The sequence below is a fragment of the Oryza glaberrima genome, chromosome 8 (genome assembly GCF_000147395.1).
Source record: "Oryza glaberrima chromosome 8, OglaRS2, whole genome shotgun sequence".
Classification (NCBI taxonomy): Eukaryota; Viridiplantae; Streptophyta; class Magnoliopsida; order Poales; family Poaceae; genus Oryza; species Oryza glaberrima.
In genome coordinates, this window is record NC_068333.1 from 16675073 (window position 1) to 16746859 (window position 71787).

The 71787-nt window shown below is 41.1% G+C and overlaps 3 protein-coding genes, 1 long non-coding RNA gene and 1 pseudogene across 9 annotated transcripts; 4 read left to right on the plus strand and 1 right to left on the minus strand.

Annotated features, from left to right (window-relative positions):
* Window positions 1-802: 802 nt before the first annotated feature.
* Window positions 803-7081, minus strand: LOC127783276 (elongation factor Ts, mitochondrial). The gene is made up of 9 exons (XM_052310514.1): window positions 6864-7081; window positions 6262-6538; window positions 5996-6168; window positions 5526-5606; window positions 3080-3254; window positions 2353-2537; window positions 1670-1795; window positions 1476-1565; window positions 803-1147 (listed from the first exon to the last, which is right to left on the minus strand). Exons 2-9 carry the CDS (start codon window positions 6524-6526, stop codon window positions 1142-1144), a joined length of 1101 nt encoding a protein of 366 aa, XP_052166474.1. The 5' UTR covers window positions 6527-6538; window positions 6864-7081; the 3' UTR covers window positions 803-1141.
* Window positions 7082-12176: 5095 nt separating this feature from the next.
* On the plus strand, window positions 12177-18046 carry LOC127781792 (uncharacterized). 5 transcript variants are annotated; one of them, XM_052308837.1, is made up of 7 exons: window positions 12177-12258; window positions 12394-15342; window positions 15422-15549; window positions 15639-15713; window positions 15827-15903; window positions 16915-17051; window positions 17152-18045. In XM_052308837.1, exon 2 carries the CDS (start codon window positions 12411-12413, stop codon window positions 15192-15194), a length of 2784 nt encoding a protein of 927 aa, XP_052164797.1. In that variant the 5' UTR covers window positions 12177-12258; window positions 12394-12410; the 3' UTR covers window positions 15195-15342; window positions 15422-15549; window positions 15639-15713; window positions 15827-15903; window positions 16915-17051; window positions 17152-18045. The 5 variants fall into 5 exon arrangements, with proteins under 5 accessions (XP_052164797.1, XP_052164798.1, XP_052164795.1 ...); XM_052308838.1 differs by lacking the exon at window positions 15827-15903 and having other exon boundaries at window positions 15639-15826; window positions 16983-17051; window positions 17152-18046; XM_052308835.1 differs by having other exon boundaries at window positions 15639-15903; window positions 17152-18043.
* A 7007-nt stretch (window positions 18047-25053) lies between these two features.
* LOC127781791 (uncharacterized) lies at window positions 25054-33508 on the plus strand (annotated as a pseudogene).
* A 3237-nt stretch (window positions 33509-36745) lies between these two features.
* On the plus strand, window positions 36746-40945 carry LOC127782506 (uncharacterized). The gene is made up of 3 exons (XM_052309742.1): window positions 36746-37097; window positions 38275-39257; window positions 39882-40945. The coding sequence occupies exons 2-3, from the start codon at window positions 38302-38304 to the stop codon at window positions 40369-40371; spliced, it is 1446 nt and encodes a 481-aa protein (XP_052165702.1). The 5' UTR covers window positions 36746-37097; window positions 38275-38301; the 3' UTR covers window positions 40372-40945.
* A 25275-nt stretch (window positions 40946-66220) lies between these two features.
* Window positions 66221-69895, plus strand: LOC127781282 (uncharacterized). Of its 2 annotated transcripts, XR_008018971.1 has the most exons (3): window positions 66243-66752; window positions 67018-68077; window positions 68707-69895. It is a non-coding gene; the product is annotated as an uncharacterized LOC127781282 (long non-coding RNA). The 2 variants fall into 2 exon arrangements; XR_008018970.1 differs by lacking the exon at window positions 68707-69895 and having other exon boundaries at window positions 66221-66752; window positions 67018-67627.
* The last annotated feature ends 1892 nt before the right edge of the window (window positions 69896-71787 follow it).

The following is a 71787-nucleotide window of genomic DNA, read 5'->3' on the forward strand; positions in this document are numbered from 1 at the left end:
GCTGATCTGCACTCTAGGAAGCTAATGGTTGATCTGTATACTTCCTGCATTTCATCCACAACATCTGTTTGGCATGTGGTAATTAAGAAAAACAAATAATCCAATTAGGTGCAATCAGCACAAGTACCAATAAAAAGACCATATCAAGAGAACTTCAACATCCTTTTGTGCTGCAGATCACTTGGACAAGATCCATTCTTTTCTTTTCCCGGTGACGATCAAGATCTGCTGAAGAAGCTGAATTAAAAGAAAGGCAATCAAGCAGCACAGGAAGTAATAATTTGACACTACTAAGCTGAATAAAGAAAGGTAATCAGCACACGAAGTAATAATTTGACACTATTCATTTTTTTCATTCATTCACACGCTCTGAGCACATTATCCTCAATCCTGCTGCCTTTTTCTTCTCTCTTTCCTCTTTTTCATGTTCAGATCTGCATTCTGATTTGATGACATACGAAATGTGAATCTTCTGACATCTAGCATATGGGGTGGAATGGTAAAACAGAATTTGAGGAAAATATGGACGGGCACACGGCACTACGTCAAACTGGTTGGCAACTTGTGATCATCTGAACAATTGCAACAAGAGTACATTGCAAAATCATGGTCTCTGCTGCCATTATTCCATTATTTTGCAATGATCCAAATATAGACGACAAGATGAACCCGTATATGCCATATCCAGGTGTGATATAAAAGGAATATAAAAGGAAGCTGTACACATTTGCTGATACTGTACTAAAATAGGCGTTCTGAATTCACACTGCACATCAATCAGATCCAGATCAAGAAAGACCATAAAGAAACCAAATTAAAACTGGATCCTTCAGCTTTGCAGGAGTCAGCGTGACCTTGTATTCCTTGTTTGTTTAGATCAAACATTATTTCATTAAATTCGAATTGTTACAATACTCTCTAGAGAAAGTTTACTTGTAAACTAATTGATACATAGCATTTGTAGAAAAATATGACCGTATTGTTGGAGCCAAACTGCGGAAAAAGTAGTACAGTTCTCAGGAGACTAATAAATCTAACTTGAGAAGAAGAGAAACCTCAGCATATCTCAATTATCACATTTGATTCATGTCAGCTTGAAAACTATGCAGAACGAGCCGTAGCTTCAGACCCAGTGGACTCATCAGGCCTGATGAGCACAAAACTTTGGTTAGTAGTTGATTATATGGAGAGAAAAAAAAAGCAATGAAGAATTAGGGATAGGTCAAATTAAACTGAAGTCGGATGAGAAAATTAGCAAGAACCATAAAGTAAAATCGCAAACAATTGATATCTAAAAGAACATATTGCTTTTTTTATGGGCCATCAGTTTGTTTAGTGCATCTGCTGTTAAAGGACAGGAAGGTTTATAGTGCATATGCACAACTGCAAAAAATTAATCAGATAAAATTACCATCCACCCCCACCAAAACCCAAAAAATGCTCAATCCATTGTTGCTGTGACAAATATATTGTACCTTTGAAACTCCTTCGCCAACTTCCATCCTAGCAAAATTGCCAACTGTAACTTTTGAGCCAACTTCCTTTGACAAATCATTCAGGACGCTCTGAAAATGTTGACATCAAGAAGCAAAACCATTATGTACCATGAATTCACAATTCAAACTAGTACTGCATAATTAAAAAAAAGGAAAAGGTTTTATCAGTTCACCTTGATGTTTGTGCTGTCATTGACAACATATTTTTGCTCCAAAAGCACAACTTCTTCAAAATACTTTCTTAGTCGGCCTTCCACCATTTTCTCCATGGCCATTTGGGATTTTCCAGAGCTTTCAGCCTAAAAAGTTTCAGAGTAGTGTGTCACTAAATCTTAAATAACTTGAATGCAGTTCAGTCATATTCCAGATGGATGTAGCCCATGTGTCTCCAGAAGATGACAAAAGATATTGCTATTTAATTCATGGAAAAATAAACATAATTGGTATCATAAACTTCTAATATACGGATTCACATTGTGTTCCATTGCATAGCTCATCTCTGAATTCTAACAGCCCAGCTGTCTTGCTTACATAAACATAAAACAATGTGACAGGAATACTAATTGAGAAAATTCTATTGTGAGTCAACAGTTTCCTTTCATTTTCTTTTAGTTATAATGAGTTAGGACTTATCACAAGATATGCATTTTTCTCTCAACTATAGGTCATTATTGCCTATGTATGTTTTTCTGTTAAGATAACATCAGAACACTTGGTATGGTATGACCTTATGATACCTGATATCTCTATGTAAAGCACACGCCCATTTCTTCAATTGTAAGCTAATCATATAGAATTACAGTGATGCTAAATTTTTCCGGTGCAAAGGAAGTAACATTTATCAGAATAACGGTACCTGAGTCCGGAGTATGTCCCTCTCATTTTCAACAGCTGAAGCAGAGACCAGTTCTTTTGATAAAAACAACGGCTTTGTCGCAACGATGTGCATTGCAATAGATTTCCCGACTCTCTGAAGAGCATCAAGAGGAGCATTGCTGTCTTCTGCCTCTAGTGTGATCAAGCCAGCAAGACGACCCAAACCTTATTTCAGAAAAAAAAAGAAAAAGCTTATTCATTCAGTGAACGAGAAATTGCACCATTTACCATATATCAATACAACTTCATACTTCTGAAGAACATAAAATATGGATTGCTGTTAGGAATCAAATTAATAATGCGAGCAAGCTTGGCCAGCTCAGTGTAAGAGGCAAGTATCACTAAAGTCGTATTATACTATCAATGGTTTACAAATGAGCTTGCATCCTACTAAATAAATAAATAAATAAGAAGCTAAAATTCATCACTGGACAACCCTAAGAGAATAGATTAACTATAATTTAGATTAAGGAAGGTAATGTCCAGAAAGTCCAACAAATTTAGATTTCTGAACCCACCGCCACCCCACCCCCCGGCACAAAAAAAAAAAGGAAAATAAATAAAGGCAAGGACAAGTATGATCCATGCTCAGTAGTCACTAGAAAACTTTCATTTGGTTATGTGCACTCAAACTTAGCCAAGAAGATTGGAAAACATGCATGCTACATTCTTGATAAAAGCCAAAGGGCAGAGATTTGTGCATGTACCTGGCTGGGGACATGTGTGCATATAAGAGCAAACAACACCATGTGCAGTTGTGGACATAATGAAACCTCTTCTGAATTTGACATTCTCCCCAACCATGGCAGCAACTTCTGTGACAGCACTTTGGACTGTTGTCTCCCCATTAAGTTTAGGATGATCAAGATTGACATTAAGGTTCTGCATGATTGAGAGTTTGAGACAACTTTATAATATCTACTTACACATGGAAAAAACCAGGAAAAGAAGATAAACATATCATATGAAGCTAACCAAATCATATCATGGGAACAGCAACAGACATTACTGTGTGCACAGGATAAGAAGCTGTGCCCTCTGTGCAAAGGGCACAGGAAGTGAGAGAGAGAGAAAGAGATCCTGGGCTCGCACATCAACGTGGCTTATCTCTGAGAGCATGGCTCTAGTGGAGGGAAATAGTGCGCAACAGTTATTCTAAGGGGGGGCTGTAGAATAAGCCTACCCAAACTAAATATCTGATAAGCACTAAAATCTTCATGTAGTTTAAAAAAGCAGGATATATATACATATTTACAATGGCTACAATATCTACAATGTGGTTGTTAATGCTGGTATTGCAAACATGTTCATTTGTATCATGATCATCTCCACATAGCATCCTCTGTAATACTAGAGCCAAGTCACATTTATTCCACTGCCATGAAGTTCTTGTGTCACATATGACTAAATGGTTGAGCCATTTTAACTTGTTTCCTTTTATATCCAACATAAACAGTGTGCTAAAAATCAGCTGTAGGTAGCAATTCGGTGCCAGGCGGCAGCTTGGCACTGCGATTAGCACTTTGGCGGTGAGCTCGGCAGCTGCCCCACCTCAATAGTCATCCTCGGTCCAACTCAGACTAGTTGTGGCAGCAAGTATGCAGTGAAGAGGGCGACTAGTGGCCTAGGCGGCTCAGTACAGGCGAGGATATAAGTACCTCCCCACCCTAGCTGCCCAACCTAATCCCCAAATTGGAGCACGTGCAACAGCGGCTAGGGTTTGGGAGAGGCGATGGCGATTGAGGTCGCCATAGACGTTGCCGCCGCCACCGTAGTTAGATCCACTGGCAGCTCGCCTGCTCTGCTGCCTCCGCTGCGACTTCTACTGCTCCATCGTCCCTCTGTTCTCCCCGCCAGGCACTCACCACCATCTACCATCTCCACGCCACCAGCCGCTTGGACATATGCACCAGCACACCAGCACAGTGCACAATTATGGCCAACACTGAGGAATTGAGCAAGTAAGCCATGCTCTTTGGCCTTTGCTGTGCTACACTCTATTCTCTAGTATCTATATACTGCTCTGTTCTTGTGTGCTCTGCTACTCTACTCTACACTATCAGATATTCTTCCACAATTTGCTTGTCTTTGCTGTGTGGGTGCGGCTGGTGGTGGTGGTAAATTGGTGTTGCTTGCTGCCTTGATGGAAAGCTTGTACTTGCTTGCTTGCTTTGCTTCTTGCTGCACCTGCTTTCTGTGGTGGACTGGATTCGAAACTGCTTTTTCGCGGCTAGTCGTGCGCACCCTCCCCCGCGTCGCGCAGAGAGGAGGGCGGCGGACAGCCATGCTTTTCTTTTTTTTTTTTTTCCTTTTCCTGTTTCTTTCCTTTTTTTTCTGTTTCTTTTTCGCTTTTTCGGGTTTTTTTTTCGGTTTGTTATACAAACTATGTATACACATATACTAAGTTTGTATACATGTATATTTTTTCCTTTTTTATACATACGTATATAAACTTTGTATACGTATGTATACAAAGTTTGTATATTTTGTATACGTTGTATACAAACTTTGTATACATGTATACATATTTTTTATACATCAAAAGTGTATGCGTATACATATAAAAAATGTAGGGTATATATACAAAGTTTACACATATTTTATCGTCTATATACATATGTATATATACCTCATATACATGCGTATAAACTTTGTATTGTGGTATATATACAAACGTATAAATACTGAGACTAGATGGGTAGCGCTGGTCGCGCGGGTGTGCCGGCGCGCGACCAATCGCGTATCAACCATCCCTGACTGGATTGGCTTGGGGGTGGTGGTGGTCGTGGTGGTGATTTAGTCAGGTGGATGGCTGGATGCTTTTGCAGCTGTGTGGTGGGTGTTACATAAATATGATCACAAGTATCTTAATATCTCTATCAGTACAGCACACTGAATCCATACTATTTGAAAAGGTAGTGTGTAGTGGGCTTAAATACAGATACACCATTATTGAAAAGATAACATGAGATTGATCACAGCACCTGTTAAAGTAGAATTTTACATGAAATGGAACTTAATGAAGACTTAGATCAGTTGGTTTCAAATTTGTAAAATGACGAGTCAATCAATTACTGGTAAAATTGGTGGTGCTTCTATAAATTACACAATAAATGCGCCATAACCCAAATTAATATATGGATAACTTCATACCTCCAAATAGTCAGGACCAAAAGGAAAAACCAATTCACCAGGATCCCTTGCTGATAAAGCCAACTTTGCTAAAGAAGAAGCCTGCAAGTTTGATGAGATATAAAAAAAAATCATAAATCAAATTTAACTACCTTGAAACCACGCACAAGCACAAGCTGAACAATCAAGGCAGTTAAATAAGTATGCTGTTGTGATGTCTAAGATAGGGAAAAGAATATCCTACAAGACACACAGCTATCAAAGAAGTTCAAGAGTACAACTGCAACAGAGCATAATGTTATAATGTTGAAATACTCAAATAAAACCTACAAAAGAAACTGAAAGTTAAAACATGGACAAAATGATTCTGTTCATATTTTGATATGCCACAACCAACAAGCTATACCTACATGCTCAAATACACTATATGTTTAGCATGCACAAAAAGTAGGCATCAGGAATGGCATAAAGATACTGAGATAAAAACTAACCAGATACTGGAAAACATCATTTCTTGCCACAAAATCCGTTTCACAGTTAAGCTCAACCACAGCGGCCCTTTTCTCATCTTGTGCAATAGCAAGCAAACCTTCAGCTGCAGTCCGTGAAGACTTTTTGGCAGCAAGAACCACCCCTCTCTTCCTTAGGTCCTTCTGTGCAGCATCTGAAAGAAATCAACAAACTGTCAATAGGATTAACAGATACAAACAAGTATGCTGATGAAGTAATGCTAATGCAATCAGAAATAAGCACAAACCAATATCCCAGTTGCAACTAACTAAGGAAGCCTTCACATCTTTGATTGGAGCGCTCGTCCTCTCCCTCAGCTGTTTGATGAGATTCATTTGCTCCGACGCAGGAACTTCGGAGCTGAATCTCCTGAGAAGTGTGGCGCTTTGATCGACATTGCTGCTCGAAAGGTGAGCCTGGAACGCTGAATAAGAGTAACCCCGAGCAGCATGTTGTTGGGCGCGAAACAGAAGCCCAATCATGGGCTTTCTAGCACTCTGACTCCAGGCCATTCTCACAATGTTCTGCAATGCAGAATATGCAGTACTGTTGGTAAACTAAACTATCATCAATAAACATCAGAAAAGCGAGCTCCACCGATTAGGTCTCAACTAAAGAAAAGAGATATGTCATCCCATTTCTGCAACTAGGCAGCGGCGGATCCAACTTGGCCAAACTTTTGGGGGAACAAACAACAAACTGTTACTTGTATTAAGGTTAAGGCTCTGAAATTAAGAGAGGAGCTTCTTCCAGATCTAGAAGAAGAGCTAGGGTTAACGAACGCAAGCAAATTCCAGACAAAAGTAGTCCCGGTGGGAGAGAGAGATGAATCAGGATGTGGATGCTCACCAGGATCCCCTCCCCTGCTCTGCTCGCCAGATGGAGATCGGCGCCCCTCCCCTGTTCAGCAGAGAGATGACGCAAGGAGCGGAGGAGACGAGACGGGATACCTCGGCGGGGACGGAGACGGAGACGCGGACGACGGCGGCGGCGGCGGCGGCGGCGACGAGTGGAGCGCAGCCGCAGGGACGGGACAGTGAGGGAGACGAGGGTTTTGGGTTTTCCGTCTCGGAGGGCTGGTTTGTACGTCGATGGGCCGAGCTTACGGGGGCCTGTTGGGTTGAAGCCCATTTGGTAAAACTTCGACACATGTAGGAATAAGTCTAATATGGTCCCTCAACTCATGCATCTAGTTGAAATGCACCCCTCAACCGCAAAACCAGGTATAACTTTCCCCTCTTCATCCCACGTGGCATCGACATGGCGCTTACGTGACACTAAAATAAAAATGAAAAGAAAATTTTGGGCCCACGTGTCACATATGCGTAACCATGTATTTGCCTGCCACCCTTTAGAAAGCCAAGTGCAAAGCACTTGTTAGTTGTTAGTACAAACCTATCAAGACGGATACCTTAAATCCCCATACTGTCAAACAACTCTCGGGCTACTCCACCACACCTAATCTGAGTGTATCCTGTGATAACCGTATTCCAAGTAGTTGGGCGCCTGGGCCTCCTGTTGGGAGTGCATGAAACACCAACATTGCCTCATCCATGTTGCGAAGCTTTGCATACAAGTTGATAGGCACTACGTTACCTGTATACGGCAAAAAAATCACGTATCCATATCGGATGATACGGTATCGGATACGCTCCGATATGTGTCCCGTACGTATCCATGATTTTCACGACTAACAAATAAAACAAAGTAAATCTGGATATTTCGTGGATACGCCTTGATACATCGCTTGAAATCGCTGAGCAGTACAAATCCATGGCAACCACCATGTGAGCTGGCTCGATCTTGTTCACCATTTGATGCCCCTACAAGCGCATGGTTCCTACGCTGTCGCTGTCGGACGCCATAGCTCCACCTCCGCTATTGGGTGTGGCACTGACGGTGTCCCCGTCGTAGCCGGATGTAATGCTTCCCCCTCCGCGAGTCGGTTGGCCGCCATTGGACGTATTACCTCCACCGCTGAGCGTGGTCCCGCCGCTGCTCGGGCGCTGCTGCTGCCTACTGGGCGCAGTGGGGCCTCCTCCTCAGTGGTCAGGCGCAGCGCCATAGTTGAACACAACCCATACACCGCTGGGTATTTGCTTATTGGTTTGTTGCTTCTTTGATTTGTTTCCATAAAGTACAGGCGCATTCGTTTTTTATGTAGGGTCTGGGAGTAGTAAGGTACGGCTGGTAATGTTTTTGCAGCCTACAGGCTCACTAACAGTATTTTATGAAACAATCAAGCTTCATCATATTTCTTTTTTTTTTGTCATGGACATGTGTGGATCCATATTTATTTGTATACGGGCGTATCCCAAAATTTATAGTTTAGAAAATAAAATTTGTATAGGTGTATCCCCGTATCCATGTTTTCTGAAAAATACCGTATCCCCGTATCTAGGTAACATAGGATAGACATAGTCCCAACATAGACATTAGCATTCAGGTCCAACTTGACGTCAATCCCATTCACTTGCTTACCGAATAAAACAGCCTTAGATTGTGTACACGCACGTAGGAGGCCTCCCAGAAGGCAGCGAAGAGACGTAGAGTCATCGCGCCCGTGCTGTGTGTACATGGAGATGACCGAGCCCCAGGAGGCAGGAGACAAGGTTCCGATGGGGCATTAGAGCAACTCCAGTGTACGAGTAAAATCGAACCATACTTGAAAAACCGAATACAACACACTACAGCAACCAACTGTTATATGTTAGAGCAAGAATCGACCACAGAAGGAGAGACGAACTCGGCGATGAAAAGGTAATTTGCAGTCGTTGGCTGGCTGCACGAGAGAGGGATGGACGCATGTGATTAGAGATTCTTTTTCTACGTGGGTCCATGATCAATGTCACACATTGCAGCCAACGAATCAAAATTTTGCTCGACCATGCTTATTCAACATTTGAACTATGACTAAGGTGCCTTAGATCGAACAGGTGGGTACAGACTCACCCCGTCCCATTCCCCTAGCTATCCTTATCTCTATTTTATATATATATATATATATATATATATATATATATATATATATATATATATATATATATATATATATATATATATATACATATATATATATATATCAGCTATTCACTTTCCATTTATATTACACATAGCTTGCACTAAAAGTTGATTAAACTCAAACTTTATCGATCGCTCAAGCCGTCACTTATAATAACTATGAGTAAATTGCACCCACGGTGCAACAACTTGGTAGGTGGGTGCAATTTGGTGTAATAACTTGAAAAATGAGCGTTCTAGTGCAACAACTTGGTAAGAAGGTGCAATTTAGTATAAGAACTTTATAAGTGATCGTATAAATGCAGCAACTTTGCAAGGTAGGTACGATTTTGATATAATAAATTAAGAAGTTGTGTGACAACTTAATTATTTGGAGTATTTTTTATATAAATTCAAATTTTCAAGTACTTATTTTGACAATATACTAGCGTGGATTTGTATAAACATATTTATATTTTTATCCTAATAACTAATAACTCTAATAACTAATAACTGAAAGTCAATTAAACTGGATGTAGAAATTATTATATTTGGTTGATATTTGAGAAGGTGAAGAAAACAAAAAATTCTTAAAGGTAACTGAATGTAAATTGTATGTGCAATATAATTCTTAAAGATTAAATTCAATATTATAAGGTAATATCCATAGGATTACTGTATATTGGCATATTGACATCGGAAAAAACTCACCTAGCATATGCTTAGCCAAATTGATTCACCAAAATACTAAATTGTCAAGTTCTTGTATTAGAACGTACCCACTTATCAAGTTGTTGCACTCGGACATTCAATTCTCAAGTTCTTGCACTATATCGCACCCACCTGCCGATAGGGGTGGAAACGAGCCGAGCCGATCGGCTCAGCTTCGTGAAAGCTTGGTCAAGAACAGGCTTGGCTCGGCTCGGCTTGATAAATGGAACGAGCAAAAAGTGCAGCTCGGCTTGGCTCATTTAAAAGCTCGAGCCGGCTTGAGCCAGCTTGAGAGGGTGGCCGAGCGGCACTGGGGAGGGAGGCCGGAGGCAGCGCAGGGGAGGGAGGCGGCGCCGCGGCGGCACAGGGAGTGTCGAGCCATCGACCGTCGAGCGCCGCTGGGGAGGGAGGCCGGAGCCGGCGCAGCCGCACAGGGGAGGGAGGCGGCGCATGGGAGGGCGGGCCGGAGGGATGTGGCGGGCTGGCGGCGCAGGGGAGGGAGGCGGCGAATCGGCGGCACATAGGGGTGACTGGGGACGGGGGAGGGAAGCGGCGCCGTGGCGGCGCGGGGAGCGTCGAGCGCCACTGGTGAGGGAGGTCGGAGCCACGCAGCCGCACAGGGGAAGGAGGCGGCGCAGGGAGGGAAGCGGCGAGCCGGCGGCACAGAGGGGCGACTGGGGACGGGGGAGGAAGGCGGCATGCCGATGGGTGGCGGCGCATGGGATGGAGCCGAAGACGGCGGCCGGCAACTCCTCTCGCTAGTGACGCCGGTCGTGCGAGCGTGCGGCGGCGTGCCTGCACCTGCGTGGGATGGGGAATGGGGAGGGTCGGACGGAGCAGTTAGGGTAGGGTTCTCTGTTGTTTTTTATGGGCCAGACTGAGACAACTTGTTAATGAGCCAGGCTAGGTCATGTTTTTCACAGGCTCGACGAGCCTACCGAGCGGCTTGCGAGCTAACTCGGGCTCGGCTCGATTTGCAAACAAGCTGTGGAGGGAGCTCGGGCACGGCTCGTTTAGTCTTCGAGCCGAGCCGAGCTCACGAGCCTGAGCTTTTTGTCCACCCCTACCTGCCAAGTTGTTGTACCGTGGGTGCAATTTACTTTAAACAAAATATAAGGTAATCTACGATAATAAAAATCAGACTAAGCTTGAATACATATTTTTCCTAAAAAATAGTCCGCGACTTATCTGATTTAAATAAGATAATTGCCAAAAAAATCATCGCGAACTTTCAATTGTAATTACAACATATAACAACGGTGTAACATTATATAAATATAGAGTATAAAGTTACATATTTTATAATATATTTACATATAAATTATATTGTATTATAGTATAGTTATATTTCAAAGCTTTCCACTCAAAAAACGTGTCGTAGTTTTTAATAATTCCTCAAATAACACTTCAATTTAAGCATGTTGTCGTCTAATTCTGCCATGAACACTAACGGCTCGATCAGAAAATTATAGACAACGGTTCCTTTTTAACTCCAAACACTTACATCCCGTTATAACGCACGAGTACTTTTCTAACACAGTTAAAAATTCGAAAATGCTACACGTACATCCGAAATGTCACGCCGTTGTGCATTTGCTGTTTTGCCATTTAGTCGTACGCCGGTGGGACACCTAGTTATTGGAACCGACCGGACCGGCGGTTGGATCGGAAAAAACCGAAACCGGTTCCTTTTTAACTCCAAACACTTACATCCCGTTATAACGCACGAGTACTTTTCTAACATAGTTAAAAATTCGAAAATGCTACACATACATCCGAAATGTCACGCCGTTATGCATTTGCTGTTTTGCCGTTTAGTCGTACGCCAGTCTAGTCCAGCTAAAAGACCGGCTATGCAATCAACCTGGTATATACCGGTTGGGCCGCCCGATCTGCATTGTGCGTGGTCACCTTCGCAGCTGGAGAGGGAAAAGGGTGGGATTCGATCCCAGGACCTCATGCATGAAAGTGAACCAACCAAACACTATATTACGATATACCTTGTGTTTCGAAGGAATAAACAATATATTTACATTAGATTGAACCGCTTCAAACCAGTGGTTCAACACTTTAACCAGTTGAACCAATAAATCATTGAATCGAGAGCATCGCCGGTTTAATGACCGGTCCGGTCTTTTAATAATTATGATGTGACAAAGAACGTCGGATGCATAGCGGGGTTCTTAAAAATTACTCATGCGTCAACCACGCGGTTGCAAGAAACCGTTGGCTCACGCCACCCGCGCCGCGCTGCGACCCAGCCTCCGTTCGAGCTGCGTGCGCGTGCACCGCCACCGAGCCGAACCAGCTGTCGCCTGTCGCCGGGCTCGGACCCGAGTCAAGCGAGTCAAGCCTTCCGGTGCGGCTGCGGCTGGCCTCGCGTACGGCCGCCACGTGGCCTCGCCGTATCAATCACGAGAAGGGGAGAAAAGTGGGGCGTTGCCCAGAAACCCCAGCTGCTTGCTCGCCGCGCGCTCTCTTCTCGCCGCCTCGGCCTCGCCGCCGTGGCCGCCGGTGTCTGGACGAGGAGGAGGTGAGGGCGTACGCTTCGGCCGGTCCGCCGGCCGCGCCTCTGTTTGTTCTCTGCTTGGGCTCGCCGTGTTGGCGTGTGGATGTGTAACGGCTAATTTGGTTCGGTTTTTGTGCTTGGTGGTGGTGGTGATTGCAGGGCTGGATCGCTGGGAGATGTTGAGCAGCGGCGCGCGGTGGCAGCCGCGGCGAAGCGGATGGGCGGAGTGGGGCGGCGACGCTCGCCCGGCTCGCTCTCCTCCTCCTCGTCGTCGTCGTCCCGACGTCGCTGCGGGTTGGCGAGGCGAGGGGACCAGTAGAGTGCGGGGGCGCGGGGAGAAGGGAACGACTCATGGTGGAGCGGAAGGCGAGGGCGCGGTGGTGGCGCCGGTGAGAACAGCGGACGCGGTGCCGGCGAGAAATGCGGTGGCCGTCGCCGGTGGTTTGGCCACGCGCGGCGTCGAGCGGGATGCTGGCCAGGTGGTGGCGAGAGAGGAGAAGAGACATGGCGGCGAGTTGGGGACCAAGAGAGGATTGGAGGAGCGGGCCGCGCGTTCGCCGCCGCCGCCGCCGCCGCCCAAGCAGAGGGCGGTGTCCGCTATTCGCCAGTTTCCCCCAGGTTGCGGAAGGGACGCTGCTGCTCCAGTCGCCCGCGGCCGCGGTTGTGATGGTGGTGTTCGTCTGTTGGATGAGGCAACCGCTGCTCCTCTCGCTGGCAGCAAAGATGATTCTGCTGTTCCGGGTGTGGTGGAGAAGGTGGCGTCTGTAGATGGTGGCGATTCAATGGCGAATGCGCATCATCATCATCATGCTATGATGGACACGGTCTTGATGAAATCTTCACATGTTTCGGATGAGAATCAGGTCGCTCGCAAAGTTGGTTCACTGGAAAATGGCGCAGAAGGGGCAGCGAGGGGAAAGGGAGGACACGGCGGTGAATTGCTGGGAAGGAAGGAAGTGTTGGCTCAAGCCGCGAATTTGCTTCCCAAGAGGAGGATTGTATCTGCGACGCGCCGCTTCCCTCCTGGGTGTGGGAGGGACGCTGTGGCTCCACTTGCTCACAGAGAAGAGAGTAAGGTAGGTTCAAGTTTGGAAGCCATGCCTGTTGATGCTGGTTGGGGTGTGTCAAAGGAGGTGGTGACTACGGATGGCCGTAGTAATTCGGTTAACCAGTGTGCCTCGAACATTGTCGGAACAGTAAAGTGCCAGAAATTGGAGGATGGTGAGGTAGCTGCTGAGGCATGCTGTGATGTGGAGTCACAAAAAGTTGCTGGTCATGGAGAAAAACTTGAAAGTGCTGTTCCTGTAACTTCTGCTGTTACTGAAGTTTTGACAAGGTGTGGTTCTGATGAGATGGAAGGGTGTAGTTATGCTGCGGAGGCAACTGAAAAACACTTGTCAATGGGTGGTAAATGTTCAATTGGTGGTCCTTTCAATGAAATTGTCCACGGCAAGAGAGTGTTGGGGAGTGATGGCATTAAAAGGGAAGTTCCTAGTCTTGCAATGGAAGATCATGGCAGCATTGCTCATGACCAAGAACTGGTGGAGGTTGAGTTAACTACAGGGGACCATATTCAGGAGGCTCAAGTTGCTACCACTGTTAACCCACATGAGTCTACAATTAGTAGACATGAGGCAGCTGTTTCAGCAAATACTGCTCCAGAAGTTTCTATTAGGCATTTTTCTAGTGTGAAGAACGGAAACACATCACAGCATGAGGAGACGATATATGCATCTGCAGCTGCTGACGTTGTTAAGGTGATGAATAAATGCAAAGGGACCAAATCCAAAGCTGCGGCTGAACCTTGGGCTGAAGGTCCTTCCAAAGAACACTTCAAGGCTAAGAGGGAGTGTGAAAAAGATGGGATGAAAAAATCATCCATGAATGTTCCAACAGAAGTATTTCGTGATGGTATCATGAGAACTAAGTTACTATTGACAGCTAGAAAAGCAGTCAAGCCACCACTGAATACTCTGCATATACCCTTCTCCATGGGAAAAGGGGGGTCTGTTGTAACAAATAGTGCATCATTTGGTCCTAAGAAGAAGGTGAAGGTGAAAAGCCCGCATGGAAGTAAAGGTATTCCTATGAAGATTGTCTCTACATCTGGATTGGCGGGCAAGGACAACCTTATCAATGAAAAGGCTTTGAGCTTGGAAGATGATGATATTTTGAAGGCACTAGCTGTTCATAATGGAAAGCTAGAGTTGTATCTCAATGTTCCCTCATGCGTTGAGCGTCACAGGCAACATGGAAGTGAGAATGGCAATGATAGGAGCAAAATCAGGATGCTATGCAGGAGGTTTCAATTTATATGCAACGCTCTTCTACATGCTGTTGAACAAGGCTCATTGATGGTTCGACGAATTGACCTTGAAGCTGATAAAATCATCAGGAAATTGCCGGGCTTTACTAAACATGGACCTACTGTGGGAAATGTTCGTGGAGTCGAAGTCGGTGACGAATTTCTGTACAGAGTTGAGCTAGCCCTTGTTGGTCTTCATCGCCCATACCAGGGAGGAATTGATACCACCGATCATAATGGAATGCTTGTTGCAATAAGCATCGTTGCTTCTGGAGGTTATCCCGATGAATTGTCAAGCTCAGGTGAACTGATATATAGTGGTTCTGGAGGAAAGCCTGCTGGTAAGGAGAAACACGAGGATCAAAAGCTAGGGAGGGGGAACCTTGCCTTGAAAAATTGCATCAAGACAAAGACACCTGTCCGAGTGATTCATGGATTCAAAGGTCAAAATAGAGAGGACGTCAGTCATTCAAGAGCTAAACAAATCTCAACATTTACTTATGATGGGTTGTATCTTGTGTTGGATTGCTGGAGAGAAGGTCTAAAAGGTTCAAGGGTCTTGAAATACAAATTACAAAAGATTCCTGGACAACCAAAACTTCCTCTGCACATAGCTAAATATCAGAACACTAGGCTGGGATCCCAAGGATGGTGAGAACCATCTTGATGTAGTGCTTAGATCATTGCTCTTGATTGTCCTTGTCGAACTCGGACATGAAGAGACTATAAATGAGGGAGTTAGGCGGTTCCATATCTTCTTAAAAGACAGCAAAACTAACCTTCTTCCACCAGACACTAGAAAGGTTCAGATTTTTTCTTAACATACCGCTATAGTGTCACATATTTGGTATCTAGTGTACTAATATATGTATTGATCTGCAGGCTTCATATCTTTCTATGATGCAGACTGTTACTACCTCCAGCAGAGGTGGTAATGGTGCTCTCCTTAAAATCTACAGAGAAACTGCTGAAGCACTGGAGAAGTCAGTCAAGTCACGCATTTTAGGACTGTGCGTTCTGACTGTCTAGCTTAAGTGACACAGCAGGGATTTTATGATGAGTTGTGTTGTCCTGAAAAGTAATATTTCTTCTATTGTAGGTACATTGTCTTCATGCCCAGCTAAGGATATTGTTCTTGAGGCACCAAACTTCATGGTCACTGATGAGTGATGAGGTTAAGCTCTAAATTTCTGAACAAACGATGATTCAAGACAGTAAATGGTGGAATGAGATTCTATTCTACACCATGGATACATAAGCCAGTCTAGTCTCTCTCTTGCTTGCCAGGTACGGAATCAAGATGCATTTTATGTCCATGGTGGTAGTATATTAGAAGTTTGAGAAGTTGCATGGGCTGATTGAAGGTATGCTATAGTTTCAGGGTACCTAAAGTGGGTTATTTATGTTGCTATCTGATAAACAACGCACAGATTTCTGATATTTATGAACGAAAAAACTATAAGCACTGTTGTGATGCTCAATATTTTTACTGTTATGAGGGGTTCAAAGTTCAAGTTCCACCAAATGCCAATACATGTTAGGTGTATATATCAATACGAGAATCAAATTTAGATTTTACACAGAGCTATGCCAAATCAAATTATGGTCCTTGAGGAGGTACCATGAGGTATCACTTTTTCTATTGTAAATTTGGTACCTAGGTACTATGAGGTATCATGAGGTAACAAAAAAATAATGTAAAATTTGGTACCTCATTGTACCTCCTCAAGGACCGTAAAATTGCTCTAAAGTTTATGGTTTGAAACTAAAATAGTCAAAATAATTATGAAATAGGGAAGCTGGATTATCAAAATTCCTTTCTACCGTTCACGCCAATATCGAAGTTAGTGCAATTGTGTGTATGTTACCCTCCCTGGTTGCATAATTAGGTCTCTTTACCCAAAACTGGTGCAATCATTTGTTTTGCTCAATACTACTATCATTCAGTCCTGCTCTTTTAGAAAACCAGAGAACAAATCCAAAAGGTTTTCCCAAGTAACTCTGTGATAGTTCAGAACAAAAGAAACACAGTACTTCATAGAAAACGTGGGAATCAACGTTCTAACAGATGAAGTGAAGCTGTTTATGCAGTTGCACCAAATAGGAGTATGCTAATGAGCTTTGTGTACCTACCAGTGCAGCGGTTGTGACTGAGTTATTTCATTATCTAAAAGAGATTAGATCATCACCTCGGTGAGATGAAAGCTCCAACCCCATTCATGACGCTGAATAGCTCTGCAATTTAAGGGAAATCCAGCATATCAAAATGAACGCGACATATTTCCACTTACAGAAAAGATGCCACCTGAATAATGCACATCTTAGAATGAGCAAATCAAAGAAGTTACAGTAATAAGTTCTGTTATTTTTAACAGGCCTGATTCTGGAGTTCAGAGCAAGTTGGATATCTGTGACCATGAGTCCCCATCTATGCATGATGCAGGAAAACCGGTTCATGTCTTGAAGACCTGGCCATCAAATTCACTACTATCAGACTTCGTCAATTTCTCGGGTAAGTGAAGTTACCCCCTTTTCTCTCCATTGCTCTTCCTTCTCAGGCACTAAATTCACTCCTTCCCTTTTATGTTTCTATTTGTTTTCTGCATGATCAGGTCACCACGGAGGAGAAAGCTACTGAATTTTCCGAGTTCCTCGCCGGTGAAGGGTTCAAACCATCGTTCGAGCGTGTGCTGAAGCAAAGCCTGGAGAGGGTCCGGATCAGCCCGAGATGGATCGAGAGCATCAGGCCTTGCTCGTAGTGCATGAGCTGCAGCAGCAGGAAATGTAACTTTCTGGGCTAAGCTAGAAGATTTTACACGCATGGAAGTTCGTACAAAAATGTTCTTGGAAAGGTTGTGCGGTTGGGCCAGGTGTGGCCACTACTAAAAAAACCTAGATAGGTGCTCAACCGGCACCTAGCAAGCAGGCGGCACATATGAGAGAAATGAAAGGACCGGCACCTTTGAGGTCCCAAAAATTCAGAAAAAAAACAGCTGTCGAGCCAATGCATCGAGGCATCGAGCTCTCAATCATCCATGAGATCCCCATCCAAGAATACAAGCACACAATCACGACTAAAACAAACATCCGCAGACAAAATCCATTAACAAAATCAACGAGAAGCCATCGCCACCGGGGAGAGTGGATATCCGCCGTGGGAGCCTCTGCCACTAGATCCACCTTTCTGGCAGCGACGACGGGGATGGCTTCTCCTCCGTCTTCACCCTTATATCCCATCGATATAAGGGTGATACCTTACGATATCAGGTATGGTACACAAGTATCTATCTATTATATACTAAAAGTCCATTAAACATCCTGTAAACGCTCTCAAACCGCCACGTGGTACTACTACAAACGCTCCTAAGTCGTCACATAGCACTATCTAATCTCACCGTTGATTTTTACTTAAATTGATGGATCCGTTATTTTACACCATTAGATTAGATCTATTATTAGAAAATAATAACATCCTCATGTTTATAACATACAAGCGTACTTATAAGTTTGTATGTTACAAATGCCACTGCTGTACTTTCCGTACGTACAAACGTATATGATTGAAAACAAAACTTTCCTGATCTTCGCTAGAAGAAAAACAAATACACATATACATAAAAAAGACAGAAAAAACATACATTCATAAAAATCAACGGTATTTAAAATATGACTTTCTACAATATAAAGATAAAATATATTACTTCACAAATATAAATATATTTAGTTAAATTAAGATCTATAATAAATATCCAATCAATATTCTTTCAAAGCATCTTCTAAATCTATCTATTATATACTAAAAGCACATTAGACTTTCTACAAACGCTTTTACACCGCTACGTGGCTCTCTAATAATTTAGAGAAATCATAAAAATCTATTATATACTAAAAGTCTACTAAATGTCCTGCAAACACTCCTACATTATCATGTGACGCTCTAATAAAATAAGAGAAATCCTAGAAATTTAGAGTAAAAAAAGAAAACCATCCAACCTTCAATTTTCACTTAAATTAGTGGACCAGTTATTTTAAACATTGGATTAGAGCTCTAAAGAAACGGATTTCTCAAAAAAAGGGATTATGCTACTAATCTCTATCCCGGTAAAAAAAAAGTGGCATGCTTAAGTCGTACGATCGTCTCCTTCCCAAGAAAAAAACAAAATTTAAATACCTACACCATATATGATCGAAAAAAGATAAAGCAAAAAAATAAAAAGAAAGCACGCACACGTACATAGTAGTATCGACAAGAAATATTGATCAGGAAAAATCATCAGTTCAGCACTAATTTGTTGTCAACAACCTTTAATCTACGATTTTATTAAAAATAATACTACATAGATATGCACAGTTAAACTTAATCGTAAACTTATTGTAGTGATAAATATATCATGGCAAATGATACCAACATGTAAAAGTTAATGCGATAATAATGTTTCAAATAATTTCATATGATATTTTATGGTTTCAAATATCACTTGACAAATATATAACATTAATTTGAATCTACATATGTAAAAAATTAAAATAACAAAACCTAGCATTGTTTTTTAAGTACATCTATTTAGGTTTATTTAATTTTGGGAGAAATTGAGATTCTCAAAGTATTTGGAATTTTTCAAAACTTTTCTTATTTGAGGTGTCAGAAGCACAATTAATAGATTGATGAGAAAATTAAATTAAATTTTAGCGAGTGGTAATAAAACAACATAATTGAGCTTTGGTTTTTAAGTGGATCTTTTTAGGTTTATTTTGGGTGAGATTGAGATTCTAAAACTATCTGAAATTTTTCAAAACTTTTTTATTGCTATTTGAGGAGTGAGAAGCATACATGATAGATAGATGTGAAAAAAAATAAATAAATAAGATTTTAGACAATCGTTTTGCTAGAATACAACCCTTAATTCATCACGAGAATTATGTATTTTCTTTGCCAAGTAGTATTGGCAAAACATGAATAATCCAATAAAATACGCATCAAACTACTATGATATTTTTTTTATTGTTGATAGAAATTCTAATATACCAGGTATAATTGATGGATGAATGTTATACACCACTGAACCCATCTATAAGTGCACTCTAGCAAATTAGTTAGTGTAAATAAGTTTGTGAAATAAGTACATTCTTAGAATTAGTAAATGAGTCTCGTATAGTTATAAGCAACATATGGTGGAAACAAATTTGGCGCTAAAGTATAAATCTTTATCAAAATATAAATATGATATGGTGTTTTGCAGATTTTCGTGGTGGTACGTCTCTTTAGTTATAGTTTTTTTTAAGTAGTGTCGAATGATTAACCCCACTCATTTGAGAAACATAATATTGTATATATTCCATTAAAATTTGAGAAGTACTTATTACTAACTTCATATACATATTTTATCTATTCTCTACCACAAATCGACTCAAAACTTAAAAAAATTATTTTCATCACCTCCTTCTTTCTGTCCCTCTTTGTCCTTCAATGCAGGGTGCAATACCTGCTATGCCATCATAAATTTGCATGGGCATGTACATGGTTGAGTTAAGGTGGTGTCCATGAAAGGCCATCATAGGCAATATAACTAAAGTGATGTACTTACAAATATAATCAATTGTGAGTGTACCAATAGTGAACTAAGTATTAAAATTGTACTCTACGATGGTTTTTAGGGGCATGGCTATATCAATGCGAGACCTGTATGTTTTAAGGCATTACATATGGAAGCCAGGGTTGGCAGATACAGCCGACTTCATACATTAGAGAGGCATTCATGTTTATTTTTAACGGTGTTATCGTATTATTCGGTAGATATGGTATATTTAGCTTATTTATACATATACGTAAAAATAAGTGATGAACGACAGGTTATGTAGTGTAGATGAATTTTTTAATGTATTAATAATGTATCGTTTGTTTTAGTGGTACTAATACAATTTCATTTATTAAAAGTGCACCTAACTCTTAAAACAATGATAGTAAGTAGTGATGACAAACAACCAGTTTATATATGACCAGAATAAAGGGATTTTTATTTAAATCTAAGAGACACTCTTATCACATTAGTAGTATATTAAAATCTACCATCTATTTTAGGGTAAACATATTTCTTTTTTATTGTAGGATAATCTAAATTCTCTTACAGTATATATATACATAGTGATATATGATTCCTTTTAGCACTCCCTTTTTTAATAAAAAAAATAAGATGCATGTGCATCTGTACGAAATTTCTTTCCGATTTATATTCCGGAATGTTGTACAGTGTTTGAAACACAAACTATAATATATGCCCGCGCGAATGCGCGGGTTACCTTCATAGTTGACTTCATAATATTTACAAAATAAAAGGTCTTATATACAAAATATCGCAAATATTTACTGTGCCAGAAATAGCTATGTTTTAAAACGGATATAGTATTAAGGTATATATCTCCATTCCCCATTGTGTGAAATCTGATTTCATCGACTTATCGTTCCTTCCTTGATGGCTTCCTCTCTCGGCGATGGCAGTGGTCTCCCCTCGACGATTATAGCGCTGGTGCTCCACCGTCCTCCCTTGACATCACTGGCGCCGCCGGTGATGTTCTCCTCTCGACAGTGACGGCGACAGTGCTCCCTCGTCCTCCCTTGACATCGTCGGCACCGGCAGTGGTTGCGGCTTCCCATGTCCTCCCAACCATTATAGCGGCGTCAGTGACCCTTGCCTATGCATAGCATTTTCTCTGCAGTAACGCAGAGAAAGGGACTGTTTTGAACAGTAATTGACTTTGTGTGGACGGTGAGCGCAGCAATACCTTAGGAAAAAAGCACTGTTGTATAGTGATGAATTTACTGTTCCAGAAGTAATTATTGGTGTTACAGATAGTGCATACCTCCTATACATGAGTTTATGACATACAAAAATACACATATCTAATATTATACAAAAAGTAGCGAGTAAGAAAGGAAACTGCTTTTGCAGGAATAGAAGACGTAAAAGTTTGGCCCAGAAGAGGCAAGGTTTCCTTTGCCTATATCCTAACAGGGTTCTTCGAGTTCTACTTGGAGAAAAATGTATCTAGCCGTATAAATATACCCCTCCCAAGAGGAAAGAGCATTGAATTGCAAGCCCAAGCTAGAGCCACACTAAAAGATAGCCAGGAGGAAGATAAGCCCTAGTGCGGACATCATCTCGTCGAGAATTACTCGACGGATCCTAGTTGATGGGTTAGAATAGCTAACTTGCTCTTCGATTGTAACTAGTGTGGTACTTTTCCAGAGATATACATATGAACCGGAGTAGTGTTATTACTCATCTTGATGACCCAAACTAGCATAAAAGTCATTGTCCCCGTCTTCTTACTACAATCTCGTGTATACCTTGGTACCGATGACTTCCATACTCTACAAATACCATTCTCTGGTATAGCCCGTCGATAGTGCTGTGTAGATTCAACTATAGCTATAGTGATGAGGATATCACTAGCTCGGATATGACCATGATTACCTTATATATTCATAAACCAAGTGCATGCTTTCTATGTGGGATTTAAGTGTCATATATTTGAACAAACATTATTGCACTATGAGTTTTGCGTGTTCTCATTTTCAAAGATATTTGCTTGGGTAAAGGAAAAGAGACCGAGTGCGAGAGCCGTGTCTTGTCTTGCACATACTCGGCTCGGTGAATGGTTCATCTTCGATTGGCATGGAGCAAGAAAATGGATTGAAGCAGAGCCAGCACACCTCAGTGAATATCATTATTTAGGACAAGCACGAAGAGGAAGAGCTTTGTCCTTCGGCCTTGAATCAGCATAAAGCCCCTCGCCGAGCCACTTCTTTGATATTACGTTCGATTTCAACTTCATGTTCCTGAGTTGCAGAGAACAATCCAAATTGAGGCAATCTTTCCGGATTTGCTCCGCCTTACAGCCTTGCTTCCCATTGTCATTGCAATTGTAGCACGTGTGTGGCCCAGCCCATAAGGGCCATGCGGACTTGACGTCATCCCCACCTTCAGAAATACATGGATGATCAAATTAAGAAACTGATTGGGACCAAACCAAGACCTTCCCTAAGTCTACTCCCATGTTACCACGTCACTTTTGGTCCATAGAAAGCAAAAGAAGAAGTTATACACATTTTGGATTCGGATTCAGTCTCTTGATAACATCAATTTTAAACAGGCCTAGCTGTTGATCTAGAAGGAATCTCGGGGCGCATGAGTACTTGTTGGAAAGCTTATGGAGTCTACTTTTTCAGATGGTTTTGGTCCCACATCAAAATTCCTATCGAGGTGTTGGGAGTCTGCAAAACAAGTTACGTACCTTATACAGTCCGAGTTTGATTTGAGCCTTATAATTATGTCATGGGCTAAGCGCAAGGAGGTGGAGTCCTAGGGCAAACTCGGACATCACTTATCATATTTATTCAGTAGCCATCATAGTTTAGAATGGGGTTTTGCTTAGATTATTTATGCCATTACAGTTTTGCTGCTTGCTCGGTTTGTAGAACTCCAAATTCAAGCGCTTAATCATTCATATGCAATTGAGTTGCAATCTACCTTATTCTTGCTTGTGTTCTTCGATTCGCATGTACGGATTGTTTGAGGTCAACCGGGCAGTGCACGGTTGATAACCAGAGGAGACGTGGTGCTACAATTACAGGGTTCGGATCGTGTCGATCGAAAGCTGAATCGTGTGTGTCAAGTTTCTGCCAAATCGAGAGTTATCACTACCTATTGGAAGATCGGGACCAGTACCTCATCATATAGTTACTTAGCATCTAAATATCTAATCTAAGAATCAGGATCCTCTGAATTGATCTACAATACCCAACATTAGAGGGAATGGAGACTGTTTGATCAGATGGATTAGATCGTGCACTACAATAAATATGCTACAATACTCATCAATGTTTGACAGTATTTTCGTTAATGGATCGACATTGTTTGATGCATTGATTTATTGTGCTACTAACATGTATAGAGCACCTATGCATTACTGCAGAGGATCCGGATCCCTGATCTAGCCCATCCATTTTAAATCGAGGGTGGATAGGATGGGCCATTGTGCAAATGACCATAACTGTATAACTTGCATCGATAATATTCCAATATAGTTTAAAAAAAGAGATAATATTCCAATGCGGAGTATCCCGATCCGTACTGCTCCTGCTACTAGGCGAATGAGCAATTAAGGATGATGTGTACAGTAGAAAAGGGTGAGATAAAAAGTGTGGATGATCTTGTGTAGATCATTGATGTGAAGGGCGCGATAATTTATAGAATTACTATCTTCGTGTTAAAATATAATAAATTTTAATTATAAATATGAATACATAATTGTTTAAATTTTTAGCTAAACATATTTATATTTTGAGATGGATATCACCAAACTTAGCCAAAGCTGTTAAATAGATACGCTTTCCTGCTGTGTGATTGTCCTTTGGATAGTGCTTATGAATAAATCAGCGGCGCTGCAAGGAGGACCCACCGGTAAGTGACATGTTTGAGTAACCGACATACACCGTTCAGGGGGCGCACCAAAGTCTGTGTGTTTGCTGTTGGTTTTGGATGATTAATGGGGAGTAAAGATTACGAAGTATAGTTACGGAGTAACTTGCATGGTGTGGCTGATGTCTACCAGAATGTGAATGATCAGTGGGACCCGTCTCTCATGGTAAAAAATAGCTGAATTCAGCTATACTCATGCGTTGTATAGCTGAATTTTGCTAGACTGACACGAGTGTCAATGACAAGTAGGTCCAAATAATTATATTTCTTAGCAAAATAATGAAATAAATACTTAGCAAGAGTTTTAAATATAATTGTGTCCATTTTTAATTAACTGGTTCCTCACACTTTAACCATTAATAATTTCTTAAATGTTTTGTTTTAAGAAAAATACACGTATGTAGATTTGCCTTAAAACTATCATTAAATATCATAAACTTAACAGTAAAAAAAGACATCATAAAGTTATTCGATGTCATAAATGTATTCTAATACTAAAATTATGGTTGAAGTTTAAAATTTGACCAAACCTCATCTTAAACATAAAATATTTGTGATTGGAGGGAGTAGATAATATGGGATTAGCCGTGTGAAAATCATAATTATAAACTTATTATGGAAAATATCTTCACCTAGCCGTTTCACCATTGTAGAGTAGAATCAATGCCGCAATAACAACCATCTAAAATTGTATTTACGCCCCCCAGTAAATGCACTACAGTAATGGAGTACTAGTACCGCGGCGTCACCGACTCAGCGTCACCGCCTATAAAAAAGAGAAGCGAAGGTTGCTGAGACCCCCAACCGTTTTCTCACCCCACTCGTTTGCTTGCGTTGCGTGCACAGCGACCGAGCCAGTCGGAGACTCGGAGGTTCGGACCCGACCCGACCCGAGTCAATCCGAATCTTTCAGGTGCGGGGCGTCCGGCCGCCACGTGGCGGGCGAACCCACCCCTCCCGGCCCCTCCCCGTATCAGTCACGAGCTCCTCCTTCCTCCCGTTCCACATTTCCACCCCTCACGGCCCCACCCACTCTCTCGATTCTCTCCTCGCCCAAAACCCCCCCAACTCCTCGCAGGCTCGCAGCCTCGCTCCCCCTCGCCGCGCTCTCGGCCTCGCCGCGTCGCCGCCGGTCTCTGGACGAGGAGGTGAGGGCGCGCGCGCGCCTCGGGACTACTTCGGCGCGCTCTGTTCTCGTCGTTCGTGTTCTTCTGCTTCGGTTTCGTGGTGTTGGCGTGTGGATGTGTGCGTAACGGCTAATTTGGTTCGGGTTTTTGTGCTTGGTGGTGGTGGTGGGTGATTTGCAGGGGCGGTGAATCGGTGATCGATGAGCGGGCTGGATCTCCGGGAGATGTTGAGCAGCGCTGCGCGGCGGCATACGTGGAGGAGAAGCGGATGGGGGGCGGAGTGGGGCGGCGGCGACGACGCTCGCTCGGCCGCGCTTCCGGCTCGCTGTCCTCCTCCCCCTCCTCCTCGTCGTCCCGCGGCTGCGGGTGGGCGTGGCGACGAGGGGAGCGGTGGAGTGCGGGGGCGCGGGGAGGAGGGGACGAGTCGTGGTGGAAGCGGAGCGAGGCGCGAGGACGCGGCGGGGACCGGGAGGAATGCGGTGGCCGTCGTCGCCGGTGGCTCGGCCACGTCCGGCGCGGAGCGGGTTGCTGCGCGAGCGGAGGACGGTAGGAGGACGCCTCTGTTTCGGTTCATCACGTCCTCTGCTTGGGTTCGTCGTATGGATTGCCTATGTAACGGCTAAATTTGTTGCGGTTTGTGTTCGGTGGTGGTGATTGTAGGGCGGCGATCGATGGACGGGCCGACGCTGGAACTCTCCGAGATGATGCTCCACGCGGCGCAGCCATGGAGAAGCCGATGCACGCAGCGTGACGTTCGCCCGGGCGCGTTTCCTCCTCGTCCCGTCGCTGCGGATGGGCGAGGCGAGGGCACCAGTACAGTGCGAGGGCGCGTGCTGGAGGGGACGACTCGTGGTGGAGGCAGAGGAGGTGGAATGGAGCGTGAGCGCGAGGTGGTGGCGCCGGCGAGAAATGCGGTGGCCGTCGCCGGTGATTTGGCCACGCACGGCGGCGAGCGGGTTGCTGGCCCCTTGGTGGCGAAGGAGAAGAGAAATGGCGGCGGTGAGTTGGGGACGAAGAGGGGGCTAGAGAAGCGGGCCCCGCTTCCGCCGCCCAAGCGCAGGGTGGTGTCCGCTAAGCGCCAGTTTCCACCAGATTTCGGTAGGGACTCTGCTGTTCCACTCGGCCGCGGCCGGGGCCGTGGTGGTGGTGTTCGTCCGTCGGATGGGGCGCCTGCCCGTGCTGTTCTGGGTGAGAAGGTGGCGTCTGCGGGTAATGGTGATTCAATGGCGAATGTGCATCATCATGCTGTGATGGACACGGTCTTGATGAAATCTTCACATGCTTCGGATGAGAATCTGGTTGCTTTCAAAGTTGGTTCACCAGAGAATGGTGCAGAAGGGGCAGCAAGGGGAAAGGGAGCACACAATGGTGAATTGCTGGGAAAGAGGGAAGTGTTGGCTCAAGCTGTGAATTTGCTTCCCATGAGGAGGACTGTATCTGCGACGCACCGCTTCACTGCTGGGTGTGGGAGGGACGCTGCAGCTCCACTTGCTCGCAGAGAAGAGGGTAAGGTGGGTTCAGGTTTGGAAGTCATGCCTGTTGATGTTGGTGGGGGTGTGTCAAAGGAGGTGATGGCTACGGATGGCAATAAACATTCGGTTAACCAGTGTACGGCGAACATTGTTGGAGCTGTCGGTGTTTTGGATGGAACAGTACAGTACCAGGAATTGGAGGAGGGTGAGGTGGCTGATGAGGCATACTGTGATGTAGAGTCACAAAAAGTTGTTGGTTGTGATTCTTTTGATGATTCTGCAGGTGAAAGACATGAGGGTGTTGTTCCTGTAACGTTTGCTGTTACTGAAGTTTTGGCAAGTCACGCTTATGATGAGATGATGCAAATTAAGGCATTGCAAGAAGGGGGCAGTGATGCTGCGCAGGAAACTGAACATGACTTGCCAATGGGAGGCAAATGTGAAACTATCTTACCTGATGCTTCTCCTAAATGTTCGTTTGGTGGTCCTTCAAATGAAATTGTCCACGGCAAGAGAGTGTTGGGGAGTCATGGCATGAAAGGGGAAGTTCCCAGTCTTGCAATTGAAGATCATGGTGGCATTGCTCAAATTGACCAAGAACTGGAGGACGTTGAGATGACTACAGGGGAATACCGTGTTCAGGATGCTCAAATTGCCACCCATGTTATCCCACACGAGTCTACAACTGGTAGACATGAGGAGGGGCTTTGTGCATCTGCAGCTGCTGAAGATATTAAGGTGATGAACAAATACAAAGGGACCTTACCCAAAGCTGCTGCTAAATCATCGATGAATATTGCAACAGGAGTATTTGGTGATGGTATCATGAGAAGTAAGATACTATCAACAGCTAGAAAAGTAGTCAAGCCACCTGTCAGAGCAAGCCATAAGCCTCCATTGAACACTCTGCATAGACCCTTCTCCACAAATAGTGCTTCATTTGGTCATAAGAAGTTGAAGGTAAAACGTCCAGATCAAAGTAAAGATATTCCTATGAAGATTGCCTCTACATCTGGATTGGCGGGCAAGGACAACCTTACCGATGAAAAGGCTTTGAGCTTGGAAGATGATGATATTTTGAAGGCACTAGTTGTTCATGATGGAAAGCTTGAGGTGTATCTCAATGTTCCCTCATGCGTTCAGCTTCATAGGCAACATGGAAGTGGGAATGCTGATGATAGGAGCAAAATCAGGATGTTGTGTAGGAGGTTTCAGTTTATATGCAGGGCTCTCTTACATGCCGTCGAACAGGGTTCATTGAAGATTCGAAGAGTTGACCTTGCAGCTGATAAAATCATCAGGAAATTGCCAGGCTTTACCAAACCTGGACCTACTGTGGGAAATGTTAATGGAGTGGAAGTTGGTGACGAATTTATGTACAGAGTTGAGCTAGCCCTTGTTGGTCTCCATCGCCCATACCAGGGAGGAATTGATACCACCGATTATAATGGAGTGCTTGTTGCAATAAGCATCGTTTGTTCTGGAGGTTATCCTGATGAATTGTCAAGCTCAGGTGAACTAATATACACTGGTTCTGGAGGAAAGCCTGCTGGTAAGAAGAAAGATGAGGATCAAAAGCTAGAGAGGGGGAACCTTGCCTTGAAGAATTGCATCGAGACAAAGACACCTGTCCGAGTGATTCATGGATTCAAAGGTCAAAATAGAGAGGACAACAGTCATTCAAGAGCTAAACAAATCCTAACATTTACTTATGATGGGTTGTACCTTGTGGTGGATTGCTGGACAGAAGGACTAAAAGGTTCAAGGATCTTCAAATACAAATTACAAAGGATTCCTGGACAACCAGAACTTCCTCTGCACATAGCTAAAGGGCTGAGAAGGTCTCTTTCACGTCCAGGCCTCTGCATAGCTGATATATCTCAAGGGAAAGAAATGGATCCCATCTGTGTGATCAATGATGTTAGTAATGTCCATCCAACATCTTTTCAGTACATCTCTAGAATCAAGTACCCGTCATGGCTTACAAAAAGACATCCTCAGCATCATGGTTGTGATTGCACAGATGGCTGCATAGATTCTACTAAGTGCTTTTGTGCTGTGAAGAATGGAGGAAAAATCCCATTCAACTCCAATGGTGCAATTGTCCATGATAAACCCCTCATTTTTGAGTGTGGTCCATCCTGTAGGTGCCATTCTTCATGCCACAACAGGGTAAGTCAGAAGGGTATGAAAATCCACCTGGAAGTTTTCAGGACAGCCAATAAAGGTTGGGGTGTAAGATCCCTAAGGTCCATCTCTTCTGGCAGCTTTATATGTGAGTATGTTGGTATCCTGTTGACTGACAAGGAAGCTGACAAGAGAACAAACGATGAATACTTGTTTGATATAAGCCATAACTGTGATGATGAGGATTGCTCCAAGGGGAGGCCATCAACTATTTCTAGTCTAAACTCTTCTGGTGGTTGCTCTCAGACCATGGAAGATGTGTGCTTCACGATAGATGCTTCTGAGTACGGAAATATTGGAAGATTTATCAACCATAGTTGCTCACCTAACCTCTATGCACAAAATGTGCTTTGGGATCATGATGACCAAAGGGTGCCCCATATCATGTTCTTTGCTGCAGAGAACATTCCTCCACTCCAAGAGCTCACTTATGACTAACTATAAAATAGGTGAAGTCCGCGACCTGAATGGCGGAGTAAAAGTTAAAGATTGCCATTGTGGTTCTCCACAGTGCTGCGGCAGGCTCTATTAGGGCATGGTTGACTGATAGTACTAGGTTTGGTATTTCTTTGAACAAAAACCCTTTGTAAAGTTAGTGTTTTGCTTGTTGTCATTTGAGAGCTTTGTGGATACATGGATAACATGGAGTGTTAGTGGTAAAAAGCAGTAAGGTTGGTGGTGGTTCTGTACATCTGTTGTCCTACTACAGCGAAATGCAGATTCTTGCATAGTACTGTGGTAATATATATCTTGCCCGTTTGCGACACTGTTGCTGAGTCCAGAATATATGTGGAATTGAATAAAATTGGCTTGGTGTTTGAACTATCCCAAGAATCTGGACAGGACTGCAGTTGAAAGCAGGTACACAATCAAACTTCTGTTATTTTACATAATGATCATTTATGTCATTTGTGCTAACAATGAGCTAGGACAATCAGAAGATGGACAAGATGTGTGGTGTGCTTTTGAAACCTGGGAGGTAGTCTTTTGGTCTTTGGATTCATGTGTGGGGTTGGTTACTAGTATAACATTATTGCCGTTGATATGAATGTTCAATGAATCTGCTTGATCTGCAATAGCTATTGTGCTAGCGAAGCAATATTTTGAACCAATGTATGACTAGATGAATCACCTTTATCTCTGCTAGACGTTCAATACCTATCTTTGTTATAAGAATTTCCTAGTTGTAGTCTTGTTATCTTGTAGAAGGTTTTTAAGTTGCAATGATTGACAATTAAATCTTTTACTATATGACTAACAGAACACTTAGCACAACTTAGGAGCTAGTCCCCTCCAGTAAAAAAGAATGCCTACGTATGCTGTTTTGAATTCTGAATTTCACACTTGATGTACCTATAATCAGTGAGAAATCAGCATAGCCATATGTATACCACTAAAAGGATCATGATATTACAGTTTTGCTGATGTGTGGCAATTAAATGAACAGCCAAATATGCATTTTTTGAGACATAAAATTGTCAAAATAAGTATTGCAATCAACCTACTGTGCAAATTCTTTTTTCCCCATTACATTCTTACGCATTTTTTTCCCCTGATAAGGTGTTTTTAACTCTTTGTACACTGCAAAAAGATGGGAACACTTTATTCTTTTCAGAACATTGTATGATAGTGTGGTAAACTCGTAATGAAAACCATTGGCAACAAATGGCATTGATATTTTTTATATTTTTGTTATAACTGATGGACTTATAGAGGGAGCTAATTTTCTTTCTTGTAGAATCTTTGGTCCTTTCCTTGTTACTGCAAGATTAACTTGGTGCTTGTTTGAGTTCTTGTCAAGTTTGTGGCTATGATTGTATAGCAATACTGCTCGTCAACTTGCACTTCAAAATATATTACTGTGGGTACTGGTCGCCTTGATGTGAACCATGCGAATCACTAGGAAGAGCTTCTTTTAACTTTTAATTCAGAAAAGAAAATAAGCACAACACACAATTTTCACTGAGTCAGAATGGTTTGCACATTCAACACAGGGACTAAAAGTAATAACATTTCCATTTTGTTTTGTTTTGCTAATTTGGTCAAATCTGTTTTGATTTATGTCAATTTCTTTGGTAGCTTATGATCTTGATATAACTTCAACTTATTTCATTCTCATTTCAATGCTTCCATAGTAAGCCTATTATTGGACTAAGAATACTTACAAAAGAATAAATTCTGCAGAGGTGGATGCTGATAGACATTTTTTTTCAAAAGTAAGCGATATTTCCTCTGAAAAGAGAAACATTGTTTATATCCTTCTGGGCAGATTTCAATAAAAAAAAAGTAGGTTAAATAAAGACCAATAAACTATAGAGTTAATTTTGCAGTCAAACACTGAGTGTTTTTTTTAGAGAAGGAATTGAAGTTTCAAAGTAACTTGAAAGCGGGTTTCCTGAAAGTTTATGATGGATTTGCTCGGTTTCTTACTTTAGAAAAACTTGGACAGCTTTTTTTGATGGGGAAGTTTCTGGTTGCTGTGTGTTCAGTCAGTATCTCAATTTTCAGATGATCATGATATGACTTGTGGATACTGAAACCAGATAGTTCTGAATTGTTCCAACCAATAAGGTGCTATGGTAAGTGCCATTCTCTTGATTCCTTGTCTTGCCAGATGAGGCTTCTTAACTGAATATCTGATGGTGCTGCTTTTTTCTATGCTGCTGAATTAACTAGTCGCAGTTTTGAGCAGGTCTTCAGCACATGGTTGGTGTTTAGCCAGGGATAATAAAGGTAGTGCATTATTTACAAGGAGATGCACATACATGTGATGAAATTAGTTCAGGATTTGGGTTTTGCCTAAACTTGTCGTGGGATTACATGTGTGGTTATGATGTTAACCATTGGTTACCATTTGCTTTGTCCTCTGCAGCAAATAGAGTGTTTTACTAGCTCATAGCCTCTGAAGTCTGAACCCTTTTTTATCTTCAATGCATTCAGGAATATCTTCGAATTTTGACTCTCATAATTCTTTCTAAACCCCTAAAATTTTCCCCCAGTTTTTTTTTCGAAAGGTAATTTTCTTGATGGGATAAACATTTCCTCATTTTGCAGGCCATGTGCTGCAACCTGTACCCTAGGTCGAGGATCACTAGAAGTCGCAGCGAGTGCCGAGGTAGCAAAGATGAACTACTCTTTGAAGTCTTGATCAATCGGTGGGCATGATTACTGGTTTTGGCGGCAAGAGAGTGAAGTTATCAGTAAAAATGTGGATTCAGTTAGGTAGGATACTGACGTGTTGCATATCACTACTAGCTAGGAACAGATATACCTTTGAGTTCTTATCATATCTTTCTGGTTATCACAGGAAGAAATCGGCTGTCACAAAATTCTCTGCATGATTTGATTAGCTCCAACATGACGCAGCGGGGTTGCTTACCTTGGACAGCTGGATGCATCAAGACCAGGTTTACAGTTCTAATTCATTTCCAACCGTTGTTAACATCTGAGATTCCTTACTGTTACTGACTCGATTATCTCTTGATGTGATATGATTTCCTCGTTCTCACAGGCTATGTGTTTTAGACCGAGTGGCTGATCTGAGAGGTACTGGATACTCAAATCAGCAACCAAACATCGGGTTTTTGGCAGCTAGGCAAAGGTTGAACGAAACGAACTCTTGATCAGATCGGTGGGCATAGCCATCAGATTCAGCAATCAGCACTAGCTTTTCACAACTGTCGCAGCTCAAAAGATGATTGGCAGAACTGCATTACCGAAAGATTACCTGCTGCTGGTAGTGGTTGGTGGTTTCTGCAAACCCATAGTTTCAGGCTCTAGCTTTATATTTTTTTCCCCCTTCTCTCTTTAGACTGGCTTGACTCTGACGGAAGTAAAGGGAAATAGTTGCATCAGCACGAACTTTTTTAATTTTTTGAACTTTTTAATTTTAAAAATAAACCCTTCTAAAACATATCTATTATATTATTAAAACAACCTTAAAAAGAGGCACCACGTTCGCTGTGGGGGTTAAAAATTCCCACATTAATCAGAAAAAAAGAAAAAGAAAAGAAAAGGAGAGTTCAAGTAGAGCTGTGGGGGTTAGAAATTCCCACATTAATCGGAGAAAAAGAAAAAAAAAAGAAAAGGAGAGTTCAAGTAGAAATACAATCTAAAAATAGTTGAAATTCGGAATTAAAAATAAGCAATATTAAAAGAAGTTTCCATGTAAGAACCTAATACGAGATTAATCAAAATTCGAAATAAAAATAAAATAAATACAATCTAAAAATAGCTGAAATTCGGAATTAAAAATAAGCAATATTGAAAGAAGTTTCAAGAACCCAATACGAGATTAATCAAAATTCGAAATAAAAATAAAATAAAATCCAAAATTAGAAAAGGAAAGAAGAGTCCAAGTAGAAATATAATTTAAAAATAGCTGAAATTCGGAATTAAAAATTAGCAATATTGAAATAAGTTTCCATATAAGAACCCAATACGAGATTAATCAAAATTCGAAATAAAAATAAAATAAAAGCCAAAATTAGAAAAGGAAATGAGAGTCCAAGTAGAAATACAATTTAAAAATAGCTGAAATTCGGAATTAAAAATAAGGAATATTAAAAGAAGAGTACATATGAGATTAATTAAAATTCGGAATAAAAATAACCCAATATGAGATTAATTAAAATTCGGAATAAAAATATTAGCAAAAGAAAATAAAGAAGAGTTCAAGTAGGAATACAATTTAAAATTAGCTGAAATTCGGAATTAAAAATAAGCAATATTGAAAGAAGAATCCATATAAGAACCCAATACGAGTTAATTAAAATTTCGAATAAAAAATATAATAATATCCAAAATTAGAAAAATTAAAAGAGAGTTCAAGTAGAAATACAATTTTAAAGCAAATGAAATTGAAAATAAAAAAATAAAAACATTAAAAGAACGCAATATAGTATTAAATAATTCTTTTAGAAAAAAATAAATTCTAAAATTAGAAAAAGAAATAAGATTTCAATTGGGAATAAAATTTATAAATAACTAAAATTTGTGATCATAAAAATAAAGACTATTGAAAGAAAAGACCATCTAAAATAATGACGAGATAAATTAAGTAACATGCCTATATAGGAGTAGAGTTGGTGGCGGTTGATACGACATATAAAAATTATTAATAAAACACCAAATAGAATCCTAATAGACGATTAAAAGGAGGGATGTCAGGCAGACCATGAAGCAAACAAGTAAAGCGGTTGCCGGGACTTCTAGAAAGTAAAAAAGAAAAAAAACCACATTGATAACCATTTTCAATTTTTAAAATCTCAATAAGTATAAAAAGGAGAAGCAGCGAGCGGGGTGTATAAGAGTATAGTTGCAGAGCCTCCGACGGTTGACGGGACTTCTAGAAAATAAAAAATGAATTGCAAGGATAGTTATGTTCGATTTTTAGAATCACAATGACAATAAAGAGTAGGCGGCGAACGGGCTGCAGAGGGGCATAGTGGCATCGTTTGATAGAACTTCTAAAAATTATAAAAAATAAAACTACAAGTCCAATTTTTAAAGGTTCGGAACTTTTAAAAATTAAAAAAAACAATGATAATCATGTTCGATTTTAAAATCTCAATGACAATAAAGAAGGGAGGCAGCGGGCGAGGCATAGAGGAGTATAATGGCAAAACCGCTGACGGTTTGGCGGGACTTCTAGAAAGTAAAAATGAACCCAAACTATAATATGTTCGATTTTTAAAATCTCAATAACAATAAAGAGAAGATAGTGGACGGGTCGTAGAGGAGTATAATGGCAACGTTTGACGAGACATCTAGGAATTATAAAAACGAAACCCAACGTGACAATAAATTCTAAAAACTATAAAATCCAATTTTTAAAGGTTCCAAGAAGAATGAATAGAAATAGTGATAGATCGAGTAAGCAAATAAGGAAGGAGATGAAACAAGAGGTAGCAACTGGTGTGATTTTTAAAAACTATATAATTAGAAACACGAGGATGATAAGGTTTGGTCTTTCAAAGTTTTAACAATGAGATAGCTATTTAATAATTTTTTAGTAAAATCATACTTAAAAAAATATATGATTTTTTTTGCTAGCCGCGCAATTGCGCGGGCCACCCAACTAGTTTATAGAATCTAAACCTTTTGGTCACGTCAGCCCTATAACATAGCAAAACAACATTGACACACCGACACGCCACACATAGCGGGCTTAAATAGTTTTGTCCTGCCACGCTAGCAAAGGTGGCGCGTGACCACGTAACGCTGTCATACCAACCAGACCGCGTGACCAAATAATGCTTCCATGTCAGCCAGACCGGTGTGACAGTGTTATTTTTTCACGCTAGCGTGGTCAAAAAGTTTAGATTTTAGAAATAAGTTTCGAAAGGATTTATTTTTAAAATTAAAATTTTAAAAAGTTTAAATAATAATAAAAAACCCATCAGCACATGTTGCAATCCCAATCTGAAAAGAACAAAAGAGAGACGAGACTAGAGAGAGTGGAGTTGTCATGGTGGTGGTCAACAATTTTGATGGCCTGTGGGGGCAGCTTATTTTAATGGCCTTGCGTATGACAGATAACAGCGGCTGGTACGTATTCTGACATTTTGATGGGTCAATTTCCATTCCGTACGTGTTGCTATCTTGCTGATGCTTTTGGTTGGGGGCCCCTGTTTAGAAATCAGGGTCGGCTTGGATAATAGCAGTTTCCTCTCATCTTTGGGTAGCCGATCAATCATCAACGTGTGGTGGTGGTGGTGGTTAAGAACAAATTTTAGTCTATCAAATTGGATAAGTTTAGAGAGAGCAGGTTAGCGGGAGAGATCTGCAGGCGTCACCGGGTCTGCATGTGTCACCAGGCCGCTGCTGCCTGTACTAAATTCTCTTCCTTTTCTAATTGCTGGTAAAGAAGAATTGCTCTGCGTTCTAAGGTATAGTAGCATAACTAGCATTTAAATTTGGCAAAATTTAAATATCCAAAATATAACTGCCAAAAATACCAGATGAAATGTCAAAAGACACTCCGCTCTTATCTCTGCGACCCTACCTACTTTCTATTAAGTGGGACAACCAGTGATTGGCAATTTAGCCTTTTTTTTATCTATCTTTTTACTCGTTATTAAAGACTTTAAAAACAGCTATATTTTAAAACGTACTCCCTCCGTACTTGTATAGGAAGTCGTTTTGGACAGCGACATGATCTCCAAAACACAACTTTGACTTCTTGTTTCTATAAAAAATATTTATTGTAAAGTGATATATGTATACTTTTATGAAGACAAATCTATTCATATATTTTTTATATTTTCAAAGTCAAGTTGTTGAGAGTTATTCATGATTTATATTCCCAAGGTTTAACTTAAACATTATCCTAAACGACTTCCTTTACAAGTACGGGGGAGTACGCCTCCTTTCATAAATCGAATTAATTTTGATAATATGTCTATTTTTTTTCGAAAATACTATTATATTTTTTTATAAACTTGGATTATTTTAAAGCAGTTTAATTAGAAAAATATCAAATAACTTATAATATGAAACAAGCATAGTACTGGATAAGATAAGATTTGGAGGGTACTTCCTCCGTCTCAAAGAAAAACTCAATTTCTGGGTTTCCCTGTCTAATGTTTGACCGTTTGTCTTATTTAAAAAAATTATGAAAAAATTTAAAAAGATAATTCATGCATAAAGTATTATTCGTGTTTTATCATTTAACAATAATAAAAATATTAATCATAAAATAATTTTATATAAGACGTAACGTTAAACGTTAGACACGGAAACCAACAATTCAGTTTTTTTTACGGAGGAAGTAAGATCAAAGAGTGGTAAATTTTTAATAGAGCAGCAGCGGCGGCGGCAGCAGCAAGAGCAAATATCATGATTATTCGGCGTACTAGTGTACAAGCTACCTGTACGAATAAAAACAAGCAGCAGAAGGTCGGGTGCAGAATTATTACGCTTTCACCTTCGTTGCTTCTCCTCTCCGATTCTCTCTTGCTTTCCTTCCCTTTCCCTGTCGCGAGCTTACGCGTCGTTGTCCCGCGGGGGCGGAGAGAGAAATCCCCACTCTCACTCCATCCACCTAGTCTAATCCAGCTTGCTGCCGCTGCTGCTGTTGCTGCTGCGTCACCTCAGTACCTCACCTCATCTCATCCATCGTTTGCTCCGTTTCTGTGGGATTTCCACCGGCTGATTCTCTCGCCCTCCTCCCATAAAGCGACCGGTGGTTCGCACCGGACGGATGCCCCAATCTTTGCATCGAGGGGCAACGAAGCGAGGTCACGGATGCGGGCGATGCCACCGCCGTCTTCTTGTCCCTAGATCCATCAAGGTATCCATTTCTTTCTCTCCCCCCTCCGTGTTGCCCGTCTCTCTGCCACTTCTTGTTGGTCTAATCGAGCAAGAAGGGGGATGATGGTTTGTGTGGTGTGGCAAGAACATCAGGGCTTGGGTTTCTTGGTGGTGGAGGTTGTTGATCGATTCTCGTTGTGCCCCCCCTTTGCTGGAGGCAGATCGATCTATGTGGGCACCTTCTGTTATTAAGGAATTATGTTCCTTTTTCACGGTTTTCAAGGCTTCGGGAGCATCATAAACACGTTTATGGTGTTGAGTGTTTTGGGTCTTTTACATCTGTACAGTTTTATATGAATCCTATAAATGGACTTAAAACTATTTGAAAAAAAGGATATTTGTGAGTTGGCAAATATGGAACCTAGTTAACTCATTGCCGAATGGTATAGTTTTGCATATTAAAAACTTTCTTCAAGGATGAGCAGAAAATTTGAGTTCAAAATCAAATCCAGTTGCCTAGTACTTTGTCTGCATAGAAGATGCAGGGCACAAGAATTGGTTATGTAATGCTGATACTTGACCAATTCAGTTGATTCTTTACTGATATTCATATGACAGGAATACAGGATTCAACCTATGTTCCTAAATAACAATAATAACGTTGTCAAATTGCAAATATGAGTCATCCTCCGGGTTCTGATTAGATGTTTGTTCATCCTCCAGGCTCTGATTACTGTGCGTGCAGTGTTAGGAGGACAGAGACAAGAAAATGCTTGTATATCTGCCAATATCGTGTTCTTGGTTGTTCATATCCTTGGTCCTCATGCTTTCAAGTTGGCCTTGGCCATCAGTTTATGCTCTGTGCATTACCTAGCTTTGTTTAATGTGTATTGGTCAATCCCGAGAAAAAGGAACTACATGATGACCTTAGTTCATGCTTATTAAAGCAGTGTCATATCTCTCATTTCAAGCCATGGAACTCTTTCCATTGAAAACCTCATTTGAAACAACGGTTGAAGTACAACAGTAGAACACATTCTTAAAAATTGAAATCCTAGAATTTAGCCAGCATTTTATATGCACTGATATGCATGCTTGCACTTTGTGGATTATGTGTTTGCTCTGTTGCTTGAGTTTATTTTATCCTCCTTCTGTGTGTTGCTTTGAGCGTGCTTCTGTTGTTAAACTGATGTTGCTGTTTTCTGTTTATGATTCAGTGACCAGTTCTCTGATCAGTGAGAATAATGGCCGCTGCTGAAGCAAGGGCTGCTTGGCAGCGTGCTGCAAACCGTTGCATCGTTCAGGAGGATAGAAAAAGAGCACCAAAACTAGCCTGCTGTCCACCATCATCAGAACAGCAGCATGTCAAAAGCAATGGAAATTGTAGGAATTCTGAAGACCGCCCTGTGCCCAATTTCATGCCATTGAGCTGGAATCCCATGAACTCCAGTCTGCCACCTGATATTAGATGGTGGCTTCAGTTACAACCAAATTTAGGAGGGCAGAAGAATCTTGCAGGTGAGCGCCTATATTTTCTGGGAAGAGAGATCAGTGATAAGGAAGTGGAGGATTCAGCACAAAAGAATATACACGACGAACCATTATTTTGTGAAATGTTCGACACCAATCCTGAGAAGATTGAGGATGTTTTTGAGCCTTCGTGGATGGTTTCCACAGCTTCCATGAAGTATTCTTCTGAAACAGGCTTACAAGACTTGAAAAATATAGGTGGCTATTCCCAAGTTCCTTCGAAGTGCAAAGAAAATGCCAGTGACTGTTTGTTCAATGATAAAGAATTCCTGGATTTCAAAAATTTTAACCCACCACCGTCGAAGAACCCACAGAAGGACGATTTTGATATGAATGTGCCTTGGAAAGGAGGTGAAAGGAGTCGACCATGGTGGCAGATCACTGATGAGAATGAGCTGGCTTTACTGGTTGCAGAAAGAGCAATGCAGCATATTGAGAATTGCGATTTACCAAGACCTACCCAGATAGTTCGTGTTCAGGGTATTGAATCACGCAGTCATGAAAATATGGGTAGGTACAGGGGGTCATCAGGTCCAGCAGGTACAATGTCATATCCTGATACTGGACAATGTGAACATATTGAATGCAGTTACAGCACAGCAAGCACAGATGAGGTGGATTTAACCAGTGATGGAGTTTGGCAACAGCAGGAAAGAAATGTTGCACGCAGGTGTGTATTTCTTCTGCCTTACTCTGTCACCAATTTACCCTGATGCCATAATTGTAATTTCCATAAGCATACCTAAATTTTGATGCACATCTATTTTAATTTCCTAGTTGATATCTGAAGTTCAGGTGGTGCATTACTTCTGTATTACAAATAGAATTGCTAAATATTACTGTAGTCTGAATTATTTGGTGCTAAGTAGGAGTTTCCCTTTGTGTTCGCTAAAATGCTGTTTGGTGCTTGTGAGATCTTTTGTCTGTTCCTGTTCAGTTCTCTTTTTGAAAGGAAAGCTTATTATACTGGTTAAGTTTCAGTTTTGGTTCATTTCAGAGATACATTGTTGCTCACTGCCTACAGGATAATGGTGCCATTGCCCTTGTTTGCAAAAGAGTTCATGGACTTCTTCAAAAAAGTTGCTTGTTATATTTGTTTCATTTAATCAATACCTAGAGTTTTTTTTTTAAAAAAAAATTCCTATTGTTGATTGGGAACTACACAATTTCACAATCTACATTCATCTATTTTAAGTTATGTTCCATAATCCGCACTCGGAAACTTCAAATGTGCTCCATTATTTTTCAGTTTCTTGTGTTTTTCTGGTTATCATTTCATCCAATTTTCCTGCAGTGATGCACAAGATTTTTCTAGGGGCATCAATACAGAACCACGAGGCAAGCGAACATACCAGAATCCTGCAGAGCAAGCTCAACTTTTGGAGGCACTTTGTCACTCGCAAACACGGGCGAGGGAAGCTGAGATGGCTGGGAAGAAAGCACAAAGTGAAAAAGACGATGTCATCAAGCTATTTTTCAGACAGGCCTCGCATCTCTTTGCGTGCAAACAATGGCTGAAAATGTTACAGTTGGAGAACATCTGCCTCCAGCTTAAACACAGAGAGCATCAGATAGCAACCATGATACCTGATATTCCATGGATTACACTAAAGAAAAGGACTACACCAGATCATGAGAAAGAAGATTGGACAAGGAAGAAAGGCAGAAGGCATAAAAATGCAGGGAGTTTCTGTGACGCGCTCTTATTTGCCGTTGGTTTAGGTCTTGCAGGTGCAGGGCTGCTTCTTGGCTGGACATTTGGGTGGCTTCTGGCCAAGTTCTGAAGTTGCCCATAGTTTTCTACTGAGACTAGCTTAGCTAGCTAGGCATGTATTTTGCTGTGCGCCTGTATGTGATGATTCATAGATGAAATCTCCAGGTATACTCTCCATATTGGAGTGAGATGGCGAAATTTTAGACCCCAGAAATATGTTCGTTTGGAAGCTCTGCTAGTTAGAAGACACGAATGTATAGGGAGCATTTGTTGCAAATTTGCAATTTGTAAATATGGGAGGAGGACGTCTGTGAATGCTTGTACATACTGATCAGTAGAGAAAAAATGTCATCGGACTTCTTCAACAGTACTCCCTCCGTCCCAAAAAGAATCAAGAGGGGATGTGATCTCTCCTAGGTTGATCTCCAGGTTGATGTATGTGTTTTTGGGACGGAGGGAGTATCTCCACCTGTACCTATTATTTGGAAAATTAGCAGCGTTACTGCAGATTGTGTTTTTCAAAACAGGGAACTACCAAGCGGCAGTTCTGTCTGTTTTTCAGTGAATTGCAGGTTATGTGTTTTTCAGTGCAAGCAATTGTTGGTTATTTGCCTGAAATGAAATTCTGTCACATTCTAGTTGTTTCTGCTTGGTTCTTTTACAATGTTCAAATATGTACAGACTATCTTATTTCTTTCTTTTAATATGTTCACTTTAATTTTTGTTTGCCTGCCTGTTTTCTTCAAACAAGGATGGTAGAGTGCTAGTGGTAATTAATATGTTACTTCACCTCTTCTACGACTACAGTATACACTGCCCTTCTATGAATCGCCTCTTGATGCTCCTTAAAGTTTCATAATAGGGATTTTGTATCATCTGTTCGGGTTTTTTTTTTTATTTTTAGCATTCTTGTCAATTCTGTAACATTTGTTCAGCATTTCTTATGTTTCCAAAATACTAGATAGGTCTCGCCAAGCTTAGAATCGAATTGAATGCAACAAAGTTTCGCATTTGTTCTGTTTGGTTCCCTGAGCATCTATTTTTCCTAAGACCAAGGAGCGTGGTATTGGTGTTGAAGTTATCGTACACTGCTCCTTAGTTGTCATTTTATTTCTTACAAAAGGTTAGTGGATAACAAATATCCGAGGGACTACAAAGAATTGAAAAGATTTTATCATAGCCTCAAGATTATTTGTTCACATTCATGTTAAAGAGAAATTGGGTTCAAAATTTGATAAGCGTCGATCCCACACAATTGCCGTCTTTTTTTAGAGATACTTCTGAAAACCCCCTTTTTAATTTTTTTTATTGTTCACCAAATTTTCGTTTAGGCAAAACTCATACATGGCTGAGGTAAAATTGCACGAATATAACAAATGAGCATTTGACAGTATATTCACCGTGCACCTTGAAAGATGATGTGTTACTTCTTTGCATGTCCGCAATTTATTGATTTGTTTCCCGAGCCCTGACTTACCTCTAGTGTGAATTGAACGTGAGGACTCATCCGTCAATTCGAAAACTTTCCTACAGGGTTAGTCCACACAAGATATGTGTAACATCCCGCCTTCCCCCAGGCCAGGCCCGCTTACATCTGGCAGCTTTTATATAGGTCATAGACTGCCCTCACAGACTAACACATGTCTTTTCTGCACACTAAGATGATGTGTTACTCCTTTGCATGTCTGTAATTTATTGTGTTAATTCGAAAACTTTCCTACATGGTTAGTCCACAGAAGATATGTGTAACATCCCGCCTTCCCCCAGGCTAGGCCCGCTTACATATGGCAGCTTTTATAGGTCATAGACTACCCTCACAGAGCACACTAAGATGATGTGTTACTCCTTTGCATGTCCGTGGCAGCTTTTATAGGTTATAGACTACCCTCACAGACCAACACATGTCTTTTCTGCACACTTTGTAGAAGATATGTGTAACATCCTGCCTTCCCCCAGGCCAGGCCCGCTTTTATAGGTCATAGACTGCCCTTACAGACCAACACATGTCTTTTCTGCACACTTTGTCCTCACTCGTGCGCACCCGGGAAGAATTTCCCGGTCGGTCACCCATCCCAAATTGCTCCAGGCCAAGCACACTTAACCCTGGAGTTCTTTGGAAATCGGCTTCCGGAAAAGAAGTCTTAACCCTGGAGTTATTTGAAAATCGGCTTCCGGAAAAGAAGTTGCAACTTGTTGATATGAGTATTCTATTAATTCTATTAAGCCCTGGGCCGGGATGTCACAATATGCATTCTATGTCCATGAAAGTACTAGCTCTAATGGTTCATTAATCGAATTCAACATCATGTCTAATTTAATTAACGCAGACCATTTTGACCTAAGCACCATGCTTAAATCAAAAACCCTATGGATGTCTTACGAACACACCCAAACTAGAGCATACAAAAATAAACAAATGAAGCATAACATATACGATCAAGCCATATTCACATGGTGGTACTATTGAGTAAAGGTTTGGTGAACCTTGTTTTATCTTTTACATAACTGAGTGTACTTACCACCAGCATAATGGATATGTTGAAATCTTTGAAATAGTGGTATGGTCACATATGATTGTCGATCTCTCATCCATCTGATGCGGATTGTAGCGGGGCAAGGCACTTTGACCATGCCAAGCCAGGCAGCTGTAACATCCTGAAAATTAACTACTTTCTAATTATGCATCATGCCAGTTCTTATGTTCTTAATACCTGAAAGTGCATCTAGGCCCCTAATGATTTTGATGATTGATTACAATGCGATTAGAGAGGAATAACACTTTTATTCAAGCAAATATGAAGGTTGTTATGTCCTCGACATGTTGTAATGAGATGCATACCCCATGAATGCAACATCACGATGCAATGCGGCAATGATCAAATGGTATATTGTATCTTTTACCATGCATTGTGTCGTAGGAATGCCGTACTATTAAGAGGGATACCACATGCATATAATTGGTAGAACACTAGTGCTCAAAATGCTTCATCTTTGTGTGAGTTGAAAAACCTAAGCCAAAATTTCAATCCCGAGTTGTTTCACTTGTCACAACACTTACACCGGGTTTCTTTGCAAGTTTTTCAACATATCTTGAAGGTTTTGGACCATTTTTTATGTTGGGTTTGATAGCCCACGAAACTAGCTTTCTATAGAGTCCAAGATCTTCGAAATCGGAGTTCGGAGTAAAAAGTTATTGCACTTTTTACTTGAGCAACATCAGACTATCCGATTTGAAATCAGACTATCCGATGTATCAGACTATCCGATTTTTCACAGAACTTCACTCTCTGTCTTTGTTTCAAAAATCCTTTCGAGTGAGTTTTTCTATTTGTCAGAGTATCTGATGTTGGATCAGATAGTCCGATGATACAGAGACTCCGAAATTTCATGGAACTTGAGTCTCTGTTTGAGGACGAAGTTTTTGCTTCTAAAATATCGGACACTCCGATTTAACATCAGATAGTCCGATGTCTCGGAAAGTCCGAAATTTCATGGAACTTCGTTCTCTGTTTCTCGTTGCCTTGGAGGTTTAAAATATCGGACTATCCGACGTGGGCTGAAAGATTCCCCTCCAATGGCCACATTTTTTTTTGGGGGGGTTCTATAAATACCCCCCACCTAACCCTTTTCTAGGGTTACCCAACTCATTTCATTCTCATTCACTTTGGGTTGAGCTTGGTGCTAAGGTGCTTTGGATCTTTGAGCTCATTCTCCCTCTCTCAAATCCCTCCTCGTTCATTGTGTGGTGGATCTTGGTGGTTGTGGATTTGGTGTTTGAGGGCCTAGTGTGTGTTTCACTCGATCTTGAGCACTAGGGTTTGACCAAGAGTTGTGTGGTGTTTGTTACTCTTAGAGGTTGAGGACTCCTAGACGGCTAGGTGTCACTCCCGAGCCACCGATCTACGTGTGGTTGGCCGGGAGAAGTTTGTGAAGGCCTGATCTCGCCTCCGCAAGGAAAGAGATACCCCTTAGTGGAAGGAGGAGTGCTTAGTGTAACCTCTTGAGGAAAGGGTCAGCAAAGACCCGGCTCTTAGTGAGCTCCTCAACGGAGAGTAGAATCCCCTCAAGGATTTGAACTCCGGGAACAACTCCGTGAACTTCATCGTTGGTGATATCTCTTCATCCTCTCTTTAGCTTTGCTTAATTGTGCCGCTATAGATCTAGTCATTGTTTGCGCTATACTCTTGTTTGTGCGCTAGATTTGCTTGTTGTGATTGTTTAGTGGATCAGACAGACTGATCCAACATCAGACTATCTGATATTTTCGGATAGTCTGATTGTGGATCAGACTTTTCCGACCTTAACTCAATTTTAGTTTCCGCATAAAGTTTTAAATTAGCCTATTCACCCCTCCTCTAGGCCTAATTGACCCTTTCAATAACCTTCTAAACCTAGGACATTATAATTAGAGGGCCAGCTGGGCTTTCACATTGTCCACCATGTGTCATGTGGTGGGCTAGGTGAATCCCGGCCTCACCAAATGGCGCCACGGCTCTCTTCTTGCCCAGTTGACCGAATTGGGTGTCGCCGGGCATGTACGACATGTGTCCAGACTCGCATCGTCCCTAATGACTCAGCGCTACTGTTTTTTCCACGTCTTTTCAGTCCCATCGGTTTGGAATCTTTTTCCTAAATTTGTTTCATTTATGGATGTGATCGTTGGGTTATAGCTGGCAGGGGGGGGGGTCAGGGCCTTGACTTTTTCAAGTCTTCGGCCTTGCCCCTGTGCCCCTTAGCAGGGAGATTGAGTGTTTTTAGGCTAGCTTCTCGAAGATGTCTTTGATGAACAAATGTATAATATGTAGATCTTGTATGCATCCACGGTCCTCTTCAGAAGGAACGTGTAGTGTACAAGGGCCAAGGGGGGCCGGGTCCCAGACCAGATCGGGACCTAGGCTCCATCCAGTCCATAATTTTAAGATGTAGATCTTGTACGTTTCCACGCTCATCTCAAGGAGGTATGTGTAACCTACAAGGACAGTGTGGGGCAAAAGTCTGCCGCAAAGACTTATGGTATCTTAGAGTTTGTTAGAGATAAGTGTCGTGTCCGATATGGACATAGTTTGTAATTCTTGGGTATAAATAGACCCCGGACCCCATATAATCAATGAACACACGTTCAATACAATCTCGGCGCATCGCCACCCTTTTTACTTTTGTTTTGTTTCGACGAGTTCTTGCTTTCGGGTTGAGCTGCATCGATTTCGATCTTCAACAAGAGGTAAAACTTGTTATGGCGGCTTGCATTCTCGGGATTAGTGCTTCCATCTTTATGATACTCTAATCTTGTTTATGTAATTTGTCGAGTTATCATATATCTTACATAATATCTAGCAATATCGCTATCTAACCTACAATCGGCTAACATCTGTCGGTAGAGGGCAGCCGATTAGGTTAGACATCGATGTTGACTTAGATTATATAGGATATCCACCACTCTATGAAACTTCCAATGGCTTGATTGTCTAGATATTGTCCTTCTTTTCATACTTATAGCTGCATCAGTTGAGTTTGATCTTATAAGTCGTGATTAGAATCTCAATCTCTAGCCTGCTTCTTGGTTGCCGATTAGGGTAGTATCGGGGTTTCAGCCGATCTTACCTGATTTAACTATATTTACTCCATATGCTTCGTTGATATGTTAAATCTGCCCTTTATGTTAAGATCTTGTTGCATTTAAGTATATTAGGCCTTTGTTTGATATATTTTACTTGCTTTAATATCTTAATATAGAGTGGTATCGGAGTATTAGCCGATACATGCTAGATCTATCTGATCGGCTATGCTATGAACATATATAGTCCCGTTATTAATATATATTTCGATCTAAGTGATTTATACTGTCTCGGCATGGCGACCGATCTATCCCAATCACTTGATTTAAGTATATATCGATATAAGGAGTATATATTGTTAATATCTACAGCCGATCGAGTAGATTTAGTTCCTTCTTATTTATTCATGACTGCCGATCGATACATATATGACATCGGCCCAAAGATAAATGATATGTCATCGGCACTCAGCCGATCGGCTATCGTTTATAGGTTTAACCGCGGTTTCTTTGTCTTTGTTTCTTGTTGATTGTAGGATCAAATCAACTGGCACGCTTGCATACCCGAAGGCAAGTTTTGGACCTGCACTGGAGTTAAGCAGATATCCCAGGCCTCGTGTTTTATGTCAACACGCTTTTGGTACGCCTGGTGGGACAGATCAGAAGTCAGAATCACAACAGCAGTTTTTCCCATGGCCGAGAAACCGCCAGCATCGCCGTCCTTGGCTGGTGAACCTGGCTATGTTAAAGCCAAGATCCACAAGCTGGGTCTATCTGAGGTTGATGAAGCCAACATTGTGCCCGTCACTATGGATAAATTGACACCCGAGCAACAAAAGGATCTTGAGGCAATGATGTAGCAAGCACGGAATCAGTTCTTGAGCTCATTCACGGAGACCCGCAAGGGAACACTTGTTCAGAAGTACAAAGTAAAAGTAATTGGTGATGTTCCTGGGACAGGTTCTTCTAAGGATGGAGAAGTGAAACAAGCTCTAGACGACGCGGCTCAACCGAGTAATAAAGGTGCTGCAGATGGCTTTCAAGGAGATCAAGGTGATGGCTCTCAAGGAGTTCAGGGTGTTGGCTCTCAAGGAATTCAAGGTGATGGTGTTCAGGGAGTTCAAGGTGGAGGTCTTAATCAAGATGGCAATGCAACACAGTTACAGTTTAACAACTTCCAGGATCAGGTTGACTATGCTGTGCACCATGCTTTGATCAATCAATCTGGAATATTAGTCAACACTTTGTCAAACATGGTGAAGACAATGGTTGATGGTTCAATGGCTAAATATCAGGCTACATGACCGGTTTATCTACCAGGAGGGGTATTCCCGAATTATCGGCCATTAGTCACTGATAATCAGCCAGCTGTTCAATCAATTCCTCTTAATGCACCATCGGCTCAGCCGACGGCACCAGTATCGGCTCCTGCACCTGCTGCACAGTGAATCCTCGATTGTTGGTGAGAGAGAAACCACAGCATAGTGGATAGAATGTGAATCGGCTAACGCAGGATCAGGTTGCAGCTATGTTCTTATCTCCTCAACCTACTGTTGATCCAACCCAGCAGCAGCCGATTCAGCAAATACCACCAAGGTAGCAGGTTGTATAGCCGATTCAACAAACACCACCAATCCAACAGGTTGTGCAACCAATTCAGCAGACGCCACCTAGGCGGCAGGTTTTGCAACCAATTTAGCAGACGCCATTAAGGCAACAAATTATTCAGCCGATTCAACAGCAAGGCTTGATGAATGCATCGGCTGGGTTTGCAACACCTGACAATCAGCCAAGGCAGCATGTTGCGAATCAAGTTGTTTCAGAGCACTTGGTTCATCATGTACAGCCAGATCAGACGGTAATACCTCAAGTTGTCCCCGAGCATTTGGTGCACAATATTCAGCCAAATTTTCAAAATTACCAGGGGGGCAATTTGAATTATCAGTATCAGCCTCCTTCACCGCAAGTTCAATATCAGCAGGGAGGATCGGCTCAACCCCAGTTTGTTCCTCAATACAATCAATTCGAGCTCATGCCACAACAACCTCAAGGATTACCAAAGCAACGACCATGGGCCGATATGATTGCGGATGTGATGAAGGAGCAGTTTGGGCTCAGGCCGAAAGACGCTAGAAATTTGTATCGGTATCCTTACCCTGAATGGTTTGAGAGGGTTCCTCTTCCTAACCGATTCAAAGTTCCAGACTTTTCAAAATTCTCAGGGTAGGATAGTGTGTCAACTTATGAACACGTTAGCCGACTTTTAGCTCAGTGTGGTGAAGCATCGACTGTGGATGCCTTGAGGGTTACGTTGTTCCGGTTGTCTTTGTCTAGATCGGCTTTCACTTGGTTTACTTCTCTGCTATGTGGATTAATCAACAGTTGGGCTGATTTGGAGAAGCAATTTCATAGTTATTTCTACAGTGGTATTCATGAGATGAAACTGTCCGATTTAACAGTGATCAAGCAGAGACATGATGAGTCTGTGCATGAGTATATTCAGAGATTCAGAGAGATGAGGAATAAGTGCTACAGCTTGAGTTTAACTGATGCCCAGTTAGCCGATTTGGCTTTTCAGGGTATGATTGCTCCGATCAGGGAGAAATTCTCGTCTCAAGACTTTGATAGCTTGTCACATCTTGCACAGAAGGTAACCTTGCATGAACAGAGGTTTGCAGAAGCCAGGAAGAACTTCAAAAGGGTTAATCATGTCTGTCCTTACATATATGGATCGGATGATGATGATGATGACGACTCCGAGATAGCACCAGCCGAATGGGTGAAAAGCAAAAAGGTTATACCATGCCAATGGGTAAAGAATTCTGGAAAAGAGGAGAGATATGACTTTGATATTACCCAAGCTGACAAGAATTTTGATTTGCTACTCCGAGAGAAACAGATTCAACTTCCTGCTGGCCATACAATCCCATTGGCTGAAGAATTGGGCAAGAGGAGATATTATAAGTGGCATAATTTTGGGTCTCATTCCACCAATGTTTGCAAGGTCTTCAGGTAGCAGATCCAAGCAGCTATTGAGGGAGGCAAAATCAAATTTGATGATTCTAAGAGGCCGATGAAGGTTGATGGCAATCCTTTTCCTGTCAATGTGGTGCATACAGCTGGCCGGACAGCCGATGGGGGACACGCAAGAGGTTTTTAGGTGAATTCGGCTAAAATTATCGACAAGTATCAGAAGAGGTATGACAAACAACAGGAGAGGCATTATGAGGAAGGTGATGACGGTTTTTATCCTTATTGGGGCTGCGAGTTCTTTAGATTTTGCTGGAACGAGGGTATGAGGCTGTCATCTATCGAAGACTGTCCTGGATGTGGTAATATTGTAGAAAGCTCAAGCCGATCGTATAATAGAGGCAATCGGCTAAAGCAAACAAGAGTTCCTGTTCATCAAAGGTTGGGCCCGGTGAACCAAGATTGTAACCAAGAGGGCAATGAAGACAGGAAGACTCAATGGTGTCCTTCTGGTATCTTTACAAAGAATCAAAAGAGAAGGGTTCAAAGATTGAGGAACAGGGAGCACTTTTAGGAGGTCGAACAGGAAATCAATCATCGGCTAAAGAAAACGAAGCCGAAGCAAGAGTGGCGAGTTAAGAATCAAGCTCCTATAGCCGATGAGGCCGCAGCCGATGAAGCAAAGAGATTGGCTAAAGGGAAAAGTGTTGTAACTGCATCGGTTAACATGGTTTTCACGTTGCCTGCTGAATTTGGGGTCAAGCAAGCCGATGTCGATGAAGTTGAAGAAGAATCAGCTAAATTGATTTTGTCACCAGAGCAAGCAATCTTCGAAAAGCCGAAAGGAACAGAGAATCGGCATCTTAAACCATTGTATATAAATGGCTATGTCAATGGGAAGCTGATGTCCAAGATGATGGTCGATGGTGGGGCTGCAGTGAATTTGATGCCTTATGCTACATTCAGGAAGTTGGGCAGAAACGCTGAAGATCTCATCAAGACAAACATGGTGCTCAAGGATTTTGGTGGCAATCCATCAGAAACCAAAGGAGTTTTAAATGTGGAATTGACCATCGGCAGCAAAACTATCTCTACAACGTTCTTTGAGCATCGATGGGAAGGGTTCCTACAGCTTGTTGCTTGGAAGGGATTGGATTCATGCCAATTGTTGTATTCCTTCAACCATGCATTAATGCTTGTTTCAGTGGCAAGGCGACAAGATTGAAATTGTGCCAGCCGACAGGTCAGTCAATATTACTAGTGCCGATTTAGCTCTTTAGGAGATGGATGGTCTTGATTGTTTATCTGGAAATGTTTAGGATGGATATTTTCTAAAAGTGTCCGATTCTGATATACAACCAATTGAAGATGGAGAACCTAAGCTATTATTTTGAGGTCGTCGTGGATGATCTCGATGACAAACAAGGACAGGGTTTCATGTCGGCCGATGATTTGGAAGAAATTGACATAGGTCCAGGTGATCGACCAAGGCCGACATTTATTAGTAAGAATTTATCTTCGGAATTCAGAACCAAGTTGATAGAGCTGTTAAAGGAGTTCAGAGATTGCTTCGCTTGGGAGTATTATGAGATGCCCGGACTCAGCCGATCGATTGTTGAACATCGGCTACCTATCAAACCAGGGGTTAGACCACACCAACAACCTCCGAGAAGATGCAAAGCCGATATGCTCGAACCTGTCAAGGCTGGGATTAAACGTTTATATGGTGCTGGTTTTATTCGTCCTTGCCGATATGCCGAGTTGGTTTCCAGTATAGTTTCTGTTATCAAGAAGAATGGCAAAGTGAGGGTGTGCATTGACTTCAGGGATTTAAATAAAGCTACCCCAAAGGATGAGTATCCAATGCCAGTAGCCGATCAGCTGGTTGATGCTGCCTCAAGACACAAGATTTTAAGTTTTATGGATGGTAATGCAGGATTCAATCAAATCTTTATGGTTGAAGAAGATATCCATAAGACAGCTTTTAGGTGTCCTGGTGCAATCGACTTGTTTGAGTGGGCTGTAATGACTTTCGGCTTGAAAAGTGCTGGGGCTACATATCAAAGAGCCATGAATTATATATATCATGATCTGATCGGCTAGTTGGTTGAAGTCTACATTGATGATGTGGTTGTTAAATCTAAAGAGATATAAGACCACATAGCCGATTTGAGGAAGGTTTTTGAGAGAACCAGGAAATATGGCTTGAAAATGAACCCAACAAAGTGTGCTTTCGGCGTATCGGCTGGCCAGTTTTTGGGATTTCTTGTTCATGAGAGGGGAATTGAGATTACCCAAAGAAGTGTTAATGCAATCAAGAAGATTCAGCCTCCAGAGAACAAGATAGAGTTGCAGGAGATGATCGGCAAGATAAATTTTGTTAGAAGGTTTATTTCTAATTTGTCTGGAATGTTAGAGCCTTTTACACCATTATTAAGATTGAAAGCCAATCAACAGTTTACTTGGGGGGCAAAGCAACAGAAAGCTTTGGATAATATTAAGGAATATCTTAGCTCTCCTCCAGTTTTGATTCCTCCACAGAAGGGGATACCTTTTAGGTTATATCTGTCGGCCAGTGAGAAGTCAATCGGCTCGGTCTTGATTCAGGAGCTAGAAGGGAAAGAAAGAGTTGTATTCTACTTGAGCCGTCGGCTCTTGGATGCAGAAACTAGATATTCCCCTGTAGAGAAGTTGTGCTTGTGCTTATATTTTTCATGTACAAGGTTAAGGCATTATCTATTGTCCAACGAATGCACTGTAGTATGCTAAGCCGATGTTATTAAATACATGTTATCGGCTCCAATCTTGAAAGGGAGGGTTGGAAAATGGATATTTTCCTTAACTAAGTTTGATCTTCGATATGAGTCACCGAAGGCAGTCAAAGGGCAAGCTTAACCGATTTTATTGTTGAACATCGTGATGATTCAGTCGGCTCGGTTGAGATTGTGCCATGGACTTTGTTCTTTGATGGATTAGTATGTACTCATGGTTGTGGTATCGGCTTAGTTATAATTTCCCCTCGGGGGGCAAGTTTTGAGTTTGCTTATACTATTAAACCTTATGCAACCAACAATCTAGCTGAGTATGAGGTAGTTCTTAAAGGGTTACAGTTACTCAAGGAAGTTGAAGCCGATGCTATCGAAATTATGGGGGATTCTTTGCTAGTAATCAGTCAATTGGCAGGAGAATATGAGTGCAAGAATGATACATTAATAGTTTATAATGAGAAGTGCCAAGAACTAATGAAGGAATTTCGGCTGGTTACTTTGAGGCATGTATCTCGAGAGCAAAATATTGAATCTAATGATTTGGCCCAAGGGGCATCAGGGTATAAGCCGATGATCAAAGATGTTAAGGTTGAAGTTGCTGCATTAACGGCCGATGATTGGAGATATGATGTGCATTAATATTTACAGAATCCATCTCAATCGACTTCTCATAAATTAAGATATAAAGCGTTGAAGTATACTTTATTGGATGATGAACTCTATTATCGAACGATTGATGGGGTGTTGCTTAAGTGTTTGAGTGCCGATCAGGCTAAGGTTGCAATCGGCGAGGTTCATGAAGGGATTTGTGGCACTCATCAATTGGCTCATAAGATGAAGTGGTTGCTTCGACGTGCAGGGTATTTTTGGCCGACAATGCTGGAGGATTGTTTCAAATATTACAAAGGGTGTCAAGATTGTCAGAAATTTGAAGCACTTCAGAGGGCACCGGCATCGGCTATGAATCCTATCATTAAGCCATGGCCATTTAGAGGTTGGGGGAATTGATATGATCAGCATGATTAATCCACCATCGAGTAAAGGACATAAGTTTATATTGGTGGCGACCGATTATTTTACCAAGTGGGTAAAGGCGATTCCTTTAAAGAACGTTGATTCTGGGGATGCTATACAGTTTGTTCAAGAGCATATAATCTATCAATTTGGTATTCCTCAAACCATTACAACCGATTAAGGTTCAATTTTCGTGTCCGATGAGTTTGTTCAGTTTGCCGATAGAATGGGTATCAAATTGTTGAATTCTTCACCATATTATGCGCAAGCTAATGGGCAGGCCGAGGCATCTAACAAGAGCTTGATCAAATTAATTAAGAGAAAGATTTCTGATTATCCTCGGCAATGGCATACTCGATTGGCCGAAGCATTGTGGTCTTATCGGATGGCTTGTCATGGATCGATCCAAGTCCCTCCTTATAAGCTTGTTTATGGACATGAGGCTGTTTTACCATGGGAGGTTAGAATCGGCTCAAGGAGAACGGAGTTGCAAAATGATTTAACAGCCGACGAGTATTATAACCTCATGGCCGATGAAAGGGAAGACTTGGTTCAGTCTAGATTGCGAGCCCTTGCAAAGGTGTTGACAGAAAACACGAGGCCTGGGAGATCTGCTTAACTCCAGTGTAGGTCCAAAGCTCGCCTTCGGGTGTGCTAGCGTGCCAGTTGATTTGATCCTGTAATCAACAAGAAATAAAGGCAAAGAAACCACGGTTAAATCTATAAATGATAGCCGATCGGCTAGGTACCGATGACATATCATTTATCTTTGAGCCGATCGGCAGTTGTAAATAGATAATAAAGAACTAAATCTATTCGATCGGCTGTAGATATTTCCAATATATAGTTCTTATATCGATATATACTTAAATAAAGTGATTGGGATAGATCGGTCGTCATGCCGAGACAGTATAAATCACTTAAATCGAAATATATATTAATAACAGGGCTATATATATGTTTATAGCATAGCCGATTAGATAGATTTAGCATGTATCGGCTAATACTCCGATACTACTTTATATCAGAATATTAAAATAGGTATAATATATCAAACAAAGACCTAATATACCTAGATACAGCAATATCTCGACATAAATGGCAGATTTAACATGTCAATAAAGCATATAGAGCAAATATAGTTAAACCAGATAAGGTCGGCTGAAACTCCGATGCTACCCTAATCGGCAACCAGAAGGCAGGCTAGAGATTGATATTCTAAGCACGACTTAATAGATCAAACTCAACTGATGCAGCATTAAGTATGAAAAGAAGAACAATATCTAGACAATCAAGCCGCTAGAAGTTTCCTAGAGTGGTAGATACCTTATACAATCTAAGTCAACATCGATATATAATCTAATCGGCTGCCCTCTACAGACAGATGTTGGCCGATTGTAGATTAGATTATGTAAGACATATGATAACTTGACGAATTACATAGACAAGATTAGAGTGTCGTAAAGATGGAAGCACTAATCTCGAGAACACAATCCATCATAACAAGTTTTACCTCTTGTTGAAGATCGAAACCGATGCAGCTCAACCCGAAAGCAAGAACTCGTCAAAATAAAACTAAAGCAAAAGGGTGGCGATGCGCCGAGATTGTATTGAACGTGTGTTATTAAAATTACATAGGGCTCGAGTCTATTTATACCCGAGAATTACAAGATATGTCCATAACGGACACGACTACTATCTCTAACAAACTCTAAGATACCATAAGTCTTTGCGGCAGACTTTTGCCCAATCATATCTCCAAGGAGATTACATAAAACACCCTAATTAATAGATGCAATTGCCTTCTCAGGACTCTATCGATGTGCGGCAATCACCTTGAAGCACCTCAATCCAACCCGATATCATACATCAAGCTGCATTGTCGGAATCGGCTGTATCGGCTTACCTAGTCCGACTCAGACCCATCCGATCCTAATCGTAGCCGATTTGGACTCCAGCCGATTCCTGCCCTGTTTTCGAACTCGATCTCCGCCTCCGATTTTGCTTCGATCTAATCTTCTTTCCTGATGCTAATGTTACCAAATTCGGTTGTTAACAAAAGGTTACCAAGGATAAGGAACGAGTTGCTCGGCATTACAACAAGAAAGTGGTGCCCAAAGCTTTTTCGGAAGGTGAACTTGTATGGAAGTTGATTTTGCCGATTGGGACTCGGGATAGCAAATTCGGCAAGTGATCGCCGAATTGGGAAGGACCGTTCCAAATCTATAGAGTTGTCTCTAAGGGGGCTTACATGTTGCAAGGCCTCGATGGAGAAGTTTATGGACGAGCACTAAATGGCAAGTACTTGAAGAAATATTACCCAAGTGTTTGGGTTAACACATGATCGGCTGATGTTGCCGATACATGATAGCCGATGTGTTTGCATCGCCTTGAGATGGTCGATATTGTTATATCACCCTTAGTTGTTTTCATATTGTAATCGGTTGTGATTTGCCGATATACAATGGCCGATATTGTTATATCGCCTTTAGTTGTTTTCATATTGTAATCGGTTGTGATTTGCCGATGTACAATGGCCGATATTGTTATATCGCCCTTAGTTGTTTTCACATTGTAATCGGTTGTGATTTGCCGATGTACAATGGTCGATATTGTTATATCGCCCTTAGTTGTTCTTATAATTTTATCAATGCTTTTGACATTGTAAAATTAGGGGGGCACATATATGAAAATTGCAGATTTTTGAGCAAAATATGGAGTTCTATTGAATCGGCATAAAAGTTATCAAGATAAGTTCGATAAAGAGCCAAAGTTTCTTAGCCGATTACAAAAAATTTCTAAGACCTATTACACAAGATATCACTGAGACAAATATTGCTGGATAGCCGAAATAGCCCTTTGCCTGATTTGTTCTACTTCTTCAATGGCTTGGGCATCTTGAGCGTCGATTCTAGGGATGACTTTTAAAGACTTGGTGAGATCAGCAACATTCTTGATAGCCAATTTTAGTCTTGTCTTTTGTTCTTCGACAGATTTTGGGAGATCGGCTAGCTTTTTATGTTCCATATCCAGCTCGGCGTTGCATTCTTCAAGTTGTGCCAAGAGTTCAATCTTACGAGCTTCGAGCCGATCAATGTTAGATTTAATCGGGCCCTCAGATAGTTGATCAAGTTTGGCCTTCTCTTCATGAACAAGCTGTCAATTGGCCTGGATTGTGGCCTCGATATCCTTGCGCTCCCGATGTTCAGCTAATCTTAGCTTGGCTTTCTCCAGCTTGAATTGATGCTGCTCAAGATAGACGGCTGGAGTACGGACATCGGCTAGCTCATCTGGGATTAGAGCTTGAACCTCGTGTAGCTGAGTCCTAATTGAGCCACAATCAACCACTAAGCTGTCTAACGATGATGCCTCTAGCCGCTGAGAGATATCTTCAAGAATTTTCTTCACATCATCGGATAAAGGGGCTAAAGCTTTGCTTCTGGTATCCTCTTCTGTCTCATCAAGATAGTCTCTAATGTCAAAAGAGAAAAGATCAGCTAAGACCTGCAATAATTATTTAAAGAGAGTTAGAGCTAAATAGACCTAGCCAATCTAAATTCTTGTCTCAAAAGGAAACTTACTGGGATAGCAGGAGCAGTTGGTTGTTCTTCTTCTTCAATATGATGGCTCTCTACAGCCGATGGAGTTTGGTCACTCGATGATTGTTGTACAGGAGAAGGAGGAGGAGGAGGAGGAGGCTATAAAAGAAACAAGTGTTAGATAAAATCGGCTGAGATCAACTAGTGGAAGAATTAAGAATATCTTACTCGTGGAGCTGGTTTGAGAATTGTTATTGCCGATTTCTTCTTCACAGCAGTTTTTTCTTCTGCAACTATAAAATATGTGAGTAATCGGCCATAAAATGAAGTGATTACAAAAGGAATCAAGGGAAGTTGTTTACTCTTGAAAAATGGGCTGGGGCAGAAGGAGTTGGAGGAGTTTGCTTAGGTGAAGCCGATGGAGTTCTTTCAGTATCGCTTATTTCATCTGCGGCTTGATCAACATCCTCGCTGATTTCTTCTTCATCCAGAGCTTGTTCAATGGATGGATCTAGGGCAGGCAGATCATCAGTTGGCTTCGTTTTCTTTGACTTGACTTTCTTCTTTGGAGCTTGAGCCGATGGATCCGCAGTCGATGACCTGGTTTTTCTCTTTTTACTAGTATCGGCTGGTTCTCTGATGAACCCTTGGAGAAGAGTTGAAGTCCTGGGGGCACGATAACCAATGACATGGGGAGATGGCCCGCCTCCATTAGGAATCAGACCTGGAGCATATTCAATATTTCTGCCACTATTGCTCTGATGAGGAGGAGAGAATTCTGTCGTCTGCAAGTCAAAAAGAAAATTAGTCAAGTTATGAATCGGCTAAGCAATTATTCAGACAAAGTTAAATCAGGGCATGCCTGAGGGATAACATCTGGAAAGAGGTATGTCATGTACATGGAAGCCGATTGATGGAATAGGTGCAGTTTCCATTCACCTCACCATCTGTTAAAGTTTTTGCTCCTGAACATTGCCAGCTCTATATTCTCAATGCTGCCCAGAGGAGGTCCTTGAAGGTTGAGCAGCCGATCCATCATCAAGGTTGATGAAATTAACCTTAAGCTCTCATCGGACTTTAGGTTTGAGGACATTAATCATGAAAGATACCAAAAGTCCAGGGAAGTTTTCTCAGCTGCAATCAGCCCATGCATCCTTCCTGTCGGCATCCATCAGGGAAGAAATATCCAAGTCTCTTATGAGTTCTATCATCCAATGAGCTCAGCTAGACAACTTGGAATGGGCCAACTCCCAAACGGCTTATTCTTTGCCGATAAGATCCAGTGCCGAGTGGAACTTACCTCAGCGTACTCGGCTGACAGCGCGGCAGACGGGCTGTCGGAGGACGACATCGCCGCGGGCAGAGATTTGGCCGAAAATGAAGTCGCCTGGGGATCTCCTTGTGCGTCGGAGAAATCACCGGAGAGAGAGAAGACAGAGTTGGCTTCGGCGGTGAAAACGGAAGAAGACGGTGTGAGATTTCTCGGGGGTAACGGTTAGTATTTAAAGCGATGGAATAACGGTCGGAAAACGGCAAGAGCGAATTTCGCTCGGAGTTGATATATGGCAAATCGGAAACATTACTAAATATTCCGGACTTGGGGGGCATGTGTTAACGACCAAATTTGGTAATATCAGCATCGGAGATGGAGATTAGATCGAGGCAGAATCAAAGATGAAGATCATTTAGGAAACAGAGTAAAATTGGCTGGAGTCCAAATTGGCTATGACCAGGATCAGCTGAGTCCGAGTCAGACTGTGTGAGCCGATATAGCCGATTCCGACAATACAACTCGATATACATCCTCAGGTTGAGTTGGTATGCTTCAAGATGATTGCCATGCATAGATAGAGTCCTGAGAAGGCAATTGTATCTATTAATTAGGATATTTTATGTAATTTCCTTAGAGATATATTTGGGCAAAAGTCTGCCGCAAAGACTTATAGTATCTTAGAGTTTGTTAGAGATAAGTGTCGTGTCCGATATGGACATAGTTTGTAATTCTCGGGTATAAATAGACCCCGGACCCCATATAATCAATGAACACACGTTCAATACAATCTTGGCGCATCGCCACCCTTTTTACTTTCGTTTTGTTTCGACGAGTTCTTGCTTTCGGGTTGAGCTGCATCGATTTCGATCTTCAACAAGAGGTAAAACTTGTTATGGCGGCTTGCATTCTCGGGATTAGTGCTTCCATCTTTATGATACTCTAATCTTGTTTATGTAATTTGTCGAGTTATCATATATCTTACATAATCTCTAGCAATATCACTATCTAACCTACAATCGGCTAACATCTGTCGGTAGAGGGCAGCCGATTAGGTTAGACATCGATGTTGACTTAGATTATATAGGATATCCACCACTCTACGAAACTTCCAATGGCTTGATTGTCTAGATATTGTCCTTCTTTTCATACTTATAGCTGCATCAGTTGAGTTTGATCTTATAAGTCGTGATTAGAATCTAAATCTCTAGCCTGCTTCTTGGTTGCCGATTAGGGTAGTATCGGGGTTTCAGCCGATCTTACCTGATTTAACTATATTTACTCCATATGCTTCGTTGATATGTTAAATCTGCCCTTTATGTTAAGATCTTGTTGCATTTAAGTATATTAGGCCTTTGTTTGATATATTTTACTTGCTTTAATATCTTAATATAGAGTGGTATCGGAGTATTAGCCGAGACATGCTAGATCTATCTGATCGGCTTTGCTATGAACATATATAGTCACGTTATTAATATATATTTCGATCTAAGTGATTTATACTGTCTCGGCATGGCGACCGATCTATCCTAATCACTTGATTTAAGTATATATCGATATAAGGAGTATATATTGTTAATATCTACAGCCGATCGAGTAGATTTAGTTCCTTCTTATTTATTCATGGCCGCCGATCGATACATATATGACATCGTCCCAAAGATAAATGATATGTCATCGGCACTCAGCCGATCGGCTATCGTTTATAGATTTAACCGCGGTTTCTTTGTCTTTGTTTCTTGTTGATTGCAGGATCAAATCAACTGGCATGCTTGCATACCCGAAGGCGAGTTTTGGACCTGCACTGGAGTTAAGCAGATATCCCAGGACTCGTGTTTTACGTCAACACTTCTCAAGGAGGAATGTGTTACTTACAAGGGTAATGAGGGGCCGGGCCCTTCATAACCTACACCTTTTAAGATATAAAGCTTATAGGCTTGTACACTCTTCTCTGCGAAGAACATAAGCCCTAAGGATAGATGGGGACTCAGGATCCCAGGCCAAGTTGGGCTCCTGGTCCCTTCCTACTTGTAATCTTAAGATGGGAGCCCCCTGTCCCAAGTCAACTTGAGCTCTCGGGCTTCCTTCATGAGGCGGGGGCGTCGGGGCCTGTCTCGAAAGTGGGTCCCATGCCCGCTATCGTTAACGTGCACTTAACTTAATGGTGGTTTAAATATGGTTTGTTATTTTAGTTAACAAGGAATATGTGTTAAGTTCCCGGGAAAGGGTACCCCAATTCCCGTTTCACCAATAACTATAGAACTGATCTTTCGTCATGGTACCTAAAAACACATACTCCGTATTTCTCGGATCCACTACCAACCGGCACTAAATATTATTTTTAGTACCGGTTGGTTTTACCAACCGGTATTAAAGATTAACACTTTCGTATCGGTTGTTGTCACCAACCAGTGCTAAAGCTTGTCACCTTTTTATATGCCTTATTCTTCCTCCAGCCCAAGCCATTGCTGTCAAGAGGAGGAGGAAGAGAGGTCATACCAAAATTTTTTGCTAAAGTATTTTGGTGATATTACACAAATAAAAAATATCCAAAAGGTTAGCAACTTCATCCTCTATTTCGGTCAAAAAAAAAAACTTCATCCTCTATTGATGTATGGTTAACACATTACATTTCTAGCTATGTTTTCATACGTCATTCTCTCAAAAACGTTTACAGAAAAAGAGGAGACAATAAATTTGACGAGAAAATAAGAGCAATAATTTTAGAGACATTGGATGAAAATGTAAAACAAAAAGATCAAAGGATAGGAAATGAAGGGAAAAAAAGAAAACTAAGTCCATTTAAAAACACTAAAATAGTTAGAAATAAGAAGAATACATTAAAAGTATGTTTATAATTTTTTAAAAAGATTTAAAAATAAAATAAAGATAATTCATGAAAAAATTATTTAAAATTTTTTAAAACTTGAAAAAGTATGAAGTCCATTTAAAACTCATTGAAATAGTTAGAAATAAGAAGAATTCATTAAAAATATGTTTATAATTATAAAAAAGATAGAGCATGAAAAAATATACTTACAATTGCGTTGTTTTAAATTATTAAATGATTATTATTTATTTATTTTCACTTTCGTTGACTTCCTTTAAATTTCATTGTTTCTGTTAACAACGGAATTTTGCATCAGACTCGGAGAAGAAGAGAAAACATCGAGGCAGATTTGGTTTGGAATCGAGTTGAATTTAGAGTCGGACTGCGCATCAACTGCAATCGTATCGGCTGAAAACAGGGCAGGGGCTTGACTTAGCCGATATGGCAAGTAGCCAATACAATATTACTTGGGCTCAATTTGTGTCTAGATTGGACTAACTGTCATTGCCAATTAGAGATAGAGCTTGATTAAGGCAATTGTATCTATTAATTGGGATATTTAAATCGGTTTGTCAGAGATTTGGCAAGAGACCGCCATGTGATCTTGTTTGTATCTAATCTTTAGGAAAGTTTGAGTCGTGTCCATAATGTACTAAGTTTGCACTCGGGGTATAAACATGTAAACAGCCTCTCCAAAAGACATGCGTGCATAATCATCTTTATCTTCATCAAGGGAAGGTAATATGGAATTTTGAAGATACTACTGGTTGATGGCATTAACTGCATAGGTATTCAGCCGTAGCTGGATGAACCACCAAGGGCCCCCATGTTTGACAGATAAGCACCAAGGGCCCCCATGTTTGACAGATAAGCCCATTAACAATCTAGTTGATGTCTGGCTCAAAGTTTAATAGACTGCTCCTAGAAGATATTTTCCCAAGGGAATCAGTTTCTTCTCATGAATGGCTTGGGCTAGATGCTGAAGGATGGCTGTGGGACCACAAGTTGTGCTGCAGAATACAAATCTCTCTAACCACAGGTTGAGAAAGGCGATGTGTTCTTGATCTGTCACTGGGCCAGTACCCATGTTATTGGTTGCATATCCTAACCAGCCACCACCAACCTTGGTCTTTATCTTATATTCACTCTTGATTTTCAAGCTGATGGGGTTGGCTGATGAAGTGATATCTAAACCAGTTAGCATCTTGATGTATAGAACGGTTGGTGTCATTGGCCCTTGACCAAATATGAAGGAGTTCAGAGTATCAGACCAGAAATAGGTCGCAACTGATAACATGGACTCATTTTTTGGCATATCGGCTAGGGATAGTGACAGACACTTAGCTATTCCCATCTTTTTCCACAAGGATTGCTTAGAAGCTGAGATTCTCCTGTACCATTCCTTCCATTCGTCTAATTTAGATGGCCGAGACCCGAAGACTGTGGGCCAATGGGCTAGTTCTGGCTTTGTTTCTCTGAAAGGGATCCTATTGGTCTCAACGTTAATGAAGTAAGTTGGGTTTGAGTCACCCATTGGACCAAGGAAATAGTGTGTTGGGTCATGCAGAACAGGAATCACAATTTGCCCTCTAAGATGTTGAATCAAGAGATTTGAAAGGGCAAACCCTAAGTGACGGAATGAAGCAATTGGAAAACAAAGGATGATAAAGAATGAAGAATTTACCTCAAGAACATCGGAAGTGGTCGCCATTGCTTTTTGCGCAGAACCGCTTGAGAACGGAGGGATTCACCGCCAAGAGCCATGTCGCCAGAGACAGAGGGGATCCTTGAAGTAGGAGCACTTGTGGAGGACTTAGCTGGAAAAGGAGATTTTGAAGCAGTGGGCACTACTTATAAGCTTAACAGTCAGAACAGAAAACCCTAAAATTTCATGGGTTTGATGAGAGCAAATTCCACTGCATTATATAATACATCGGAATTGGGGGGCATGTGTTAACAACGGAATTTTGCATAAGACTTGGAGAAGAAAGAGAAAGATCGAGGTGGATTTGGTGTGGAATTGAGTTGAATTCAGAGTCGGACTGCGCATCGGTTGGCATCGTATCGGCTGGAAACAGGGCAGGGGCTTGACTTAGCCGATATGGCAAGTAGTCGATACAATATGACTTGGGCTCGGTTTGGGCCTAGATTGGAATAACCGTCATAGCCAATTAGACATAAAGCTCAATTAAGGCAATTGTTTCTATTAATTAGGATATTTAAGTCTGTTTGTTAGAGATTTGACAGGAGACCGCCATGTAGTCTTGTTTGTATCTTATTTTTAGGAAAGTTTGAGTTGTGTCCATAAGAGCAGGTACAATAGCAGACTATTAGCCAGCTATAAATATATTTTAATGAGATAAAAGATGAGAGAGGAGCAGTGGGCTACAGATCTGTAGCCAGCTGCAGCACGGACTCCAAGACGCAATGTGTGTATAGCATGTGGGACCATATATTAATAGTATAGCAAGCAACTATTGTATGAATTGGCTATTACATTGGCTATAGATGAATTGAAGTTAGTAGTAGGCTATACTATTAAACTTGCTCTAATGGACTAAGTTTGTACTCGTGGGTATAAATATAAACCCCAGACCATTGTAATAATAGAGACAATCCAATACAACTTCAGCGCATCGTCACCCTTTTTGTTCTTCTTTTCGACGAGTTCTCTTGACAAGAGGTAACCCGTTTCGATGGCTTGTGCTATTGGGGCTATTATGTCGGTTTAGATGTTTTAGTCCTTTTATCATAACCATCTGCTATCATATGCTCAATTTAGCTCTATCGGCTGGTTCTCGTTTTAGGGTTCTTGCTGGTATCGGCTAAATTGTCTTACTAGATTAGATTAACTAAGGCATCTACCATCTTGAAAAATATTTAATTCCTTGATTGTTTATACTTTAGGTTTCTTTACCTACTTTAAGATGCATCACCCCTACTCTTGTCTAGAACCCTAAAACCTAACCTGGAATTAATTATAATTAGAGATAGTATTGGAGTTTCAACCAATCTTACCTAATATACATGCTTCTTCATTAGTTTTATGTATATTTGCCACTTATATAGACATATCACTCCATATAAATATATCAAATCTAGATCAGTATCGGCCGGGTTGCCAAGCTTGGTAGTTGATCGTTATTTGATATATTTCTATGGATTAATTTGTTTATATAAGTTTGTACTAGAGTATTAGCTAGTACATTATATTTATTTACCTATCTTACTCTAAATATCGTTCCATCAGCTATTTTCATGATATCGTCTAAAATCTATTTTATCAAACTAAGCAGATCATATTATAGCCGATGCGGCATATTTAGGGTTTTATATTCTTTGATCTACTCAGTCTATAGCCGATTTGGTCTAACTACATCGGCTGAGACCATCAACGATACGTCATCGGCCTATCGGCTAACTTGCTTTCTTTTTTGTTCCTTGCTGGTAGCAGGATCAAACCAGCTGGCACGCCCTTAGCGCACTCGAGGCAACCTTGGATCTGCACTGGAGTTAAGCAGATCTCCCAGGCTGCCGTGTTTTCCGTCAACAATTTCATATAGATGAATCGGTAATGGATGTACACCGTGGACCGATGGTCGAAGGAGTTTATTGATGGCATGCATTATTTTTTTAGTGTGGCCAATGCCCATAAGCCTAAGGGTTTTATATATTGCCCATGTAAAAAGTGCAAAAACTAGAAGGAGCACTCTACATCGAGAACGCTTCGTGTCCACTTGTTGGAGTCAAGATTCATGCCTAGTTATAATTATTGGACCTCGCACGGAGAGTTAGGGGTTGCAATGAAAGAAGATGAAGAAGAAGACAACAATATTCCGGACTAGGCTCAATACGATGGATTTGCAGAAAATCCAACAGGCGAGGTGGACGGAGCTGTTGCAGAAAATGATGGTGCAGATGATCTCGATCATATGTTGTGTGATGTAAAGAAATACTGAAAGTGAAAAGGACGTCTAGAAATTGGAGCGTATCTTAGCAGACCACAAAACATCCTTGTACCCAAGTTACGAACATGGGCATAAAAGGTTGGGAACCACACTGAAATATCTTTTTGATGTTAATGTTCTTGTATATGTTTCCTAACATGGATTTTCCAATGGTTTGTATTAGTTTGTAAGTCTTTCGATTAGGACTTTATTGTAAAGTCTTTGGGATAATAAGTAGTTGGTTTGTATATGATTTTCAACTATCTTGCATTGGTTTTATATTTCATAACATATGTTGTGATAACGTGCATTGCGCGTCCACGATTACTATTAATATCAAAAGCAGGACAAGCCGATTAAGGTTTTGTTAGGATTTTCATTTGGGATTTGGTCAACTGTGAGCATGCTTCCTAAACTATTAACCGGTATATTTTACTAAAATCTTTAGTAAAAGGTTTCCTAAAATAAATCTAACAAATTTATTTTTCAAATTTATAGTAATTAATACTTAATTAATCATTTGTTAATTGTCTACTCCGTTGTCTGCGCCACTTACTAACCCAGTCAAACCATACTTATGAATGCAACCTAATGGTGTGTTCTTTTGTGCAGGTTCCCAACTTCTTTCCAAGGATCAAACCCACCTCCCCCACCCTTCCTAGGGCCCAAAACCCCCCTCCCACCTCGGTCAAAGCATCTTCCCGCTGGTCAAACCCGCCCACCACTTTGCTGTTCTCGTCTTGCAGGAATCATGTAGTAATAGGACGGTCATCGTGCAGTAACATGACAACTTTCTCACAGTAACAACGTCAAAAAACAGTCATGATGGATATAGTTTTGTTAAGCGTTTTTTTATGAACGTCATGGTGCAAACGGATTAGAAAAACAAGATATGATGCGAGAGATATTGCTCTCTAAAGATTGAGATTTATCTCTTTTTAGTCCTTGTCTCACTGGAACGTCGTAGTAACACAACGGCCAATGTGTAGTAACACGACTGCTTTCTACAGTAATGACGTTGAAAAATAGTTATGATAGTTCTAGTTTCGTTAAGCACTTTTTTTTACGAACGCCATGATGCAAATGGGTTAGAAAAATAAGAGATGACGTATACGTTACTACTCTCTAAAGATTGAGATTTAAAATATTTTAGCTTTACAAACTATAGTATAGTACCACTGTTACTATGCATATTCTTCGAGTAAAGTATACGGGCGGTCCATAAACTTGCAGGGGTGTATCATCTAGGTCTTTAAACTCTCAAAATACATATCCAAGTCCCAAAACATGTTATAGCGTGTTATCTAGGTCCCAAATCACCATAACCCCTTCAGGATCCTACGTGGCGTTGATGTGGCATGCCACATAGATATGACGTGGTATTATTTTGACTGACAAATGAAATCCATTTATTTTTTTTCCTTTTTTTCTCTTTTTCCTCTTCATTCTCCTTTCTATGTGAACTGAGCAAAGAAAGGAAAAAAAGAAGAATGAGAAGAAAACGGAAAAGAAAAAGAAAAATAAAAGAAGAAAAAGAAAAGGACACGTCACGTCCATGTGGTATGCCACATTAGCGCCACGCAGGATCCTAGAGGGGATGTGTCGATTTAGGACTTAGATGATACACTTTGACAAGTTCTGGGACCTGGATATGTATTTTGAGAGTTTAGGGACTTATATAACACAACCCTACAAGATTAAGGACTGCCAATGCACTTTACTCCATATTCTTCTGTTACTACAAAATTCGCCATGTTAGTGCCAAACAACCTATAAATTTTGCAGTAACATATCGTGTTATTATCCTTCTGTTGTAATGTTACTGCTAAATCATAGTAAAAAGGTATGATTCTTGCAATAACATAACTAAATAATTTGTTATCATAAAATTTGGACATACATACAAAGCAAGCAAACAATTATTTTTAATCACAGTGTCATAGGAAAAATTGGCTAGGAAAGATTGCTATGAAACATGGGTTCATGGGTTCAAATCTTGGTTTGTCATTTTAATTATTAGTTTTCTTTCCAAGGTGAAGCAAAGGGAGAGAAGAGAAAAAAAAACAAAAAAGAAAAACGAAAAAAGAGGGGGATCGGGAGGGAGAGAATAGAAAAAAAAGAAAAAAGAAAAAAGAAAAGAAAAAAAGAAAAAAAAAGAGGGATCGGGAGAAGGGATCAGGAGGCGGCGGCGACGGGAAGAAAAATGAAAAAAGAGGGGGATCGGGAGGAGGGGAAGGGATCGGCGACGGGAAGAAAAACGAAAAAAAGAGGGATCGGGAGGAGGCGGCGATGGGATTGGGCGCAAGAAGGAGGAGGGAGGCGCGTCGCGCGGGATGGGAAAGGGAGGTGGGTTCGGTTGGGGGAGGGGGTGTAGAAGGAGGAGGGAGGCGCGACGCGCGGGATGGGAAAGGGAGGTGGGTTCAGTTGGGGGAGAGGGTGTAGAATAGTTATATGGTCCGCTGCGTCGCCGACCGGTTCCCGGGCCTCACCGATGTCTTCCTCGACCACGGCCTCTACATCGCCGCCGGCGCCTCCGCCGCTGCCGCGGAGCGGAGCAGGGTGAGTCCTTCGCTGGCTGGAGTTCGTGAATCGCGCTAAATTTTTGCATCTCTTGTGTTCCCCTGTTGAATTGAATGAATGATCCGATGTTTTATTGGTTCATCGCCTAAATCCGTGGTTAAGGATTTTGTTTTCTGGTCTCCCTGATAAATTAGCATTTTGCCAGAGCTGCATATAATTTATAATTGAGATCTCTGGAAACTATTTTCTTGATGTGGTCTGTCTATAAATTTTGCAAGTCACTAATGCATTATTTTTGTCACAGGCACAAGATTGGGATAACGAAAGCCCCAAGTCAGATGAGCAACATATGCAGTGTTCCACACCAAGTGAAGATACGCAAGAAGAAAATGGCAGTGACGGTGTCAACCCAACCTCATTTACTGATGCTGGGCTACTTCATCTCATTGAGGGATATTTAAGTTTTAATGTCTTGAGGGTTGCAAAGGGCTTGAAAAGCTGACTCTAAACTGGTTTTTGCACATTTCTGAAAAGGGGCTAGGTGGGAATTGCAAATCATTGCCGGAATCTGCAATCGTTAGTGCTTTCGGTAATTTCTTGTTAGTTGTACTTGTTCTGTTTTCTTTCGTGCATTCAATATTATTTCACATGTAGCATGATCTGCTTTCATTTCCAAGGCGGGAAAATCTTTCAAACTATGAAGAAATTAATGCTTCCTTATGGTGAATGGTGATCATAGATGCCTCTTTTATTTTAACTATTTTTTCGAATGAAACTTGAGGATCATATTGTAGCAATAGTGAGTTCCGTTGTGGTAATGGTCTCCTTTTTGAGGTTTATCATTGTTCAAGCCAGCAGTTCATGTTGTAAACTTTGCATTGAGGTTTCATTTCATGCTGATATTTAGTGTTGTATTCCCCCGAGTTTCATTGTTTATTGACGACATTTCTTACAAGGTGGTTATGTTCAAAACCATGGGTTGATTACTCTGGCAGAGGGTTGCAATCTTAGTGAATTAAAGCTGTGTGGTGTTCAAGAGTTGACGGACGAAGGACTGGTTGAATTTGTAAAGATACATAGTAAATTATTGGTCTCTCTTGATATTTCTTTCTGCAATGGTTGCATTACAGACAGATCCCTGTATGCTATTGGAACCTACTGCCATAACTTGGAAGTCCTATCCGTGGAGTCCAAGCATGTTAATGAAAACAAAGGAATAATCTCTGTTGCAAAGGATGCCAATATTTGGAATCCTTAAAGATGGTATGGCTTGGTGTCGGCGACGAAGCTTTAGAAGCTATTGGTTCATCTTGCTCTGCATTAGAAAATCTGTCACTTGACAACCTTAATAAGTGCTCAGACAGGTAATAGGTCCAATTATTAAATCTACTGTTGCATTTTTACAGGGATGGAAGTATCGGTGTCTCATTTCTCTTAGAAATTTGATATAGCTTATACTGATACTGCATTGTGATGCTTATAGACTTGAAGAGTAGAAATGCTGAACCATTTGTTAACAATTGTTTTATATTTTTTTTATATTGATTCGAACACATGCTCTTTTCTTAATTTCAGTAGTGAGCCACCTGAGTATAAGTTCTAAATAATATGGTTCTGGTAATTGACATCGATGGTGTATCTTAAATATTCTGCCACCGATAGTGACAAGTTATTGAATTTTAGCAACATTTCTCATATCTTCAGTAATCAACAGTACTTCCTCCATTTTTTTATGTGGAGTTGGTTAGTTTAAAATTGAACTGGTAGAAAAAAAATCTAATGCAGTAAGCACAATGATTCATGGAATAAATGAACAGATGTGCCGATTGCCGTCTCTGAATGAATGGTAATTTACCTCTGAATGAATATTTCATGTGTTGTTTCTGCTATTAGGTTGAACAACGGTTTCTTTTTTATGAGTATTATTTTTCAACGTAATCTGGTTATTGATCTACCAATGGTTCACATGTATGGTGTTGGCTTGGGGGTCCAGTCTCCTGCCTGTGATGTGTGCCAAGATAGACTACTGCAGAATACAGCTTATAAATACTGGACTGCCGACATAATTGGACAATCCGTTGCTTCCCTTAATGTAACTTCTGGAAGAAGCTGGACCTATAACTTATGGATGGCAAGAAGTGGCAGTGCTCGGAGGAGGCTGCCCTGGACTCCCAAGTACTGTGAGCACTACATGCCCGTTAGATCTGGGGTGATTGTTCATTTCTTTTTTTTTTCTCAAATGCCATATTTCAGTAACCTGCTATATACTCTTAGATTATTTGAAAAAGTGCAATTGTCTAACTGATTGGTGTCATATGTATGCAGTAATGCCTTTTTACATTTTTGTGATTGGTTAATTATTGTGTTCCATTTGTTTGCATCAGTGGCAATCAAACCAGCACTCCATGTTGTGTACTCCTACATTGGTTTGATTCTGCAAAAATTTGATTTCTAAATCATCTATGTGATCCTAATCCATGTGAGGATTAGAACAAAATAATTGATTGCTCCTGAACTGATCTTCGGAAATACTGTAATATTAGGTGTTATGTTTGAAATGACCAAATTCGTACATGTTTTTTTTTTTTTAAGATTTTGTGGGAGTAAGGGTATTACACTATCAGTAGAATTTTCCAAATTTGCTATGGGGCTTTCAATGAAAGTAGCGAACCACTCCCGTCTGATATGAGACTTCCTGATTAGGGCTAAATTTATTTATTATCATGCACGGAATAATAAATCTTCCTGATTAGGTTTAAACTTTTGTACAAAATCTATAAGTAACAGAATTGTTCTGATTCCAAACAGTCCTCTGGTTTAGAGCATGATCAGTGAGTTACAAAAACATTATAGAATACGTGAGTACTGACATTGTTTTAAGCTCAAGCACACTCCAGATATGGTTGAAAACTCTGATCAGTCATGTTTGAATTATATCTCCTCTTTATGCAGATAATTTTAATTGTTATGGTCCTGTTGGTGTACAGGTTCAGAGTTTTTGTTCCTGAGAATCATCTTCCATTGTATGAGCAGCCTATTCCAGGCAGCTCGATAAATTAAATTGTGTACTTCATGAACAATTAAAATAACTTTATTATTATTATTTTTAACAATTCATATCATCCATATATAATAATAAATTTGACAATATTTGTTACTATAAATTCTATCTCATTATATGCTTGGCAAAACATATCTTATTTTGGTTATTTGATTTGTATTACTAAATATTTCCGTAGCGTTAGCACGGGTAGATTACTAGTTATAGTAGTTTAACTTATATAAATTACGCTACAAATTTACATATCTAAATTTAAGATCTTACCAATTAGTTGATCGCAAATGTCTAGATGTGCATGACAAGTGAATCGGAAACACATGCGATCATGTCTTCGTCAGTTTGTCCAACTATCAGAACAACTGAATTAACCTAGCATAGGACCATACATCAATACACGACAAAAACTAACACATCAGATATATTACAAATTAACAGATAAATTCACAATGTTACAAAATTTGTGCTCATTTGGTGATGGCGAATTAGCAATGATGTGCCATGTATTGGTGTTGCACTCAACAGAATACCTGATCAGACAGACATCAGTATTCATTGACCGCGCGTCCTCCTCATCCAGTACTCGAGGGCAGCTGGCGCGGCCAGCAAGAAGCAGCGGAAACCAGCCGCGGAGGCGCGCAGCGCAGAATTGCGTCGGCGGCTCGGCGCCGGCGCGACACGCGCCGATGCGGGCTGCCATGGATTCACGCGATTTCGCCGTGAGAAGAAGAGGACGTGGGCGGCAGGCGGCGGCAATCTCGCGTTTGTTCTGTTCGCCTTTCACGCATCGGCCGATCGGCGTATGTGTTCTGCTCACCTTCCGTGCATGCGTTCTGTGACGGCTATTGCTACTTCCTCCGTTTCACAATGTAAGTCATTCTAACATTTTCCACATTCATATTAATGTTAATGAATCTAGACATATATATTTATCTACATTCATTAATATCAATATGAATGTGAGAAATGCTAGAATGACTTAAATTATGAAACGAAGGAAGTATTATTTTTCATTGCCCGCTCGTCCCCCTCCAGAGCCAGCCCTGCTACGCGTATCAACCATTTCACCATCAAGATATTTTGAAAGTGAATATAGAATATGATATTACCTATGAATTATATTTCAAGAACATAGCCTACGGATGTGTCATGTGTCGCAACCGTAAGCTATCTTTCTAATCTGCTAAACGGTTTGTGTATTTTTTTTTATTAAAAAACTGTGGAGTATTAAAGTTTCTTAGAAGAATCAAATAAATTTAATTTTTAAGTGTGTCAAAGCTCATACTTAATTAATCACACCTTACCCACTCGTCTCGTTTTATGTGTAGGTCGCTTTATTCCGTGTACAGGTGTTACACTTGCACAACACGAAAAATTAGCAGAGGCTGCAAAAAGTTTTTTTAGATAAAAGTCACGAGAGCAGATACAATAGTAGGCTATAAGCCAGCTATAAATATATTTTAAAGAGATAAAAGAAGAGAGAGAAAAGCAGCGGGCTACAGATCTGTAGCCAGCTGCAGCACGGACTCCAAAATGTAATGTGTGTATGATAGGTGGGACCAGATATTAATAATATAGTAAGTAACTATTGTATAAATTGGCTATTACATTGGTTATAGATGATTTGAAACTAGTAGTGGGCTGTATTATTAAACTTGCACTGTGTTTACACCCAAATTTGGCACCAAGGATTAAAATAGGAAAGATTGCCAAAATTTGGAAGTCTACCGGTTTCCTCCAAGTAGGCCGGTCTGACCGCCGTGTGTTGGGCGGTCAGACCGTTGGTTGAGGGCCGGTCAGACCGGCGGTGTGTGGCCGATCTGACCGGCAGGTCGGAGTCCGACTGCGTTTCGTCGGGTTTCGAGGTTTCCTTGCTCGGAAAGGCATGTTTCGGGTTTCCTTTAGTTTCTACCCCGAGTTGGACGTGGAGGAGGGCCTGTAGAAGGCAAGACCAACCCCTATATAAGGGACATGGCCGGTTCATTGTAAAAAAACCAATCTAGAATCAATCAATCG

What these genes read in the sequence shown, in the direction of transcription:
- LOC127783276 (XM_052310514.1), bottom strand. Translation starts at nt 6,526, where the DNA reads ATGGCCTGGAGTCAGAGTGCTAGAAAGCCCATGATTGGGCTTCTGTTT. An exon ending in TAGTTGCAACTGGGATATTG is followed by an intron (nt 6,169 to 6,261) that starts GTTTGTGCTTAT and finishes GATTTCTTTCAG; the next exon opens with ATGCTGCACAGAAGGACCTA. An exon ending in ATGACAGCACAAACATCAAG is followed by an intron (nt 1,566 to 1,669) that starts GTGAACTGATAA and finishes CAACATTTTCAG; the next exon opens with AGCGTCCTGAATGATTTGTC.
- LOC127781792 (XM_052308838.1), top strand. Translation starts at nt 12,411, where the DNA reads ATGTTGAGCAGCGGCGCGCGGTGGCAGCCGCGGCGAAGCGGATGGGCG.
- LOC127782506 (XM_052309742.1), top strand. Translation starts at nt 38,302, where the DNA reads ATGGCCGCTGCTGAAGCAAGGGCTGCTTGGCAGCGTGCTGCAAACCGT. An exon ending in GAAAGAAATGTTGCACGCAG is followed by an intron (nt 39,258 to 39,881) that starts GTGTGTATTTCT and finishes ATTTTCCTGCAG; the next exon opens with TGATGCACAAGATTTTTCTA.